A 60,948-nucleotide genomic window follows, 5' to 3' on the forward strand; every position below is an offset into this window, starting at 1 on the left:
ATTATTGAGTCAAGTTCAGTCTCAGCCCTTAACCTGAAGGTTCTCAATCGCCTGGGCCCAGCATATCTAACAGCTGCAGGACGAAGTTTCTGGTCAGCAACTCTGCTTCTCTGGCACAATGGAACTTTCCACCACAAGAATAAAGCGTGTCTGTCCAGGAGACAGCTTTCTCAGAGGCTGCTCCTAGACTGTGGAACAAACTCCCATAGAAACTAAAATGACCATGAAACTCACCATCTTTGGCTCTAAGCACAAGGCACACTTCTTTGACCCTGCCTTCTACAGTATAGACACATAACAGTGTGTACGTATTTTTTTTAAAAATCCTACCGAAAAGTTACACTGTACACAGAATTTTCCCCCTGGGAAAGGATGAGAGAGAAAACAAAGCATGATTAACAGATGTTAGTCACATTGCTTAATGCCTACTGGAAAGTGCTCAGATACACTAGTGATGAGTGTGATACAAGAGCCTATATATAATACAACATAGTAGAATCTGAAAATAAAATTTGTATGCATCTTCCTGCAGTTCTGAATTTGTTTTTCTTTTTGTGGTTTTGAACTCGATCTTTATGATAACTGATGGGAGTATAGTTGGTTTCAATACTCTCCCTCACTCAGCAGTAGAATTGCTGGGAGAAGATAATTGATGGATTATTGGACAGTGTTACAAGAAGGTTTGCAATGCTCCTTGTTGCAGAGAACTGAATTATTTGCTTGTCCTTTCCCTTATTGTATTGTCTATGGTTTTCTTTGGAAGGTGAGCATGCTGGAAAGAGGGTAAGCACTCTATCCTGGCTTTTGTTTTCTGCATTCCCAGGTTCTTTTACAATTTGCCTGCTCTGAGTTGCTTTTGGTGGCCTTGATCACCCCCTTCTACCCAAAATCAGCACAAAGGGGCCCTCACGTATTCCCCTTCACACCTCTGCACGTAAGGGCTGGCTCAGCAACCTTAACAGCAACACCCCCCTCTCCCTCCACTTTCTGAGTCTGGGTTAACACTGGAGGAGGAAATTAAGTTGAGGCAGGCTAGGAGGAGGCATGAAGGGATGCACTTGGTATCCCCTCCTGTTGCTTTAATCAGAAAAGATAAACCAATCTGTGGCTGTATTTTTTTCCCCACAGAGCTCCCTTTGGTTCCGCAGGGGCAGCCACAGGCAGGTAAAGTCCCTGGTTGAACAGCTTCAATTGAATCACATTGCCCAAGAGCTAGCGGGGACATAGAAGGCTACTGCTGCTGCAGAGTTCCTGAACTACTGTGTGGATAGTCCTGTCCTCATGCGGGTAACACAGAATTTGTGGGAGTCCCTGGGGTTCCCCAGGGGGAAGGGGGTGGCCCTGGAGCTTTTTCTGCAAGATAGGGAAGCAGGATGATGGATGGGCAGTCTCAGTGAGCATATTATTGTAGAAATGGCCTCTGAAGAAGCCTCCCCTTCGGGTTTCACAATGGGCATGGAAGAGCTGGCCCTCTCCGAAGACTGTTTGGGTCTGCCTGTACTCATGCTATTTATGATTATGTATATGTATTACAGTTGCATCTAAAGGAGCCAGTCAAGGATCATTACTTCAGACAGATCTGTTTTTCCTCAAGTAACTTCCTGTGATGTTAACAGCAGATTGTTGACATAAGTGTGGCTTTGTAGGCGTCCATTCCCACAGGCGACGGTTCTGTTCCCTAGTCCATAATTTTGGTCACCAAAAAAAAAAAAAGTTCTCACATTACTAAAATTAGTCCAGTGGGTGACTTCTCTTTCCTGGATCTAGTCATTCTGGTGCAGATGCCTCACAAATCCTTATGAGGCCAATTACATTTAGAGACTTGTGACTTCCTACCATGCTAAAAAAGAACAGGATGTGGGGGGAGGGATCAAATTGATGTAATAAAGGAGACTGTATTAGAGCGATGCACATGCGGAAGAATATGTAACCACTCAGGATTTAACCCTAAGCACTAACAGGAAGTGTTTTGGGACATGATTATGAAATTAAATGCCTGATTGTAACAGAGACACCAGTCAGTAAACAGGACTGCTGAGACTTTACTGTAATGTGTCTCAATGTTTGAGCTTCTGAAACCATCATCTCCACCCATACACCCCTAGTATCCACTGTTTGAATTTTCTGGAATGTTTACCTTTTACCAAGTCCAAACACCATAGGTATTAATTCCACTGGACAGGGGATAGAAGGTTCATGAATCTCCTAAAGAACTGGGCACAAGCTACCCTTCTTCTCATCATAAGAATAAGGATATACCTAGACTGCTTTCAGCACATTCCCAGGATATGGTGACCAGTCAAATATTGATTATGCTATCTTAAATTGTGCATCCTCGGCTATTCTTGAAGGACCTCTAATTCCCGTCACATTGCAGTAGCTGTAAATCCTGCCTCCAGAAAAATGTATTTCATGTGAGTGGAATGTCAGCTCAGAGCAAGAAGCAGGAAAGGCTGCACCTAAGGTAATGGGGCCAGACAGAGAACTTGGAAAGAATGAAATAAATCAAATAAAACAACTGAGAAGAAAAAGAGGAAAGAGAAAAGAAGAGTGGAGCAGTGGTGGATACTGTGAGGATAGGAAGATGGAGGAAGAGAAAAAGGTGGGGAGAAGAGTTGTCAAGGGGAAAATGTGCATTACAAAGTCAAGGTCAGACACAGGAGCTTTTGGGGAAAAGTATGGAGTGGCACAACCCATCTCCTAGGAGTATACAGCAGAACATTTATACAAATGTACACTTCAATCCACGTTGAATGTGTGTCTGACCACTGATGAAATTTGAAAACTCAGCAAGTAACTTAGCAAGTATGGGCTTTTGAAGCTACTGAAGAACAACAGTTACAAGAAAAATTATTGCAAAATACTAGCTTTAGGAAGACAAGGCTTACAACACTCGGGCTATGCATTGTCTGTAGAGTTAACACAGGCAATAGGCACCTGGATCTGAGTACCTGAATTAGCTTAGTTCAGGTGTGAGCAGCCACACTGCAGAGCCAGATTCAAGTTACTGCATCTTCACTGGTTCTGCACTCCCCATGTGTATTGCTAGGACCTCTAGGGACAAATGCCATGATTTTTTCCCAGTGAATTGTGGGTGAACATGTTTGTCCTTATGGACACATAGGGGAAATCCTGGGAAGACACTGGAGAACAATCTGCGTTTGGGTGATTTTAGCCTGGGTCCTCACTGCAAAATGGGTGGGTTACCAGCCTAAGGTGAAAGCGGAACCTGGGCTGTACCCTGTACCCTTGCAATGCCTGCTAGACTGGGTTGAACAATGTCTATCTGCTTTCACTTGGGTTGGTAACCTGCCTACTTTGCAGTGAGAATGCAGGGAATCCAGTGCTGATTGTCCTCCAAGGCCTCCCCACAATCCCCCTCTCCCCCCACATGTCTCCAGAAGAACAGACAAATTCTTCCACAATTCACTGGGAAGAAAGACTCACAGAGCAGCACAAAGAACCATGGGATGTGTTCCCAGACATCACAGCAACACACCTGGGTGAGTGCAGCACCAGTGAGGTTGCTGTAACTCAGGTGGGTATGGCTTTGCAGTATTTCTGCTCACACCCAGGCTAGGCTAACCCAATTGCTCAGATATGGGTACCAATCACCCGGTCTAACAAAGACGTATTTTACCTCTATTTGGCACTGGTGCAACCACTACTGGAATACTGTATTCAGTTCTGATGTCCACAATTAAAGAAGGATGTTGATAAATTGGAAAAGGTTCAGAGAAGAACCACATGAATAATTAAAGGATTAGAAATTATACCTTGGTGATAAAGAGCTCAATTTAGCTGAGTCTAACAAAGAGGTTAAGGGGAGACTTGATCACAGTCTGTAAGTATCTACATGGGGAACAAATATTTAACCATGGGCTCTTCAACCTAACAGAGAAAAACTTAACATGATCCAATGGCTAGAAGTTGAAGCTAGACAAATTCAGACAGGGAAATAAAGGTGTAAATTCGTGACAGTGAGGGTAATTAACCATTGAAACAATTTACAAAGGGACATGGGGGATTCTCCATCACTGACCATTTTTAAAATTGGGAATGGATGCTTTTCTAAGAGATCTGCTCTGGGAATTATTTTGGGGGCGTTCTTGTGTGTTATACATGATGATGATGAATGATGATAACGGACCCTTCTGACCTTGAAATCTATAAACTCTGCATGCAGTGAAGAAGTCCATAATTGGGTTTCATTGTACTAATCCCTTTGGAATGCAGCAGCTGTGGTCTACTAGTCAGGGGATAATTGATGCATTTCACTGGAATTATCATCTTCATCCTCTCCCTTTCAGACACAGCAGAGAAGTTGGCAATCCCCCACTGGAGGAGGGGGCAAGGAGGAATCCCTAGTTCCCACCTTGCTACAGCTACTCCCCTGCTGTGAGAAAAGATGGGCCCTTCCAAAGAACATGTTCATAACCCTGCTTGCTAATGTCCTGAAACTGCGGGTCCTGGAGAGAGGCCTTGACATCACACTTGGGGTGTAGTAGAGAAGGGGATCTTTTGTCAGACAGGTCCTTTCCTATCATAGAGAAACTCAGGTTATAGCAAATAATTTTTGTGACAAAAAAATATCACTAAAGGAGGGTGTGACATTCCCCTGGTGTTATCAGGACTGGTGATTTGTTAGGTCATTCCAATCCTCAACTCTGGGAGCCAGCCTTACCCTGCTCTGCTGTGAGAACCCCCACTCCTGGGTTGTTTACGCACAGCCTCTGGCATGTAAGCTGCTCACAGCTACATGAGTGAGCACTTTTGGCCAGCTACTGCTTGGATTGTGCAACCAAATGACACTAGCCAATATCTCCGGTCCCAGACATAACCCTGGGAACCTCCGTCTTGCAGTGTCCAGTTATGCCTGCTGGATGCTGCAAGCTTATATGAATTCGTCAATTTAACAAGAAATTGATAGGCACCAGGCTTGTTATCTCAAGGTGAGTCTCTGACATGCTTCAAACCAAAACGCACTGCTTCAGGTAGAACAAATTTATTAACGACAAAAGATAGATTTTAAGTGATTATAAGTCAAAACAGAACAAGTCTGATTTGACCAACTGAAATAAAAGCAAAACACATCCTAAGCTGATTTTAACACTTTCAGTGCCCTTACAAACTTAGATGCTTCTCAGCACAGGCTGGCTGGTTGCCCTTCAGCCAGTCTCTCCCCTTTGATCAGCGCTTCAGTCACTTGGTGGTGGTGTCTGTATATGGAGATGGAGGAGAGAGAGAGAGAGAGCATGGAAAACGTCTCTCCCTTTTATCATGTTCTTTCTTCCCTCTTGGCTTTGCCCTTCCCCACTTCAGAGTCAGGTGAGCATTACCTCATCGTGGTCCCAAACTGACCAAGGGAAGAAGGGGTGACTCACTCAAGAGTCCAACAGATCCTTTGTTGCTGCCTAGGCCAGTGTCCTTCGTTCCTGTGATGCTGGGCTGGGTTTGTCCCATACCTGCCCTGATGAGGAGTGAACTGACCCTCTGCTTCAGGAGAAGTTTTGCCTGGACTTGTTTTAAGCTATGGAGGACACATTTTCAGCTTCATAACTATATACGTGAAATTACAACCTATAACATCACTATAACAACAATGCTCAGTGCATCATGAGCCTTCTGAAGACACCCGACATGACAAACTTCGCATTGGATACCACACAATCATATTATAAGGATGAACATGGGGGTGCAGGGTGTTCCCCTGAGAGTTCCACTGAATATATTTTGAGAGAAATTCGTAATCCCTAAATCAACTAGCAAATAAAACATTTTGAGATCTACTAATGAAAAGCACTAAATAAGAGCTAGATATTATTTATTTCACTGCTCTGGTAATCTGATCACTATATTTCATGTCTGAAAGGTCATAAACATTATTTTTAAGAGAACCCAGAACAATTTGTACAATATTTAACAATAGGGTTGCAGTATTCAAATGAACTTGTCATTTGTATGATAATTAGCTGAATCACCTCCAATGGCACAAACAAAGCAGTGAGTATCTGTCTTGAAATTGAACTGTAAACTTAAAAGAGAATAGGTAGTATTCCTCTAATGTCCTGAATGTAATTTCAAAAAATCAAAGGACAGTTTTGCATAACCATTTTAATAAACATGTATCTGTGACATAATTAAATTACACCACACACTAAACACATAAAGATCCTGAAAGTGACTTGACACTTCTCAGAGGTCTGATGACATTAGAAACCACTCAAGCTCTATCCTGGAGCTTATCATGCTGTCATCAGAAGTTATTTACCATCTAAGTATAGTTCATTTTGGCATGGTCTTAATATGCATAGTTATCCATGCATTACAATCTGTCTCTGCAATTAATTGTGCTATCACAAACATGGCAAAGAGTCCTATGGCACCTTATAGACTAACAGACGTATTGGAGCATAAGCTTTTGTGGGTGAATACCCACTTCTTCAGATGCATGTAGCGGAAATTTCCAGAGGCAGGTATAAATATACAAGCAAGTATCAGGCTAGGGATAATGAGGTTAGTTCAATCAGGGAGGATGAGGCCCTCTTCTAGCAGAAGGGAGGAGAAACTGCTTTTGTAGTTGGCTAGCCATTCCCAGTCTTTGTTTAATCCTGAGCTGATGGTGTCAAATTTGCAAATGAACTGAATTTCAGCAGTTTCTCTTTGAAGTCTGGTCCTGAAGTTTTTTTGCTGCAGGATGGCTACCCTTAAATCTGCTGTTGTGTGTCCAGGGAGATTGAAGTGTTCTCCTACAGGTTTTTGTATACTGCCATTCCTAATATCTGATTTGTGTCCATTTATCCTTTTACGTAGGAACTGTCCAGTTTGGCCGATGTACATAGCAGAGGGGCATTGCTGGCACATGATGGCATATATTAATTGGTGGACGTGCAGGTGAATGAACCGGTGATGGTGTGGCTGATCTGGCTAGGTCCTGTGATGGTGTCGCTGGTGTAGATATGTGGGCAGAGTTGGCATCAAGGTTTGTTGCATGGATTGGTTCCTGAGTTAGAGTTACTATGGTGCAGTGTGTCATTGCTGGTGAGAATATGCTTCAGGTTGGCGGGTTGTCTGTGGGCGAGAACTGGCCTGCCTCCCAAGGCCTGTAAAAGTGAGGGATCATTGTCCACGATGGGTTGTAGATCACTGATGATGCATTGGAGAGGTTTTAGCTGAGGACTGTATGTGATGGCCAGTGGAGTTCTGTTGGTTTCTTTCTTGAGCTTGTCTCGCAGCAGGAGGCTTCTGGGTACACGTCTGGCTCTGTTGATCTGTTTCCTTATTTCCTCGTGCGGGTATCATAGTTTTGAGAATGCTTGGTGAAGATCTTGTAGGTGTTGGTCTCTGTCTCAGGGGTTGGAGCAAATGTGGTTGTACCTCAGTGCTTGGCTGTAGACAATGGATCGTGTGGTGTGTCCGGGATGGAAGCTGGAGGCATTAAGGTAGGCATAGCGGTCGGTGGGTTTTGGTATAGGGTGGTGTTAACGTGATTGTCACTTATTTGCACCGTGGTGTCTAGGAAGTGGACCTCCCGTGTAGATTGGTCCAGGCTGAGGCTGATGGTTTGGTGGAAGCTGTTGAAATCGTGGTGGAGTTCTTCCAGGGTTTCCTTCCCATGGGTCCAGATGATGAAGATGTCATCAATGTAGCGTAGGTAGAGAAGGGGCGTGAGTGGATGAGAGCTGAGGAAGCGTTGTTTCAAGTCAGCCATAAAAATGTTTGCATATTGTGGGGCCAAGCGGCTGCCCATAGAGGTGCCACTTGTCTGGAGGTATATATTGTCACCAAATTTGAAATAATTGTGCGTGAGAATAAAGTCACAGAGCTCAGCAACCAGTTGTGCTGTGGCATCATCAGGGATACTGTTCCTGACAGCTTGTATTTCATCTGTGTGTGGGATGTTTGTGTAGAGAGCCTCTACATCCATGGTGGCTAGGATGGTGTTTTCTGGAAGATCACCAACGCATGGTAGTTTTCTCAGGAAATCGGTGTCACAGAGATAGCTGGGAGTGCTGGTGGCATAGGGTCTGAGTAGAGAGTCCACATATCCAGACAGTCCTTCAGTGAGACACACAATAGCAGATTTAAACGTAGCCATCCTGCAGCAAAAAAACTTCAGGACCAGACTTCAAAGAGAAACTGCTGAGCTTCAGTTCATTTGCAAATTTGACACCATCAGCTCAGGATTAAACAAAGACTGGGAATGGCTAGCCAACTACAAAAGCAGTTTCCCCTCCCTTGGTGTTCATATCTCAACTGCCAGAAGAGGGCCTCATCCTCCCTATTTGAACTAACCTCGTTATCCCTAGCCTGATTCTTGCTTGTATATTTATACCTGCCTCTGGAAATTTCCACTACATGCATCCGATGAAGTGGGTATTCACCCACGAAAGCTTATGCTCCAATACATCTGTTAGTCTATAAGGTGCCACAGGACTCTTTGCTGCTTTTACAGATCCAGACTAACATGGCTACCCCTCTGATACTTATCACAAAGATAACATCATATACCAGTCCTATTGAAATTGGCACAACTCTAATGACATCAAAGGAATTACATTAGCATTGAATTTGACCCTATATCTTCATCTGTTCCTACTGCTTGTTCCTCAGTTGTTTAGAACAGTAAACAAAAGAAAGGGAAATGTAAAACATATGTGGTCCTGAAGAACTGGCATCAGAATAGGATGTTTTTCATGAAACTTCAGCCTTTAACTCCTTAGTATCAGAAGTTCCCAGCAAGAAGGCTAGTACTGAAAATGAATTTTCCAGGAGTCGATAGCAGGATAGATTACAGACAGTGAGCTAAATACTGTACTGTACATAATCAACAGATCTCTAGTTTGATTGCCTGGTCTGGTTTTCATTATATATCTTGTTCAAAATGTAATTTTTTTTTTTACTATAGCTTAAGTTCATTCATTACATTTTAGCTTCAAAGCTGCTAAATATACAACATAAAATACTAATTGTTGTTACAGCAGCAGAAATACACATTTGTGAGAACTTATAAAGCACAGATATTGAGGGGGGGAAAGCTGCCACGTGGCCTCCTGCTCCAATATAATTAACTCATAATACATTAAAAATTTCTGTCCGATATCTGAGTCCTACCAAGTGAGCTGGTTTCAGAGAATTATTATGAAGGAAACTACAGGGCAGACATCAAATCCACGGTGAGATGGTTGGCTTTCCACAAGACATCCCATAGTATCCCCATCCAAACACAATAGTATTGCTTTGTGGAACTGACATAAATCCAAATAAAGGTATAAACAGGAGGAGAAAGCACCAGCCTTGGCTCATGGACCTTGCTGAATAAACTGTAGGAAAAGACCAGATTGATAGATATGTTAGGATAGTTTATGGCAGCGGTTTGCAACAGGGGGTCCACAGGTGGGCCACGGGGCTCCACGGACCCTTTCAGGTGGGCCACGGGGCTCTGTGGCTAAAACCCAGAGGCCGAGCCCCAGCACCTCCCATGGGGCTGAAGCCAGGAGCCGTGGGATTGAAGCCCCGATCCCCAGTGCCCCCCACAGGGCAGAAGCCTTGAGCTCATGGACAGAGTTGGGGTGACATGGGGGTGTTGCCCCCCCCAAACTACAATGCAAGAGCTTAGGTGAGTCAGGGGGTGTAGGTGATGCTCCTTCCCTGGACCCCGCTGTGCGGAGCTGGCTCAACCCCCATGGACTCCTGCCCACCCAGAATAGAAGTCAAACTACACCTATGCCTGAGCACCCCAGCCCAGAGCCCCGAGTTCCCCTCCTCCTGTGCTGGGCCCTAGAGTTTTTATAGCACGTTGTGGGGGGCCTCAGAAAGAAAAAGGTTGAGAACCGCTGGTTTAGGGGACACCCCTAAGCAATTATTCAAGTCTGGTCTAGGCAGAAAGAAGCTGATAGAGTTTACTATCTGCTCAGAGGTCTTTATGAAATAAGTCAGCCAAATAGCCATTCTCATTTCAGTCTCTCTATTCTGTTGGACATGCAGTCACAAAACAAAAATAATTTGCCCGAATCTGTGAGGTGCTCTGCACCCATTGCTGTCATTGTCTGGTGATGATGCTCAGCAACTTCCAGAACAAAGCACTTACAGTATCAGACACCATCACAACTACACAATAGCTCACATCCCATTGCAAAAATGTCCCTTTCTGCACCAGCAAGGTTAGGGCAAACCTTCACAGCCTAACTCTGCCCCTGCCAATCATTTTAAGAATTTTTATCAATATTTTATGCCAATTATTTTCTTTCATTTGACCTCCTGGTGATGATGCTATTCTAGTGAAACTTCAGTTACAGGTATTTTGGTTTCCACGTGAAATTAAAACACACACACAACTTTAAAACTACCCATCAGACAAGATACATAACTATCATGAAATATAATTTCAGGGGGTTGTGTAAAACCTAGAGATCACTTTTGTTTAGGGTGTCAGTTATTTTGATTAGGATGCTTTAGCATACTGGCAACCAATGTAGCCTGCAGAGGGCATATTCCAAGAAGCAAGAGAACACCCGTGTTCTCCAGTGTTGTAGCCTTGGAATAAATTTCAAGGAAAGACTAATCAGGAGCACAGCAGTCAAGCCTGCATGCGTCAAAAGTATGTATGATTAGGGCAAGATCTACATCCCAAGAAAAACTATTGGATTTTCCAAGTAAGACAGACTTATCAAGCATGACTATTGCCTATGGTCACAACATAGTCATATGCTGACAGAGAAATCAATGGTGATGACAAATTCCACAGCTGTTCCACCACTGGGAGACCTGACTTATGATTAAGGGGCAACCACCACCAATCAGTATCTCACACTGCAGCATCTCACAACACAGCAAAGACTATAGAATGCCCCAATGGCCACTAGTTAGTCTTTGCTGCATTGAGTTTTAACCAGTTGTCTTTAATCCCAATGAAAAAAAAGTTGGCTGGCAAAGAAACAGCCTAATAGCCAAGAAACAGGCAATAATAGAATTGAAAGTGCTGCATATAATGCTGCATTTTGCCATCCACTTACTGATGTTATCTCAGATCATAGTTTCATATGATCTCCCCCACTAGCCTTTATGTATGGTTAAGAGTAGGAGAATACTATGGCACCCTATAGGTACAGATGAACAAGTGCCTATGAACACTCCTCCTTTCCAGGAATTATCAGAGCCATTCCAGAACAACCCACCCATTCCCACCAAGAACCACAGCCTCAGACAGACCGGATCAATGGCTGTTGGAAGATTTAGCCATCAGCAATGGCAGTTTATCAGTGTTGTTGTCGTAGTCCTGTTGGTCCCAGGATATTAGAGAGACAAGGTGGATGAGGTAATATCTTTTACTGGAACAACTTCTGTTGGTAAAGCTGGTCCAGTAAAAGGTATTACCTCACCCACCTTGGCTCTCTGGTTCCTTTGCCCCCAGTCTGCCCTGTTTAGACTGTGTCTTGTTCCCCTTCCCAGCTCTCTAATTCATTGTCTTGTGATTGGCATGAATCCCAAGGGAGCGACTTTGGCATAGCATGCTGCTTCAAAGTACTTATTATAGCAAACAAGAAAGTACTCAAACATCATTGGTGTCCATTCCCTTACTGTGTCAGTTTGATTCTGACAAAAAAAAAATTGTGTCCCTCTCCTCTCCCCCTTACTTCTTAAATGCTGTACTTTCTCCAAAGAGAACAGTGACACCCTTTATGTTCTGGGTCAGTGACCAGGTTGGGCAAGACCAGTGATTTATTTAGAGGAAGGTAACTAGAAAAGTCACCCCCTCTCTCCAAAAGAATGAGCTGTTCCCTGGCTTTTAACATTTGATAGCTCCCCACACTCTCTGTATATTAGTCTTTGACCTGCATTATCATTTGTTCGACACATTACAAAATGTTGTTTTCTTGGATCTGCAGCTTCAGGACATTTGCGTAACACAGCCACTCTGGACAGTTCCCATCTAGGAGTTTTACAAATAAATCATTGGGCAAGAAACAGACCAAAGCCAGCCAACTTTCTGGAGCTTGCATATAGTAATAACTGGGAAATTCCAACAATATAGAAATCACTGGTATATGTTCACAAACCAAAGCCTCTATTCTGATATAATGCCTTGCCAGAAAGCACAGGGGCAGCTACAGAGAAGATCTGGAAGGCTTGGCCCCTACATGGGGGAAATTATGGGCTAAAGCCCCCCAGAAAACAACCTGTTGCTCAAATCCAGTCGACTAGCGGTTATCTTCCCGCACCCTCCTGGCTCCATGGTGAGGCTTCCCAGCAAGGTGCTTAACAGGTGACTGTTGCTGCCTTCCAGCCAGGGTGGGCCATAGACACCTGCAGATCCTGCCACTGAAGGGCTGGAACTGAGAGTAGCTCCCCTGAGTCTGGGGAGGATGCAAGGCCCCATCCCAGGGGGCCCACCCCTACTTTTAAAGGCTCAGGTTCCCACCGGGGCTGTGCCTGGCGCTGGGGCGGGAGGGGCAGGGCTCAGGCCGTTTTGAAGCCGCCAAGTCACTTGCCCTGTTCAGGACCCAGGCAGAGCCCAGCCCCGCCGCGCCTTGGCACCAGTTAGGCCAGTTTCAGGGCCGCTCTCCTGCCCCAGCGCGGGCGGGCGGCCGCGATCAGCCAGAGCAACGCGCTGCCCCCCCCCCCCCGGCCTGGTCCCAGAGCCAGCCCCGTGCGCAGGGCCCCGCCGCAGGGGCCGGAAGGCCCAGGGGCTCCTGCAGCGCTGTGTCCGCAGCCAGGCCCGGCTCGTGCAGCAGCCGCACTCCGCTGCCCCGCCAGACCTGGCCGGGCGCCAGGCGTGTGGCGGTGCCAGCATGACCCCTCTCGCCCTGCACAGCCGCGGGGCTTTCCCGGGGGCGCTGCCGGGAAATTCTCACTGCACAGTGGACAGACTTGCAAAATCTCTTCCTCCCCCACCGCCAATCCCCGCTGCTTGATAAATGCTTCCACTCCGCTCCAAGCTGCGAGACGCGGCTCCGCAGCGACGCGATCCAGGCTGGGGAGGCGCTGGTTTGCCTGCCGCAGGTATCATCCCTCACCGAGAGTCGCGGGCGGGGGAGGTAAGTAAGTTTCTCAGGTGTCCCTCGCCTCCCGCAGCTCCAGCGGAGGGGGACTGCTCGCCAAATTGCTCCCTGCCCTTTCTCTCTGAGCCGAGGCAAGTTATATTTTTGCCAAGTCTGCACTACTCAGATGGCCATGAACTCAAACTTCTAAAGTGTCCCGAATGAGCTTGCCCTGACTTCCCCCCGTGACATACATAGGGATGGCTTGCTTCCTGGCTCTTTCTTAATCACCTTTCACAAAAAATGTTCCTCGCGAAGAGGTGATGGACAGGGGCAGCACCAGAGATTTGTTGGGACTTCTTTTTGTAAGATAAAAATTAATGGTGGACAGGAAATCAGCTCAGTCTGTTATAGAGTTCATAGTTTTTTAAAAACACAAAATCTGATCCCCCGTTTATTCAGCCTTTTAAATTATTCGTCATATTTAAAGGAAGTAAGCAAAGCACCCAGAAATACTGCTTTTGTTAAAAAAGTACTGACTAGACTGAAAAAGCAGAGTTTCTTTGTAACTACAATACCAGAAATTTTGTTTTGGATTTTAGCAATCAAAGCAACGACATTCCCATGTTTCAGAGTAACAGCCATGTTAGTCTGTATTCACAAAAAGAAAAGGCGTACTTGTGGCACCTTAGAGACTAACCAATTTATTTGAGCATAAGCTTTCGTGAGCTACTCACGAAAGCTTATGCTCAAATAAATTGGTTAGTCTCTAAGGTGACATTCCCATGGTATTTGATTTTCCTGATCCTGTACTTATAACTCATCAGTTGTTGAAAGGATAGCTAGGTACTGCAGATTTCTTTTTCCTTGTGCAGATTCAGCTATGGACTTCATCGTTTCTATGCTCAGAAATCAGTGTTCCAATAATGTATTAGTGTTTAAAATGTATATTTTATAGGTTGATAAGCAAATGTCTCCATTGTTGCAGAAGGAAAAGGATTTTTCCTTAACAATGACTTGTACCAGACTGTTAATTCAGAGACCACTTGAGGCTGTCAGAACTATTCTTATCTTTGATATATGAAAAATTTCATATTCCCTGTAAACGTGCAATCATATAAAATGTCACTCAAAGTACAGCAGATTTTTTTCAGATTCTTGTTCTTTTATAAAACAATGCATTCCGTTGAGGCTGTAATTTGTTAATTTATTTTTTTGAGATATGACTTTTCCAAAGTTCCCAGATTTGTTGGTAGTAATGATTCAGAATTGTATGCAATTGTAATAACTAAAAAAAAAAAAAAAAAAGTACTCTTACCGCACCAAAATATTTCAATAGTCTATGTGAAATCAAGTTTACTAGTACTTTCTTCTTCCAGGGTGAAAAGTACTTAACGTGTTTGTATAGCAGTGGACCAGACAGAATGTTCCAATTACTTCCCTTCTTAGAACACAGAAGACACGTAGTTGGCTAAAGTAGCTCACTTAGTGATACACAGGAGCATTACAGAGTACTTTAAAGGATGATATCGTAGATCTGTACATGCTCAGCCTACTCTTTTTTTTTTATCCAAATCCCTTTTCTTAGTTAATTTTGAGATTGTCTTAGGACAAAATGGAAGGCGAGAGCAGCTCTAAAACATACTCACTAACAGAAATGGTAGAAAAAACATTTCATGTGAATTTTTTCATTTGATTTTCAAGAAATTTTCTGGATGACATGATTTCAATTTGAAATCAAGTTTTAATTTCATTTTTATTTTTGAAAACTAGCTTTTTCCCATTTTAGGGTATCCCTCCTCATACACACTTTGTCTTCCTTTATTCTTGTTTGTCACTGAATGCAATAAAAAACAAACAATGTCCAGGAACCATCCTACCCTGCTCCCACCCACACTCCCTTTTTCCAATCTAACTTTTCAAAACTTCTCCAACTTTGGAAAAAAGTTACCAACTGTCAAACAGAAAAGTGAAATTCAAACTTTGCAAAAGTTACCAAGTTGGAGAAGCTCTGAAAAGTTAGGTGGGGTGGGGGAGGAAAGAAGGAAAAGGGGGAAAATGAAAACATATGGGAGGGTGTAGCGATGTGACAACTCACCCGTGCAGCACCTCCTGCTGGTCATCCTGAGAATTAGCTCTTCCAGCCCAGAGCACCCTCTGTAGGCCAGTGTCTCGCTTGCCACTAGCCCCGGTGTCCATCACAGACCCCAGTGACCTTTATCCTGGAGTGCTGCCCCAGCACTACCCCCACACTCTGGGTCTCCCCACCCTGGGGAACCCCCAACCCTCTAAACCCACCTTGCCTCAGTGGCTACTGCCAGTCATCATCTAACCCCTGCTCATTGGGGCAGACTGCAGTGTAATGGCCACTCATCGTTGGCAAGGGGTTAGGACCTGCTGCCTTTGCCTATCCCCGGGCTGCCCCTCTGTAGCCCCAGTACCTTTTTGGGCCTTTAACAAGGCCAGCAGCCTGGGGGTTTACCAGGCTGGAGCTCCCCAGCTCCCTTGCCCTATTCCCCAGCACTGCTCTGCCTCAGGTACCCTTCTCTCCCAGGCAGCCAGCTCCTTCTCTCTCCAGAGCTAAAGAGACGCTGCGCTAGGTACCTTGTTCCTAGGCAGCTCGTCCTTCCTACTTCAGGGTTAGAATGAGACTCCTTCAGCGCCTAGCCCCCAGCCCTCTTATAAGGGCCAGCTGGGCCCTGACTGAGCTGGCCACAGCTGTGGTCAGCTACTCACTCAGCTTTTCCCAGCCGCAGCCCTCTCCAGGGCCCCCTTCAGGGCCAGAGCAGGGTGACCATCCCGCTACAAAGGGCAGCCTTAGACATTATTTGTATTATTGTACTCAGTCACTAAAAAGGAGGGGCAATGGAGATGGGGGGCAAAACTTTCAAATTCTTTTCATCTTTCAAAACTAAAACAAAATTTCAATCTGAAATGTCATTTCAAAATTTCTCCATCAAAAATAGAAGAAAAAAAATCAAAAGTGATATTTTCCTACAGAAACACATTGTTTTCAATGAAACCTCATTTTTCAACAGGAAAAGTTTCAGCCAAAAAATTTCAAGCTGTATTCTGTAAACACACAGAAAAATCCTGCTCTCAAGTGAGGCCAGGGGTCTTTATGCAACAAAATCCATCTCAAAATTAACTATAACACTGGATTTTAAATCACACACATACACGCACCCTAGTTGTAGCTAGGCTTGAAAATCTGTTTTGTGGTAGAGGGCATGTAAGGAACAGCTTAAGATCAGTTCCTGCATGGGAGACTCACTATCCATTTATCCACACCTGCCATAATAAAGTGTCTGAACCTTCAGTCATTTTACACACAAAATTCCCATTCACACAGTACTGTTTTTTACTTTGCATTGCAAATGAGGGTGAATTGGAATAATAAGGGTATTGCACCTGATATCACTCCATGAGGTTGGCTAGTCATTCATTATGTTACTATGGAGAGGAGACCTAACTTTCAGAGTACTGTACCTCCAGAACTCCTGCAGGGCTTAGAGCTGCCACCAAAATGCTAAAAGCAGAACAAACCCAAATCAGCATTATGTCTTATGTATCATGTTCTAAAGTGCATGGAAAAAGGAAACATGGTATTTCTGTAAATCTCTATTGCCTTAGCACCATTACTGGGCAGCAGCAGTCTTCAGAGGGAAGCCACCGTAGTTTCTATTATCTAATTTAAGTAACTCGTGGTCTCTGAGTCAGGCTCATCCCTGGTTTAATTCCACTTATTTCTTTCCACCTGAAATGTGTGAGATTGTGGCAGAGGTGATGCTTTTGGTCTTAGAAGGTTGAAGTTAGTTTAAACCTCGCTAACAGGGGGCTTTAGGGGCTATGAGTACAGTTGTAATGAAGAAACAACGAATGATATTAGAGAATGACAGGGTGGCTGGAAAGCCTTGGTTTATGTGCACAGACACCTTTGTGACTGACCTTATTTGGTCAGGAAAGGAGTAAGAACAAAAAGATTTCTTTCTGATACCTCCAGTCCTTCTGATTCACAACAGATTAAGAAGAAAAAAACTCACAAGCCGTGCTGCAGGAAGTAATTGGTTGTTATTTTGATAGGAAATTTAGATCAGAATACTTTTGTTTTACATTAAACAATGGCATATTTTAAGAGATTATTCTTTTTCTAAACACTGTTCTCAATCTGCATTTTATTAATCAAAATGACACTTGATTGGGGCATTTCTCTTAATAAAACAGCTCGAATGGTAGTGCTTTACACTGTTGTGTCAGAGACCTGACTACAGTATCTAACAATGGTATTTAAGAGCTAAATTCTCTTTTCGGATTTAAGTGATGGAAGTACTGACTGATATGCTGGTGGGTCTGCTGGAACAGACCTTCCATTAATGTTAGTGGGAAAAGAGAATATCAGAATTTAGATTTGCTGTGTGTATTTTAGGAGAATTGTCCCCTAAACATCTGAGCAGTCAAGGTCTGAGAGCAATTCCAAGGCATTGACCCAAATTCTGCCCAAACTGTTTAGCCTCCCTGAAGTCAATTGAGATCCTTTGGGTGTAAATCAGAGCAGAACTGAGCTTAGTCCAGCTGCCAGGAGGTAGAAAACAGTGTGCCACATTGCTTTGGGACTGTCCACCTAGACACAGAACTGGGTCATCCTCTGCTGCTGTTTTAACAAGGAGACGCAGGAGGAAGTAAAGAACTGAGTTGTTGTCATAAACATGTTGTTGACATTATGTTACTGCTTAATTACCAACCAGGTATGAATAGCCCTGTCTTCAGCTCTTCTTGTTCCTATATTGTGGGACACCACCTTCAGAATATCCTAGTTCCAGTGATGCCTGCAACTGTTTTGCTGTCCAGCATGTCCAACAGACAACCCCTCCAATGTGTAGTGTCATAAAGCCAGACCTCTAAGGAACTTGTTCAGAGTGTTGACATCACTAATGGACAGAAGAAGATAGATTGTAATAAAATACATAGGGAACTGTTTACACCATTTATCAATCAGTTTTTAGCAGGTGATCTCATTGGATCCAGTGTATTATAATTGCTGCCATATTTATATAAATGGCATGGTTTGGGCTGTGAGAGGTCCAAAAGTATTTATTATTATTCATTTCTCTTCTTGAGTATATTACACTATTTTTGGAAATTGCACATTTTAAATAGTTTTTCTATACATGCAAAATATTTGCAAGTGTTGCTGTTCTGTTTTAGAAAATATATTCAGGGAAAATGTCAAGAATTTCAAATAAGAATTGATTTAACCCTGCCACTTCCTAAATTCCAAAGTAATTCAGGAGTTCTGCAATTTCAGACATACAGATTAAGAGGCCCAGATTATCCACTCCACTTTGTGTTGTGCCTCCAGTGCAAAGTAGTCTGAAAACTAGCATGGTCAATAACTGAAGGAGAAGCCAAAGGGCATTGAGCCTGCGTAGAAATGTAAAGGGCTGGGAAATGAGTGTGACCAAGATTTCCCTGCAGCATTGACCCCTCAGAGCCATTGGCAACTGCCATAATTTAGAGCAGTCTTCAGATGACCAGACCAGTACACAGTGTTAGAAACCTGGATATGGGCAGTCCTGCCTAGTTGTCAGAGCCGGACTCATGCTTAATGATTGGAGCAGACATCCAGAGCAGGGAAACAGAAGCAAGGATCAGCACCAGAGTCAGAAACCAGATGCCAAAGCCAAGGGTCAAGGTAGAGTCAGAGCCAGAAATCCAAGGCAAAGGTCAGAACCGGGTTACCTGGAATCGGGGAACACAGGAGCAGGGCTGGGAAAAGGCAGGAGCAGAAATTAACGCATCCACAGGCAAACGCTTTGAGCAACCAGTGCCCTGCTGCTGGTTTTAAGAACATATCTGCTGATCCCCTCAGCCAGTTGTGCTGTTTAACCAGTCAGGTGACTGTGCTCTTAAATTGCCTGGGGATTAAGCTAGCAGGTAAACAGACTAGCTGTGGCCTGACACCCAGGAACTCAGGGAAGGTAAAAATGGCTTACACTAGCCACCTTTGTGCTGACACTATGAGCTCTTCAGACACATCCAGGGAGTACAGTCATACTATCACACTGGTAGCAGAAATCTTTACAGGTTAGTTTGTTAAACATTTCATTTCTGTAACAAAATATTCCACATTCCTTAAAATTAGCATTAAATTTATGTTCATATTACGCAATCAAGAATTATTACATAATTCCTTTATGGGCACTGCCTACATTAGGTTAAAAGGTGTTGTAAATATGCATTACCTTAAGAAATACCAAAAAGTTACAGTCTGCACTGTCCAGGGAACTTTACAAGAAATGACTCTTATAGTATGATCTGATTGCAACATCTGTTGACAGATCTTTAGTCAGGTCTGTTGGACCAGTGCATTCTCTAAAGATTCTCCCCAGCAGGGATAATAAGCCAGAAGCATTGCAGCTGGTTCAAACTGTCTTCCTCACTTTGTCCCTTTGTGAGGTGCCTCACATTTGTAAATGATTCCAAAATCCCTGCTTTCAGCAATACTACCTGGAAAACATGGTTTACAAGGTGTCCCAAAATGCACTGATACAATCACGGTTGTTAGGTAAGCTGTGTGTGTACATACCAAAATGGATTGTCAAGAATGATGTTACTATGTGGGCACATAAAATTGCTGCAAGGCCAGGGGATATATAAAACATCTTATCACTTTTTGATTTCATAGTTATAGCAGCATTTGTTCACGCAAGCTTTTCAGCAACTACTTGCAAGGCTGACTGCTAGCCACTGCTTGGGGCTTTTCTTCATCGGCAGTTATTTCCCCAACTCTTCTGTTTGCAAGTATCACAAGTATAACTTGTACTTACTCAGGAGCGCCACCCATCACAAGGCATCTGGGACACTGTACACCAGTTGCAACAATAAGTTAGAAAGAATGTAAGCCAGCAGCTCGGGCGGGGTAAGAAAAAGAGAAAAACGAGCCAATCTGACAAACAGCAGAAAAAGAAATCCAGAAAGGAAAAGGTGATAAACGGAGGCCAAAATGGGCAAAGCTGAACAGAGCTGCATACGGAGGCTTCATATCAAGCTTTGAAAACTACAGAAGGACTCTGGTGGACATAAACAGGGAAAGGGGATCATAGGAGGGAATGCTGAATTGAGAAGGTGCTGCTCTTAGTCCATTCAAAACAGAACCTTCAAATGGATGGAAAACAGGGACAGCCCAGAGGATCTCAGTTGTCTTGGTTAGGAGGAGATGGCTAGATGGTGCCGCAGACCTCAGTTCAAATATTATATTGGGTGACAACATTTCAAGTTTACTTTGTTATTAATCTGGCCAGATTTACATGTAAGTGCTAGAACCAGTCCTTCCTTAAGACTCTGGAAAGAGGAATGATCAGTTTCAGAACAGCCTTGGTAATATTTTCAATATAGTGCTCACTTCTTACAAAAGTTACAGCAGAACTGGGTCTTTGCCCCTCAATTTACCTTGAATCCAAAGTACCCTGAATCTAAGCACATGTTTTGTGGGTGCAATGTGACTGTGATGCAGGCTCTAATGAGAGAGAAACTGGATGAGTTCTTCAAGACTCTGTCAAGGACATAGAAAATAAGCAAGAGGGAAAGAAAGGATTATTTCTTTCTTAAAAATAGTATTTTATCAAAATATGGCAGTCCACAGCATTGTGCAAGCAAGAATGCAGATAAAATGAATGTACTGTAAAATCAGTTCTGGATCATATCCAATGTGTCTTTGATCCTGATCACGTGTTCTGTTTGTTTTGGCAGGCAAAACTCTTGCTTGAGCTATTTCTCTTTTAATAATTCCAACTTGTTCTCCCTCTTTCTCCCACCCTGCAACTTTATATTTTGTGATGGAGAGCCAAGAAACCACACTGAAGCCTTTCCACAACAGTAGGTAGCCTGCAGTTTAATGTAGTCTATTCATCTGCATTCCAGAAGCAGTAGATAGCAAAGCGGAATGGGCCTGATTTTCCTCTCAATTGCACCAGCACAGAAGCAAGAGTAACTTCACTGAAGTCAACATTTATCCTCATGTAGGTGCGAAGAGAATCAAGCCCATAGTATGTTTCCATAGCTGAGTGGGTTGTTTTCTGTGTATTGTTCAAAGTGACTGGTTTTGAACCAGCTGTGTGAGTAGTTATCTGGATGCAAGAGCACAGCCAGCTAGCTAGTTCATGGATATGTCTAGCAGTGTCCTACTGATGGACTTTCCAAATATTCTACCACCTCACAGTTCAAGTCTCTGTAGAGACCAAAATAATATACGAGGATCATAATTCAAACACGTTTGCTCACTTGCTCTCACTAACCTGTCTTTTGACAAGTAGAGAATATTATACACATATATAGAGCTATATGTACACCTTAGGCACTTTTAGGATACCCATAATTATAATATTACTGAATATTAAGCACAGGTTGCCCTATTGGCATAGCCCCACATTGAGGGAGCAAGCAGGAACTCCCAGAGTAATTGTTATCTGGTGCAAAGGGGATTTGAAAATGTGGGTTTAGGTGACTTAGCCAAGATCCCAGAGCAAGTCATTGGTCTAGTTGTAATAGATCTCCCAACTCTCAGTCCTGTGCTTTAACTAGGCCTCAGACTTCTGGCGGAATCATTTTCTATTCTGTGTGCAGCTCACTGAATTAAATTAGTGCTTGATACTTTTAAAACTCTGAACAGTTTGACAACTCTGAAAGTGCACAGGAAATAACTTGGCTTTTAGCTGGGTCTTGTGTATTTATGGGAACAGTCTGAGGCAGTGAGATTTGCAGCTTTCTCAGTACTGTGTTATGATTTAGACAACATTAAGCACACCTATTAAGGCCTATACTTCATATATTTGAAGAACCTCCAGACAGCTTTAGTGTTCTCCTAATAAAAAGCAGATGTGGGAAACAGAATACCGGTGTGTTGTCTGTAGTAGGATTTATCATCTCCAACAATTCGTTTGATCAGCTTTGTCAAACTCAGAGCTCTGGACCTTTTTCTGAAAGTAACTGCCCAGGAAAGGACCTCATTTACGTAAAATTAAATTGGCCGATAATTGGTTGTAATATGTTTTTAAGCCTTTGATCCCTCACATTGTTTTGTTCTCTTCTGTGTGGGTTTTATATGAGAAACAGTGTAATTCATAGCATAATAATCCAGTTTAGTCACATATAAGTCTCCCAGTTGTACATGAATTAGAAGACAGATTATATAATATATAAATGAGGAGGGCAGGAACTGTTTTTACAATTGTGCACTAATAAAAAACTGAGCATATTGTATTTTTATTTGTGACAAAGCCATATATATTTCACAATAGTAAAATGAATTTTTTTTTACATAAATGAAACTAGCTGTGGGTATCGCATATATATTTTAGGTTGCTTTTTAAACCGCATTATTCCGTTGTTCTTCAAAATGCATGAAGGTAGTTGATTAAAACACACACAGCAAAATACTTAAAGAAAAATACATTCAAAATGACAGTACTATTCAATATACATGTCATATAAAATTACTCAGTCTCTTTATCAAGTTGCTGGTAGAGAATTTAGTTTAAGTGCATTTGGTCAGACAGTTTGTCTAACTTGCATATCCATGGCTATCTTTTTCCCTTTGATAAAATTATTCAGGCCTCAGACATTCCAACACAAACCAAGCATCTCATTACAAGGAGCAGTCAGGGATTACTTCTGGTTGTGAGCATACGCAGGAATCTATCCAGGAAGTGAAGAGGCAGGATTTACTTCTAGGGCAAGGGCATTTTGTCTGACTCTGTAGGGCATGGAGGGGGGAAAGACTGCCAACCAAGACAGGTGAATTCCTCAACAAAAATGTGTACTTGTTTATGCAGAAGAGACAGAGTCTGATTGTGCCCAGACACTACACAGATGTGCCAGGAAGTACCCTCCACACAGAGGCCAGGCATAATCAGAGCCCCTCTCTCCCTGGACCTGCAGACTGTTCTCTTCCAGAGCTACGCTGGATGAAATAACTGCTAGAACCATTCAGGAGAGGCAGAGTGAAGGTGTTGATTTGCAAGGAAGGGCACAGTCCTCACATATTTGGGGGGTGAAATTTATGTAGGTCGATGTGAATGATGGGACAGTTGATGAACCAATCTGACTGAGAGCACGAGTTAAACACTGGACTCCATGTGAAGCTAATAGAGATTAGCTGCTGAGGGTCAACACAGGAGCAACACAACGGACTAAATTACTGGCCGGTCAGTGAGAGTACTTAGTTCCAAGGTGTCATGAGTTTTTCCCCGTGCTGTTAGGTAACTATAAACAACCCTTTTTAAATTTGAAGGGGTAGATTTGGTTCACAAAGGTGAATCTAGAAAGCAGGTTTGATATGACATTTTTATCATGTCTCCTCTATGTCTTTCTGTAAATTTACCCTGACAAACCTCAGGCCATGTCTACACTACAAAATGATGTAGGGTGCAGCTGGATCCACTGGTCACCCATCCCCCACACTCCTCCTTCCTTGTCCACCTCCTCCCCCTCACTGTTCACGGTGGGGGTCTGTGACTTGGGCTCCTCCGAAGTATCCATGATGCTCTTGGGGATGGGGGTCTCCACCAAGGATGGCCTGCATGCAGCTTTTTGTAAAAGCAGCAGGTCTCCAACTCCACACTAGATCGATTGTTGACCTTCCTTGCCTTCTGGTATGCCTGCCACAGCTCCTTGGCTTTCATATGGCACTGTTGCATGTTCCTCTTGTAGCCCTTCTCCCACATCCCCCGAGCAATCTGCTCATAGAGGTCCACATTTCTACGGCTGGATCAGAGCTGCTCCTGCACAGCCTCTTCTCCCCACAGGCCCAGGAGATCCCATACCTCTTGTGTACTTTAGGCAGAAGTGTATCTGCAGCATGCCTCCAGCATGGTCAGCTAGGCGGTTACACTCAACAATGGAGAGCTGCTAGGTGTGCTCACCTCACCAGACAACCAGGAAAAGGAATTTCAAAAATTCATGGGGCTTTAAAGGGGACGGGCAGCTGACCCCTGGGCAGAGGAATTCACAATGGTGACCAGAGCGATCAGTATGGGGCATTGTGGGACAGCTACTGGAGACCAGTAATAGTAAGCATGAATAATGCAACGCTCACAGTGACACTGTGTTGACCTAACTACATTGACCCTGAGTCTACACCACCCACAGAGGTGGTGTTAAGTCAACGTAATGGGGCAGTTACGTCAGCAGGAGCATCTGTCCTCTGGTGTCCGTGCCTTGTCATGGCAGGACAACTTGCGTGCTCTAACGATCCCCAGAGTGTCTGTGTCGGCGGGGGCTTTTTGCTCCTGGTAGGTTCAACCATGCCGGATTGGTCTGTGGGGGAGGGGCCAGACAAAACAGACACCCTTGTCCTCCAGGTTGGGGGTCAGGCACAGGGCTAACAACCCTGTCCCGTAAAAAACAAAATATGTTACGGAAACAGCAACAGAGAAATTAACCATTAATGTATGTGATGGCTTTTGGGAGTCAATGACCTGTATGACTGCCAGTGGTGAAAGCCAAAAGGAAGCCACTGGCATGATGACTGAAGTGCTCAACACCAAGAGAAAAACCAAACTTGGTTTTCGGAACATACGGACAATGTACAAAGCAAGAAAGCTAGCTCAGGTCAGAGCAGAGATGAGACGCTACAGCTTACACATCCTGGGTGTCAGCGAGAGCAGATGGATGGGATCAGGAAGATTAACAGCAGCCTCGGGAGAAACTTTGCTGTTTTCTGGACGGGATGATGGATAACATCATGAGGGTGTTGCCATCCTTTTGAAGAAGGAAGTGGAGTATTCCCTGCTTGCATGGAAATCCATCAGCAGCAGAATTATGAGAGCCAGACTGAAAGGGAAACATAATAATATCACCCTGATTCAGTGTTATGCTCCAACAAATGACAGTGATGAAGACGTAAAGGACAAATTCTACCTTACACTACAGGCGGAGTTAGAGAGAGTACCACACCATGACCTAACTATCACCATGTGAGACCTGAATTCCAAGGTCGGTAAGGACAACACAAACAACGACAGAGCAATTGGAAGACATGGGTGTGGCACTGTGAATGAAAACAGAGAAAGGGTTGTTGATTTCTGTAATATGAATGACCTAGTAATCGGCGGAACCCTATTTGAACATTGTGAAATTCACAAGTGACATGGTGTTCTCCAAATGGCAGAGATAAGAACCAGATTGACCATATCATGATCAATGGCAAATGGCGACACTCACTGACAGATGTGAAAGTGAGAAGGGGTGCAGATGTTGGCAGCGACCACCACCTTGTGACAGCCTCCATCAAGCTAAAACTGAGAAGTGTGGGTCCACCAAACAAGGGACATAGATGTTATGATATTAACAAGCTAAAGTCCCTTGAAATACTGAAGGCCTCTGTTCTGCAGTTAAAGAACAGGTTTCAAGCACTTGCAGACCTTGATGAAGAGGAGGGAAATGCAAATGAGGAGATCAACAAGAAGTGGGACAAAGTAACAGTAATTTATAAACAGAGCAATGAAGCCTGTTTAGGCTACAGGCAGGCGAGAAGGAAGGAGTGAACTACACTCAGCACATAGAACACCATAGAAACCAGATGAGCCCTGAAGAAAAAAGTTTTAGACACAAAATCCCAGAAGCTAAAGGCCAAATACCATGAGCAGTATAGCAAGGCACACCGGGAGGTCAAACGCCTTGTGAGAGCGGACAAACTGCATTAAATTGATAATCTAGCAACACAAACAGAGGATGCAGCTGTTTGTGGTGAACAAGGAACCGTCTATAAAATGACGCGGCTTATCAGTGGCAAACAGCAGACACCAACAAACAATCTCATCAGGAACAAACAAGGACACCTACTAACAAACGAAAAAGAACAAGAAATGCACTAGACAGAGCATTTCAAAGAATTGCTGAACAGGGAGCCACCTAAAGAGGAAGCAAACATCCAGGAGGCAGAAGAAGATCTTGATATCAACACAGACACCGCAACTAAGGAAGAGATCATTCAAGCCATCAAATCCTTAAAAAATAGGAAAGCTCCTGGCAAGGATAACTTGAATGCAGAATTGTTCAAGATCAATCCTAAATTAGCAGCCTCTATCCTGGCCCCTCTATTTACATCAGTCTATGAAAGGGAAAAAGTGCCAGATGAGAGGACCAAAGGGGTTATAGTGAAAGAACGAAGGAAGAAAGGAACTCAATGATTGTAATAACTGGCATGGTATCACACTTTTATCTGTGCCAAGCAAAGTATTATGTAAGATCATAGTCCCAGCATATATCAGAGGCAGTTGATAACGTTCTCAGAAAAAAGAAAAGGAGTACTTGTGGCACCTTAGAGACTAACAAATTTATCTGAGCATAAAGCTTTCGTGAGCTACACTTCACTTCATCGGATGCATTCAGTGGAAAATACAGTGGGGAGATTTATATACATAGAGAACATGAAACAATGGGTGTTACCATACACACTGTAACAAGAGTGATCATTTAAGGTGAGCTATTACCAACAGGAGAGCGGGGCTGCGGGAAACCTTTTGTAGTGATAATCAAGGTGGGCCATTTCCAGCAGTTGACAAGAACGTCTGAGGAAAAAATGGGGGGGGGTCGGCGGGGGAATAAACATGGGGAAATAGTTTTACTTTGTGTAATGACCCATCCACTTCCAGTCTCTATTCAAGCCTAAATTAACTGTATCCAGTTTGCAAATTAATTCCAATTCAGTAGTCTCTCGTTGGAGTCTGTTTTTGAAGTTTTTTTGTTGAAGAATTGCAACTTTTAGGTCTGTAATCGAGTGACCAGAGAGATTGAAGTGTTCTCCAACTGGTTTTTGAATGTTATAATTCTTGACGTCTGATTTGTGTCCATTTATTCTTTTACATAGAGACTGTCCAGTTTGACCAATGTACATGGCAGACGGGCATTGCTGGCACATGATGGCATATATCACATTGGTAGATGTGCAGGTGAACGAGCCTCTGATAGTGTGGCTGATGTGATTAGGCCCTATGATGGTGTCCCCTGAATAGATATGTGGACACAGTTGGCAATGGGCTTTGTTGCAAGGATAGTTTCCTGGATTAGTGGTTCCGTTGTGTGGTGTGTGGTTGCTGCTGAGTATTTGCTTCAGGTTGGGGGGTTGTCTGTAAGCAAGGACTGGAATATCTCCCAAGATCTGTGAGAGTAATGCGTCATCCTTCAGGATAGGTTGTAGATCCTTGATGATGCGTTGGAGAGGTTTTAGTTGGGGGCTGAAGGTGATGGCTAGTGGCATTCTGTTATTTTCTTTGTTGGGCCTGTCCTGTAGTAGATGACTTCTGGGTACTCTTCTGGCTCTGTCAATCTGTTTCTTCACTTCAGCAGATGGGTATTGTAGTTGTAAGAAAAGAGCAAGCTGGTTTTCGGAAAGGGCGTGGACGCACAGACCAGATCTTCAGTTGGCTAGGACTCTATATTAGGAAGCAACCAACAACAACACTGCAGAGCAAAAAGCAGATAAGCAAATCGTTAAAGAACTTATATAAGGATTCTTTTCCAAAGAAGTCAATCTTTACCAAAAACAAGAAAGAAAATATTATGGTAGAAAAGCCAGATGTCGTGTATTGATAAGCATTTCTTTGGCATTCATCCTATAGTATCTGAACACCTAAATAAAAAACTAAAAATAATTCTTGTATGTTTTCTCCCAAGCATTATGTACTGTCATCACATCACCAGACTAACATCACAGAACAAAGCTATGTTATGTTGCCATCTACTGGCTGAACAGAAATATAGTGGCTCTCTAAATAAAATTTACAAACCCAAATCCAAAAATCATGCAAAGTGACCCTGGTTTGGAGTTTCATTACAAAAGGCAAATTCTCCAAGAAAGGCTCACAAACAGAGGCTAAAGATCCATAAGAACCTGAAGAGGAATCAACTGTATTTTTCCTCCTTCCTCTCCTGTAACAGGACTCAGGTCCACTTGTTTTTAGCTATCGCTGGGTGAGGGAAAGGCAGTGGCTTACAATCACTTCTTCTCACAACATCTGTTCTTGGTCTCCCCAAGAAAGTGATGGAAGCCTTTTCCTTTGGAACACTGAGAATTAGACATGCATAAAGATTCCATTTGCTGCTGTGCATGTCAGGGAACTGGCAGTGGCTCCCTGATTCTCTGCACTAGGGACTTGGAAGTTTCCACTCCTTTTGCACCAGAAGCAGACTACGTTAGAAAATCTGTCTCAAATGCTGGAAACAATCCTATATTGGCAGAGAATTGGACTGTATAACATCATAGGTTTCGTTCACTGTCTTACGTGAATCTGATTAATATTGTTTAAATCAAACTGATTTAGTTTTAGAAAAGGATGAAAATGGAAAACCATTTTTAGTGAAAAAAATTTAAAAATTGAAGTCACTTGCATTCTGCAGGTTTAGAAAGATTTTTTTAAAAATTTAAAAGATTTTGTTTGGAAAAATTCTATTTTCAATTTTTGGGGAGGTTCTTCACGCTTTTCTTTTACCCCTCTCTCCCTTCATTCCCTTTGGCCACTGAAAAAGGGAAGTGCAGGAGACAAAGGGTGAAAAGGAAAAAAACAAACTGAACACCTTCCCTGTGCCACACACACACTTACTTTTCATTTTCTAGTTTGTTTGGTTTTGGGGGAGGTGTGGAGAGTAATTGAAATTTTCTGAACAATTATTTTGAAACTTTAACTTCGTTCTCTTTTTTTCCCCTTCCCAAACATTTTAAGGAAATACACCAAGGGATATTTCACATTAAATTACTTTCCCTGGTGTTTTACAAATTATTTTCCTCTGAAGTTTCTCAGAGGAGGGGCGAGCAGACAAGTTATTGAATGACTGAATTGGAATAGGGGGATATATGTGTGTCTAGATTCCAGGAAACAAAAGATTAGATTCCTCAAACACCTGTAAAAGCACCAGCCCATGTAAACATAAGAGGAGTGTTTTTAGAACAAGTGAATTACATCTTCACATTCATTGTACAAATACAACAAATAGTTATAAGAGAGTGTGAAGCTTCCCAATACAGGGCACAATCCTGCAAAGTTTTCAACTCCCTCCTCAACTCCCAGAGCAGTGATTGGGAGACAAGTTCATTATATTAGTGTTCTTCTTGCTAAATGAATATTAACAGACATGAAATGCTGACTATTTTAAAATAGTAGGTAGTACACAAGCTTCCACCTTTCAGAAGACACTGAGCATCTCAGAGGATCAGGACCTGGCTAACAGCATGAGAATCACTTTAAAATGTATCCAATGATTTTGCATCAAATGTAGACTGTAGAACAGTGATACTCAGACTGAGACTCGTGAGCCACAAGTGGCTCTTTAATGTGTCTGCTGCGGCTCTTGGCAGCACGTGATATTAAAATATTGTGTGATTTCATTATTAGCCAGTCTAAGTTATTAACCAATCACGATGCTTATACTATATTGTTAATCATTGTAGTTGATAAAATAATAATACTTGGTCAGTCATTTTGTTGTGAGAATAAATGAAACAATGACTTCACGTTCCTGTGGCTCTTTTAGGTAATGTTGATCGCCAGTTTGGCTCCTGAATCACTGAGGTCGGAGTATCATTGCTGTAGAACCAGAACAGCATGATAGCTTATGCTACAAAGTCGTTATTTAGCATTAGGTCACAATGTAGCAGAATTCTCCAATAAAATATCTGTAATTTAGTGCCCATTTTTATTTATTTATTTATATATTTATAGATTTGTAATATATCTTAATGAATAACATTTAGAGGGAAGTAACTAAATCTGTTTCCATGTGATTTTTTTTCATCGCTTCCCACTTTGCTGAATCTATTTCATAAGGCTGCAACTCATTTTAATTTAAAGAGTAATAAAATATGCATATATCCAAACCACACAACTCCAGAGTTGTTTGAAAGAAGGCTAAATTTAATGTTAAATTTAAAAATTTAATTTTTTCTATACATTTTTGGAATAAGTGGTAGGATGAAACCTGTGTCATTAACTGGATATTAATTATGGCTATTTTGAAAGATTCAGCATTAATATTCCCTTCAACACTAGTGTAAGACTTCATGTTCATCAGCACTTAGGTTTTTTGTTTCGTTTTTTTAGCTAATTACAACAAAGATCAGAATCACATTGTGCAAGGTGCTGTGCACACATGCAGCACGAGACAGACCCTGCCTTTAAAATCTTACAGTCTAATAGACAAGACAGACAAAGGAAGTATTATTCCCATATGACAGCCTGGGAATTGAGGCACAGAGAGATTAAGTGACTCGGCCATGGTCACATAGGAAGTCTGTGACAGCGGTGAGAACTGAACCCAGTCCAGAGTCCTGGGGCTTGGTCCTGGAAGATAGTGAGCATTCCGTCCCTCATCCAGGAAAGCACTTAAGCAAGGAACAATCAGTTGCATGCATACAAAATGGAAAATGGCTGCCTAGGAAGGAGTACTGCAGAAAGGGATCTGGGGGTCATAGTGGACCACAAGCTAAATATAAGTCAACAGTGTAACACTGTTGGGGGAAAAAGTGAACATCATTCTGGGATGTATTAGCAGGAGTGTTGTAAGCAAGATATGAGAAGTAATTCTTCCACTTTACTCCGCGCTGATTAGACTTCAACTGGAGTACAGTGTCCAGTTCTGAGCACCACATTTCAGGAAAGATGTGGACAAATTGGAGAAAGTCCAGAGAAGAGCAGCAAACACGATTAAAGGTCGAGAAAACATGTCCTATGAGGGAAGATTGAAAAAATTGGGTTTGCTTAGTCTGGAAAAGAGGAGACTGAGAGGGGACGTGATAACGGTTTTCAAGTACATAAAAGATTGCTTCAAGGAGGAGGAAGAAGAATTGTTCTTCTTAACCTCTGAGGATAGGACAAGAGACAATGAGCTTAAATTGCAGCAACAGAGGTTTAGGGTGGACATTAGGAAAAACTTCCTAACTGTCAGGATCATTAAGCACTGGAATAAATGGCCTAGGGAGGTTGTGGAATCTCCATCATTGGAGATTTTTAAGAGCAGGTTAGGCAAACACCTGTCAGGAATGGTCTAGATCAGTGTTTCCGAAACTTGTTCCGCCGCTTGTTCATTGAAAGCCCCTGGCGGGCCAGGCCGGTTTGTTTACCTGCCGCGTCCGCAGGTTCAGCCGATCATGGCTCCCACTGGCTGTGGTTCGCCGCTCCAGGCCAATGGGAGCTGCAGAAAGCGGTAGCCGGTACCTCCCTCAGCCCACGCCGCTTCCCGCGGCCCCCATTGGCCTGCAGCGGCGAACCGCAGCCAGTGGGAGCCGCAATCGGCCAAACCTGTGGACGCAGCAGGTAAACAAACCGTCCCGTCCTGCCAGGGGCTTTCCCTGAACAAGCGGCGTCCCAAGTTTGGGAAACACTGGTATAGATAATACTTAGTCCTGCCATGAGTGCAGGAGACTGGACTAGATGACCTCTCAAGGTCCCTTCCAGTCCTATAATTCTATGATACTATGTGCTCAACTTTAGTCATGTGAATTGTCCCATTAAGGCATGCTTAAAGCAAAGCATATGCCCAAAGCTGTTCTCAAACACCTCACGGGATTGAACCCTGAGCCGCAAGACGATATAGATGTTATTCTTCATGTAGAGTCCTTGATATTGATGTTGTATTAAAATACATCAGCTGATATAGTAAAGTATATTAGTAGGGATTACAGCTAAAGCTGTGGGAAACTCACTAGGTCTTTTGGTCATGACACTTGTCAGTTTTGATTTTCACACATTCATACTGATTGAGTTGCACTCTGAGTTTTAATTTTGAACCAAATGTGCACAGGAAAGCCAAAACTCAGAACAAAATCAGCATTGCCTGTAGGTTTCTGAGGTTTTGAGATACCCAGATGAACCACCCTGTGAACTTATCACAGAAGATTCATTACAAATTATAAACCCAGAGGTGAAAGTAGGCCGGTACGGGCCAGTACGGCATACCGGTAAGAAGTGGCCACCGGTACCGGGCCGTGGCAGTGCTTTAATGTCGCTGCTCCTTCTCCCCCTCCCTTCCCAGGGCCACCGACGGGTAGGCACCCTACCGGCAGGGCCACCGACAGGGGGTGAGGGGAGCAAAAGGGGCAGCTGCCCCAGGGCCTGGCGATTTAAAAGGGCCAGGGATTCTCAGCTGCCACTATCGTGGCAGTGGCCAGAGCCCCGGGCCGTTTAAATCATCACCAGAGCCCCAGGCAGCATGGGCCAGGCAGCATGAAAGGGCTGGCTGGGGAGGCTGACCTCAGCCCCACCCCTTCCACCTGAGGCCCCGCCCCTTCCGGGGGCCTGGAGCCAGGCCCCTGTACTGGTAAGTAATTTATCTTACTTTCACCCCTACATAAACCTTAGTCTAGAAAAAAAAATCGGGCCAATTCAGCAACAGCTGGAAATTTTACTGAATTTTGCCAAAAAGCTTGGGAGAATAATAGGACTGAAAAGGGGTTAGATGGAAGTCAACTCGTTTCATTTCCATATTTGTTCTTTTAACTAGGCAAGTTACAGATGGCTTGTAGCTTCAAAGCCAACTTTTTCCGTATCACTTAGTACAGTGCTGTATTCTTGGATTATGTCTTGCAGGAACAAATGTTAAACTACACAAAGTTACCAAACAAGATTTTACAATGTATGATATTTATGAAGACATTAACTACTGACTAATTTATCTCTGGTATTTGTGTGCCATCAAATCACTAAGGTCATAATCATAAGCACTGTCATTTTTCATTATGTCTGACACCCAGTACTTCCTAACAAAAAAAGCTGAATTCTCCTTACTTTATTCATGCAAGTGGTCTCACCGCATGAAATGGGACTAGTTGTGAGAGTGAAGCAAGCAGATTTTGGCCTATTAGCTCTAAGGACCCAATCCTACAAGGTACTGAGCAACTTCAACTTCAGCTTTACTAGGAACTGAAGATGCTCAGAACCTTATAGGAGGCTGTCAGCACCTACTTGGATAGGGCCCTAAATAGTAAAGCAAAGGGAAAAAAAAATCTTTTGCAGACTTCCCTCTAGGAAAGAGGAACGGAGCGTTCTAGAAAGGGATGAAAGAGAAAAGAGCCCAGAGTGCTATAGAGCAAGGGTGCCTAACCTGAGCCTGAGAAGGAGCCAGAATTTACCAATGTACACTGCCAAAGAGCCACAGTAATACGTCATCAGCCCCCCCATCAGCGCCTCCCCCTCCCTCCGTGCACCTCCCAGTCAGCTGTTTCATGGCATGCAGGAGGCTCTGCAGGGGGAGGGCGGAGGAACGAGGGCACGGCAGGCTGAGGGGAGGGTGCGGGAAGGGGTGGAGTGGGGGCAGGGCCTGTGGCAGAGCCAGAGGTTGAGCAGTGAGCATCCCCCAGCACATTGGAAATTTGGCGCCTGTAGCTCCAGCCCCGGAGTCGGTGCCTATACAAGGAGCCGCATATTAACTCGTGAAGAGCCGCATGTGGCTCCGGAGCCACAGGTTGGCCACCCCTGCTGTAGAGGAAAGACATACAGACAGCCTTCTTTAAAGGCGTTTTTGGGACCGGAGCCTGCCGCCACTGAGTCAAAGACAGAATGCCCATTGACTTCATTAGGAACAGGATGGGCCCTGAAATACAGTCATTTAATCATCATTGCTCTCTGACACAAGCCAGTGCAATATTTATAAGCCTATAAATACCTCTTATACTTTCGGCTCCTACAAAACAGTTTATTACTACTATACTATGCCATAGCCAGCCCAAGTGTGATTACTGTCACCCTGAAGAGTTGTAAAAGACTATGTTATCTGTCCTTTGTTTCAGGTGTGGGTGAATTCAGTTACGTAATCTCTCCTACTCCAGTTCTCAAGAATCATATGGCAAGGCCTACATGAGGAACATTTAGTTTTGAGAGTGCTTGGCCTGTAATTGGAGGCATACAAACAGAAAACAATATTTAAGGTCTCTAGAGGTCAGAACATTGCTTGCTGAATCATTTGGGCAAGTGCTTAGCCCCAAACAATCATCAGCAAATTAAATGTTTGGTATTCTATTTTAAAGAACACTGGAGACACTTTGTAGCTTTGTTTCTTATTGCTGTAGCTTTCATTAAATAAAATGTTTATAATATTAATTAATTCTGCACGTCACAAAGAAACAGCCATTTGATTTCCATTCAAATCTCAGTTAGGAAAGGGCATGACTGCCACACAGTTCATTCAGTGCCAGCTTTCTGACTTCTTACGGTTGGAGGCACTGGAAGATTTGAGTGGGATACTGCCATATTTCAAACAAGGTCGATCATCCATTTTATAGTACAGAATATGTTAAAAAAGGAACGTTGCATTTACTATATAGTGGCTCAGAGCAATTAATCAGTATTACACATGCTGCTATTCTGCTTTGAAATATAAGAATATCCATAAGAGGGAATTCTACAGCCTTCCTCCCCTTTGAGTCTCTGTAAAGGGGTTCATTCATCACAGTTGCACTTCCTTAGCAGTATCTGGGAATTAGCTTTCACCCCGTCTTGTACCCCCTTCTGCTAGTTGCTCATATTGTGGCCCCTCTTTCTCTCTGTGCCTCAGGGTATTCCCTCTTTGTGACTTGTCCCTCCAGCCAGGTCACTATATAGTCCTCCCCTTTCAAGGTAACAAAGTCCCATCAGACAAGCTGTCCAAATGCCACCTCAGACAGTCTTCCGTTTCACATCGCCAGGTCCTGTGCCACCTTCCCAGTGGCCAGTAGGGAAACCCAGGCCTTCCTTCTACACTGGGTTCCAGCTCAGGAACCCCATAACCAGCAGTCACAGTCTGTGCAGTCCCACTAATTTCTGCTGTTTCCCTGGGCTTCTTCCAACCCAGCCTCTCTCAGGCTTTCTTCCTCGTAACTTCTCTGGGTAGACCCTTCTTTCAGGGCTAGGATCAAGGGCCTATTCTCCTCCCTGGGTGTCCTCTTCACCACCTCTCCGTACCCAGAGAGTAACTGAAGACTCCCTCCCTTTAGCCCTCTTCTGCTCTCATCTTCCTGGCTTTATGCTAACCAGCCTGCTCCTGCCCAGCTGGGCTTCATGATCTGTTAAGCCTGGCTCTCCCTCCAGGTGCAGCCGGGCACCATAACTGACCTCTCAGGCTCACATTAACCCTTTCAGGGCCTGTGGGTTACACACCGCATCACAGTCTCCGAGGACATCAGCAAACCTAACAGAGAGTGATTTTTAAACATGTCCAAAGGAAGTACAATGTAGTATCACATGACAGAGCATACAAATACTAGCTTCTTAGAACTTTCCACTTATGGGTCCTTTTGAATAGGTTTCCTTTGTGAAATATGTATAGATACGTAGAGAAAGGGTGGTGGTGTGTTAGGACACTACCAGGGACTCAGGAGACCTGGCGTCAATTCCCTGCACAGCCACAGTCTTCTTGCATGACCTTGGGCAATTCACTTAGTCTCTCTGTGCTTCAGTCCACCGTCAGAAAAATGAGAATAATAGTCCTTTCCTATCTCACAGATGTGTTGAGAGGCTACATAGACTGTAAGCTCTTTAGGGCAAGGACTGTCTTTTTGTCCTGTATTTGTAGAACATCTGACACAGTGGGGTCCTGGTCACTGGGGATCCTAGGTGATACCACAATGCAAATAAAGAATAAAGATAAAAAAGATTGTGAGGCACTTAGATATTACAGTGAAGTGGGTCATATAAGTACCTACTAGATAAATATTTATACATTGCTTATAATAGAATTATTATAAGTAAAGGAAATACACTCTAATAGCCTAGTACCTCAGTAGTCCCTTCTCCGGGGGTTCTTTCCTAATCAAACACATTGGCATTGAAGAGCAATAACAATAAAACACTGAGTAGGGGAGGGGAGCTCCCAGCTTGCTCCTTTTGTAATGTCTCTTCTTTGAGTTTTCCTGCAAAGAGCCTCCAGGTTCTGATTTCTGTTGGTACGTTCCCCTTTAACTTGTTTCTGTCAACAAAGTAAACAGAAATGACCCAGAAACGTGGGGCAAATACTATTCCTTCCTCTCTCTGTATCCTGCCCTCTCTCCCCCTTTTCCCCTCAGAGAAGAGGCGAGCCCATGGCGAGAAATTAACTTTACTTTTCTTTATAAAACGGCACAGTAAGTCCTCTGACAACGTGTGTTATTGTTAGACTTTCCTGCTAAATAGTCCAAGAAACAAAGAGAACTTTAATATACATTTTGGTATAATCAAAGCACCATGCTAGTTTGTCCTTTTCAAAGTATTCCTGTTTTTCCCTATTACTGTTTTTTAGATATGGAGAAAAATTCTTCCAACATGATCCCTCTTGCTGAAAACTCTCCTAATAAACAAGAGACTGTGTGTATTTTTGGAACCGGAGATTTTGGAAGATCTCTGGGGTATAAAATGCTCCAGTGTGGCTACTCAATAGTGTTCGGAAGCCGAAATGCACAGAACTCCAGTCTGATTCCCAAAGGCACAGAGGTGCTGAGCCATGGAGAGGCTGCTCAGAAGGCTGACGTTATTATTGTAGCAATTCAGAGACAACATTACAACTTTCTCACAGACTTAACTGAAGTTCTCCATGGAAAAGTATTGGTGGATGTAAGCAACAACCTCAAAATAAACCAATATCCTGAATCCAATGCAGAATACCTTGCTCAACTGGTGCCAGGTGCTAAGGTAGTGAAAGCATTTAACACCGTGTCAGCATGGGCCTTGCAGTCAGGCACGTTGGATGCAAGCAGACAGGTAAGATGAAAGAACAAGAGCTTCTTGTAAATTATATCATATGGCAATTTCTGAACAAAACAGCAAAATACATGTAAATAATAGAGAAAAGTATCAGACAAGGTTCAGATGCAACTTTCATTATGATCCCCTGTGTTCAGTCAAATAACTAAGCCAAAAAATCCTTTCATGCTCAAATATGATGGTTTGATCTTAGCCTAGAAATAAATCTCTATCCCCAACATTTAAAAAATTGATTTTCCCTGCCTTTTGATCGTTAAGCACATGTCCCTGACCCCCAAACCACAGGAAGATGTTAACAGAGATCAAAGAAGGGAACTGCTGTTATGTATCTACAGTATTGGGAGGATTTTAAAATCATCTAAAAATGTTAGTAAGTTACAAAAGAGGAACGTTAAAAAGAGGGAGAAGACCAGGATGAAATTAGGGTTGTAGGAAGCTGAAGATGGGAAAAACTAAGGAAAGGAATTGAGAAGAAAGAACCAAAGAATCAAGAGAAGAGGGAAAGAAGAGAGGAAGAAGCATAATGAGGGCACTTGGACAAAGCAGGAGGAGAACTGAGACAGAAAGGAATGTAGGGTGGAGAGGAAATATCAAGTTGTATAAATCACGCTTCCATTCTGGTTACTTTCAGGTAGTGGATAAGCATGGAAGCAGATATGTCCCTTCCCACAGAGTTCAGAAGCAATGCTGGACTTTATCCAGAGTTCAGACGTTTTGGGTGGAGGGGCAGGGGGCAAGAAGGGCATGGAGATTCTGATACTCAGGCAGCTTGGGATGGCTGGAGGAACTATGGAGTTTGTTAGCCGTCTTCATGGTTCTCTGACCCTTGGTCCACTGTGTGCTGGGCTAGGCCTGAGAAGCAGCTTATTGCAACTTCAGGGGTTACTTTAAGCTGCTCCAGGTGCAACTGTCCCCAAGGGACTGCTCTGGCAGCCAGAAACCATCAGAATTCCCTTATGCCATGTGCTGCCTCAACTGGTCACTTAAGCCATCATTAAACCTGCTTTGTACTGCCAGGGTAGAGCCAAGGATCTGGTGCCTTGTACTCCTGTCCAGGCTTATCTCTGCACAGATGTAGCTCCCTTCAAACTGCACTATGGTCAGAAGCTCCAAAAATCCCCATTATTGTGGGTCTGAATGAGAGCAGATTGCCTTTTTTCTCCAGACTCCAAGATGAGTACTGTCTTTCCCAAAACATCCCCCGCCCATCCCTTCTGGCTGCCCTGTGCACATGATAATTGGCTGGTGAGGGTACGCTTTTCTATTACCCTGCATACCCATATGAGAGAGGCTCCCTCTACATTGTTCTCAGAATCCTTGAAGAGAAATATTTATTTTAATGCCAGGTGATCTATATTCCTATTACCTGTATCCTGATTGCTCTGGGCCCCTTGGGAATCACTGCTTTATATGTGTGGGGCAAAAGTGGAAGATTGTGACCATTTGTATAAAATCCTAGAGAACCCTATGCCAGTAAGATGCAATTGTGTTTACAAATTGCTTGACAAAGTTGTCTTCCAAAGCGTGTGCTAAAATCCAACAGTTCTAGCTAAATATCATTGTTAAGTGTATTATATTTTGCTATTTTCATATATATGATTGTTTCACTTTAAACCTCCCACCTCCCCAATGAAAAGGTTTTACCTCTGATTCCTATTCGCAGTAGCAGAGCATGTTATCATTTGACCCTTGCATCAAAGACTAGCAAGAAAGCCAATGATTTCTAGAAAGTTTGGAAATACAATCAACTTCAAGGTCTTATTTTACAGATCAATAGTAAAAAAGTCTGTCCCAAAGATATGTCAAAATAAAGCCCATTCTTTTTGTTGCAGGTGTTTGTCTGTGGAGATGATTACAAAGCCAAACAAATGGTGATGGATATTGTTCGGACTCTTGGTCTTACACCATTGGATCAAGGCTCTCTCTTGGCAGCCAAAGAGATAGAAAATTACCCACTGCAGCTCTTTCCAATGTGGAAGTTTCCCATCTACTTGGCTATTGGCCTAAGTGCATTTTTTTTCTTCTACAGTTTGATCCGTGATGTAATCTACCCCTACATATATGAAAACAAAGACTTATCATTTTTTATTGCAATTTCCATTCCAAATCGGGTCTGCCCCATAGTGGCACTCATCCTTCTTGCTTTGGTTTACCTTCCTGGCATAATTGCTGCAATTCTCCAGTTACACAGAGGTACAAAATACAGTCGTTTCCCAGACTGGCTGGACAAATGGATGCTCTGTAGAAAACAACTTGGATTAGTAGCCTTGGTTTTTGCTTTTCTACATGTTTTGTATACTCTTGTTATCCCTATTCGCTATTATGTAAGATGGAGATTAAATGTTTACGTCATATCTCAGGTAAGTTTCTGTTCATTTCTCCCCGCAACCCATGTATGCTACTATTTTGTAGGTTGAGTTTCAGAATTTCATGTCAAAAGTCATATTTGTATTGATTTTATGCTAGTGAATTTCTTTGTATCTTTGGTGTTTCCTCTAGGCATCTGTATTTCCAAAGATCACTGGTGCTGTGGTTAAATGGGGGACTTCTGATTTCAGTCCTCCTTCTGGCTAGTGTAGTGATTAACAACAGGTGCAGAAAAATATTAATTATAAATAATTTTGAGGTACATGTTCCATATTTCTGCATATCCCTTTGAGAGTAGCACATTTACTGACATTCAGAAAGTCATGCCTTATTTTTAAAAATAACCATATTCCCTCAATCATCAATAGGACTATCGAAATGTACTGTTCACGTTACAAAGCTATATTAATGCTACACTAAGGCTGTATGCAACACTGTATCTGCTGCCTCTGAGTGGCACATGCCATGGAAGGCCCTGCATGCTGGCAGTTGAGGACACCCCACTCTGTTCATGAGACAATCTGGTCTGCTATCTCAGATTGTTTTAATCTATTTACAAAAAGCCTTTTCAGTTCACCTTAAAGAAACCTCACCTCATGTTAAAGGGCATTTTTCTGTCCATTGGAGCTGCAGCTACTGTACTATTAAAGTGTATGTGATTTTTTTTCTTCTTCAGATAAAGGACAACAGAACAAATCCATTTAACAACACTACGGGCTGGATTAGTGACTCTTACGTGGCTTTAGGCATCCTGGGATTTTTTCTGTTTGTCTTGCTGGGAATAACTTCCTTGCCCTCTGTCAGCAACAGCGTCAACTGGAGAGAATTTCGATTTGTACAGGTGAGAAATATACCTTCTTTCAACTAAAAAACTAAGTTCATGTCCTTTCTCTCTGCTGCATTCCCTGCACTCTGCTGTCAACTTTCATGTTTCCATGGTAGCTCATGATGGTGGCATTGCGGCTGCCACCTACATAAAGTAAAATTAGGAAAACTGAACTTCCAAACAACAAATGACAAGTTACAATGACAAATGTGTTGCTTTCAGAAGATGGTTGTACAAAACAGAGTGATCAGTTACATAGAGTAAACCCCTGAAATATTCAGTCACTGATTAAAAACCCATGTTCTTTCACTAATGATTTTGACTCATGAAGTATTTACTCCATGTTGAAATTTCAGTTAACATTAGTCTGGAAATTCACTGTGTTGAATAAATTGACAGTTATTGTCACTGTGAAGTGCCAACAATATTCAGGCAACATACAAGCAACTATACCATCACTTTTTGCCATTTCATAAAAGAAAAGTCAGTATTAACAATCCATTTTCCCCTCTCAACACTGGAAAAATGTGGTGATTTTCTAAGTGATTGTCATAAAATGATGCACTCTATCTGGCAGGAGGTAGCTTTTCTTTAGACTCTCCATATAAGCAACCCAGCCTTCCCCCCGTCTTTGTGAGATCATAAGCATCTCTTAAAAGGAATTGGGCAAAACATGCCCCATCCCCCAGAACAATCAGAACTATTAGCCAAAAATATGTTTATGTGGGTGAGGGTGAGAGAGTTAGCTCGGATTTCACCGCTGCATTTACCTCATTTTCAAACATAGCAATTGGACATCGTTCAGAGGTCCCAGGGTTTGAAAATCAGGACTTACATATTCATAATAGTACTGATGCTATTGTGCATCTATAAAGGAATGGAGTGTATGATTAAAAGGGTATTGTTCCTTTAAGGGGACAGGCTGGAGCCTAAAGCCTGGGAATAATCAAAGAGGCCCTGGCAGGGCTGAGTTCTATAAAAGGAACAGGAAGCACAGGAGAAGTAGGTGTCAGGTAGGCTAATGTGAATGACAGTTGCTCTCATAAGCACTAGGAGACAGACTTGGAACTGATTCAGAGACTTGGGTGTGGACTTTAAGTTTGGGCAGCTTGAACCAGGGCCCTACAAGCTGTTTGTTGTAATGGTTCCTGGGCTGAAGCCTGTTTAAAAGGGGAGATGGTATTTTGTTTAAAAAAAAAAATTTGCTTCTTCTTGCCTGGGCTGTTAAACTGAAATCTACGGCTGCTCCGCTTGGGGCAATCAAGGTGGGGCACTCCAGCAGCGTCGCGCTGGGCTGCAAGGGGGTGCTCCTCAACTGCCTGCACCTTTATCGCATCCTAGTCAGATGAGAAGTTTATGCTCCATTTATGGAAAAAAATGTAAGACTACAAAATGGCTTTAATCTATAAACTGTAAAATGGTTGGTCCACTGAGGTGGTCAGTGATGGAGAACTTTTTGGAGCACAAAGTATCAACATTTAATTCAGTATAGTGCCATCAAGTGCCAGTCTTAGCCAGGCTGAAATTGCCCCTGCTCAGGTGTACTTGTTCTTTCTGCCTCTTCTTCAGCCCCTTTATGCCTCTGCTCCATCTTTGACCCTTTCCCTCTCTCTGTGTTTGAATTCTCTTGTAAGTCTGTCAATGGCACTCATCTGGCACTCAACTGCATCATTTGCCCCTACTGCTCACTCGTCCTGACACTGCTTGTCCCACCTACAAAGATGTGGGCCGTCCACACTGCTAGACCTACCTCACCAGATATCAGAGAGCCAGTGGGGCATGTCGCAGCTTGTTTGGCTGCATTAGCAGCCATCCCTGCTGCTACAAATCCTGCCTCCCCACTCCGTGTTGGACACCTATAGGGAGCCTGCCTTTCCTCTAGTGAATCACCTGTTCTAAGGTCCAGCTCATGTGCAAGCAAAACTGGTAAACTCATGGCACATGATATCATGTGGGTATAAATAGTACAACCCTGGTGACAGTGCAACACTGATTACTGTTAGCACTTGGTTCATAGGAAATATTGCAGACACCGGTTGGCTTCAATGCACCCATTCTGGGTAACGGGGGGTGGGGGGGGAAAGTCTCCTGTCAAGAAAGCTTTGGTGTATTGAAGAAACCTGAATGATATGCAAAAAGAAAAGGAGTACTTGTGGCACCTTAGAGACTAACCAATTTATTTGAGCATAAGCTTTCGTGAGCTACAGCTCACTTCATCGGAAAGCTCACGAAAGCTTATGCTCAAATAAATTGGTTAGTCTCTAAGGTGCCACAAGTACTCCTTTTCTTTTTGCGAATACAGACTAACACGGCTGTTACTCTGAAACCTGAATGATATGAAAACTCTTGATGGATTATCATTATGGCCTCTAAAGAGCTAGGGCCTCTGGATTAATTTTTACCAATTTTCATGAAAATTACAACCAGATGGACCTAGGTGTGACCTGGCAAAAATTATCAGAATTGCCAAGCAAACATTCTGAGAAGTAAAAAGCTTTGGTTAAGAATATAAAGCAATTTCACCTAAACAATCTCAGTTCAGTCCCAATTTTGGTTATATCCCAATAGTTATATAGTTTCTAAATAGCATTTACTGTAAAGTTTATTTTACAGTCTTAACTGATGCTCTTTTTTTCCCTCCCAATAGTCCAAACTGGGATACCTGACACTGATTTTGTGCACTGCACATACGCTGGTCTACGGTGGGAAGAGATTCTTGAACCCTTCAATGTATAGATGGTATCTTCCTGCAGCATATATGCTTTCTCTCATTGTTCCTTGCATTGTCCTGGCCATTAAATTTGTTCTGATATTCCCATGTATAGACCGACCACTCACACAAATTCGACAGGGCTGGGAGAGGAACTCCAAAGGTTCAAAACAAGCAAATTACAATGATAGCAAGTCAGCAGTATAATCACTTAGTAAACACCCAATCTGTATATCATTGCAATGTCTCAAAAACTTAAACTTTTATATTAAAGTAATGTCCTTTCCCAGTTTTATGTGTGGGAAAAGGCAAAAAGGAGGAAACTTTGCCAGGTCTGAGCAATTTATCGATATAAAAAATGACATAGGGCCAATCTTAAACACAAATAAAGCCAGAAGCCACTGGGAATGCTCTGTGACCCATGAGCTGGCTTCATCTCCCTCTCATTCACTTTATAAACTCACTGCTAGTCTGCCCCTTCCCACTCGCCTGGCATCAAGACAGGAGGAAGAAACTGCCTGATTTCCCTCCTTTTATTAATATGGAATCCCACTCTGGATAGGGTACCACCAGTTGTTAGGCTCGCCCTGCCTGGACCATGGGCAAAGAAGAGCTCAGCTCTTTGATGGCTTTGCTTGCTCTCCATTAACCTCTGTTTCAGGAGAGGTCTATAGCTACACGCCATGTATACCTTAAAGATAGCTGGCCAAGATTTGTTTGGTTTGTGTACAGAAATTTTACTGTTGGAAGTGGGTGGGCCAGTGGTCCTTGCTACACTAGACTACTGCAAACTCAGGCATCAGGCTGCTGGGAAGCGGGGAAAAGAGAGACTTTTCAAAATCATGGATAAGGAAAGTGGTGTCAGGAAAAGACAGACCTTGGTTATGGTGGTTACAAATGTGTGATTCTCCATGAAGAGTGACCAGTGATTGAGATTATGCTGCATTCTCAAGTTAAATCAATTCGTCATTTTGCTTAATATGAATTTGTGGCCAGATTTGTTTAGTCTATGCTAGTGACTATGAGTTATAATGAGTTATAATCTCTGGTGTAATATGCTGATTTATTGGAATTTTTTGTTATAAGTTCAATAAAGAGGAGGTCTTTTGCTTTCCAAAATCCTGGGGTTCAATATGACCAAGTGTTGCTCAGCAGCAGTTATACTGTGCATATTTCAGTGACAATGAAGAAAATCCTCAAAATAATTGATTTCTGAGAGCAATTTTGGAGATCTTGCAACACAGAAGGACTGTATATGCTCTATAGATTTATGCTTAGCCACCAAGTCACCTGTGTGTGACAATTCTGCTGATAAACAGGGAGCAGATGGTGAATGATGACTTGGTACTAGAATTGAGGTGAGTAGAGAAACCACCAGACCTCTTTGCACTGGGAGGGGAAAGAAAAGAATGAATAATGGGTTTTAACAGGAACAGACTTGCTCACCAACTCTTCTGTCGTATCATCAGTGTTTCAGAGACAAGATCAACACATACAAATGGGTAATTGTAATAATGAAATGACTAATTGAAATTTCAAATGGGTAGCATCAACCAGGCCAGAATAAACAAAAAAATCATTATCTTACGCTTTCCAAAACCTTTACAATATGGAAGTAATTTTACTCCACTACATCCACCATAAAGAAAAAAGTACTTAGCATGTACCTGACTCCTAAAAAAGCGTAGGCCTGATGGTGGAATGATAAACGAGACAAATGTATTAGTGACTGGCCCAGCCAGATTCCTTACGTCTAGTCTAACACCAGTGTTATCCACCTGCTAACTGCAGCCACTAGTCACTGGTGCAAACTTCATATTTCAAGGTGTATTAAGCTATACATACCATTGGTGCAATTAAGTAGTTTTCTTTCCCCTTTTAACTGATAGGTGAGGGTCCACAGAGGGTCCATTTAAAGTTGTTTCAAATTAATGTGAAGAAATTATTGACTGAAGAAAGTGCAAAAGTCACAGTCCTAGCTCAATGTCCTTTTGGCTAAGTTAAAACACAGACAAGATTATCCTTAAAATTCAACCCTCTGACACGGCAAGGGTAAAGTGGCTGGCTGTTTTGAGAAGAAAAGCTGAAAATAAAAAAGTAATGGATAAATAGAAATCTTACACACCTACAGTCTAGGGGCAAATTCTGCCTTCAGTAACACCTGTGTCAACAGAGTTACTTCAGACTAACAGAGGACAAAAATATTTCCAAGATACACCAATTGCTTGTAACTTCAGGAAATTACTGTTAAGAGCTCTGCAAATATAGGTGCAATTTCAGGAATTCCCCTTTCTACCTGTCACTGCAAAACTCCTAGGGAATTATCTCTGAGCTAGAGTATAAACTTCACTAATGAGTGCCAAGTAACAAAAGTCCAGTAGGTTTGATTTACCAAATACAAATATAGTGTGTACTTCATTGCCCCTTGTTTTAGAGAACAGGGCTCCACAGGTGCCAACTTTCCATTGTGCCGGAGGGTGCTTGACCCCTGGCTCTGCCCCCACTCCACCCTTTCCCTAAAGGCCCCACCCCACCTCTTCCCAACCCTGCTCCACCTCTTCCCACCCCGTTCCACCCCCCCTCCCCCAAGCACGCCACGTCCTTACTCCTTCCCCCTTCCTCCCAGCCTCCTGCATGCTGTGAAACAGATGATTACGGTGGGTGGGAGGTGCAGGGAGGGAGAGAGAAGCGCTGATTGGCAGGGCCGCCGGCGGGCACGAGGCGCTGGGGGAGGGGGAGGCGCTGATAGGGGGGCTGACGGTAGGTGCTCAGCACCCACCATTTTTTCCCCGTGGATGCTCCAGCCCCGAAGCACCCACAGAGTCGGCGCCTATGCAGGATTCTATGTACAGGGTTCTTTGTGTCAGGGTACTCAGTACAAGGCCAAATCCTGTAGTCTTTACTCAGGCAAAACTTCCACTGCAAAGTAGTCCGTCTTAGTACAAAATTACAGCTGCATGATTTCATACAATCTTTGTAATCAGTAAGGGTTGTCACAGATCCACAGGATCAGTGCTATGGCCCCAGCTTTGGAACAGTCTCTGGGAGGACCCCACTCTTTCTTCAGGGTAAGCCGCGCAGCTTCATTGCCTCCTTAGGCCTTCAGCACTCCTGTTTCACATCATGAGCGCCATTCAGCTCATTTGAGGCAGGCCCCTGAGGGAAACTTGTACAGCCTTAAGGAACAATGCACCTCCGCATGCACCTGCAGTCACACTCCACCAGCGTTGTGAAACAGTAGGGTTTATTAGTTGACTGGAACACAGCATAGGAAGACTTTGGTTAGTTTAGAGAAATTAAGGTTATAGAACAATCCATTCTGGGTAGCCAGAGCCCAGTCAAGCTGCAGTGAGTCCCCATTATTCAAGCTCTGTCTGTCCCTCTGTCTGATCTCCTATGTCAGACTCCTACATGTGCTCCCGACTGCTTCCCACAGCTGGCCCTTAAATTCCATCTCACCCCTGTTCTTTGTCCCCAAGCTGGAGAAACTCAGCTTGAAGTCCATATCTCTCTGGATCATTGGTTCCTAGGTGTCCAGGTCCAGGCTACTGAATTTGACAGTGTCTTCTCAAGAACTCCATTGCTATGGAATCTAAGGCTCCAGAAAGTGAGTCACCCTTTGCACCTGTGTCTTAGCTTGCCCCAGGAACAAACAGTCCCTTTTCACCCACTAGGTCAAAATGCAGCATATAGGGGACACGGAGGCACATATAGGCTTCATTAAAATATTTTTTTTAATTCCCACTTCATCACACGGGCTAAATAGTACCACCAAATGAAGTAAGACCATGGAATATACACTTTGCCTCATGGGAGACTGAGGGTAGGGGGCCCTTTCTATAAAGATTGATATAAAATTTGTTTTGTGACTAGTATATAAACTAAAATGATTCCATTTTTTTAAAGTGAGACATATTTTTACTAAGGGTTTGTCTATATGAGGAAGTTAGTCCAGAGTTGCTAGTATGCTTTAAATTCACACCCTAACTTACTCCCCCCTGCGAATGTTCTTACTGCACACACTACAAGTGCGCTTGAGTAGTTTAGCTTAATGTGCTTCCAAAGTGCACTAAACTACTGCACACAAAGGCACTCTCAATGGTCAGTAAGCGTGTCCACATGGGGAGTTAGTGCGGAGTACCTCCCGCACATTACCTGCTGTGGCCTTTTTCCGCATGTAGACAAGTCCCGTGATGTTTCGTAGCTGTAGTCTGCAATTTTCTCTTTAGTCTAAGTTCTTTTGCATTACTCCAGCTGGAATCAGACTAAAGGAGTAAAGAATCTGATGTGGTCAACCCAATAAAGAATGACGTCTTGTTTAGTGTTGGGGATGGTGAAAAGTAATGTGGGTGCAGGCAGCACTAAGGGATTGATCCAAAGCCCTTTGACTGATAGAGTATGGTCCAGGGATGTTTCCTGTAAAAGTTTTTTCAAGTCTTCGCAATGGCCCCGGGTGGTGGAACTGCCCTCCAACAGGACATATTTTTCCTGTCTGAGCTGGAATGATTTCATATCCTGTTGTCCTGGGGCAGAATTATTTTAACTACTTATTACCAGCACATTTTAACAGAAATCGTAATGTGTAAGTATATTTATTTTTCTGTAGTAATCTTTACATATTTGAACTATTCCACAACAACTTTAAAACAATAATGGTCAGCTGTGTAAAACAGCACCTGTACATTGTACATATGGTTACTGGCTGAGTTTTAAATATGCCAAGTATGTTAGAAGTGTTAAAATTAAGAGCATATAGATTTTGGATTGGGTGTGTGCTGTTCATGTCTCAGAAGCCTAGAGAAGCCTTTGTGTGTGTAAGTGTCTAATGCCATCTTACGACTCCCTGCTGTAACAGCACATTAGCTTTCTGACTACACTGTTAAATCCAAATCAATGAATGGGTGCTTTAGAAAAGATGAAATGCAGCCCTTTAAGCAATCGTTAAAATATAATAGGATACTGGTGAAATTTACAGACTACATGGAGATCAGCACCACAAGCCAGGTTTAGGGTTCATAGCACGAGAATGCTTTACTCTGATGAACAGGGATCAGCATAAGATCTTTTAAAAAAATCTACGTATAGAACAGTAGGTGTGACTTAGGTTTGCTTTTGTCTTTTTACCAGTAAATGTTATGAATATGTTTAGGGAATATTTGTTGGAACCAATAAAATAATACTTTTCCTATTAGTAACAAGACCTGAAAACATTTTAATTGCATCAACTGTATGTGGGGCTTGAGATATTTTGGAGTGTCATGTATGCACCAGAACCCAGTGTTACAGCTGGTACATGGATAATAGTACTGTTGGGACTACAGAGAATTTGGCTGGGTTGATCATTAGTTACATTTGGTTCCACTACCATTACACCAAGAGTCCCACAGTTTGCACCCTATTTTATCCTCAAGCAAGATCTTATGCAGGCTATAAATTGACATCTCTGAAATTCTTCCTAGCATCTGAATTCCTTGGCCAGAGCTTTCTAACCCTTGCTTCTAGGCTCAATACCAAATCCAAATTGTGACTTCTCAGGAGTCTTTCTGTAAAGAACCCCCTTCTCCTGCTTGTCGTGGTTTTCTCATTATTGTCACCATCTATTAGACAAGGTGAATTAGAAAAGTGTACCTTGTCCCAAATACAGTGACCTCTTCAGATCCACCAACCCAGATACTGGAGTGATGAGTGGTATAAATAGGTAGATGGAACAATTTTTCTTAACATGCTGCCCCTGATCAGAAACATCGTATTTTTAACCCCTCTCAGCTGCTGTTTGCTAAAATTAGCAAGTTATTAAGTCTTTAACATGCAAGCAATAGCCTCTGTTCATTTCCTTTTTCACACACTCCTAAAGCTTTTCTTTAGTTCAACTTTTTTTCCATTTTATTTGCTTTTGCCCTGATCCGCACTTGTTTCTAATTCTGCCTGGTAAACTGAGCAGTTCTTTCATTAAAAGGAAATCTACAACTCCCAAGAGGTACTTGGGTATCACATCAGTTGGACAAATAGCACATATCTCACTGTTATGGCTTCTCTAACAATGTTCTCGATTTTGGGGGCCCAGAATTGCCCTAAAGATGTGGTATAGACATCTTCACATAAATGATGGCCCAGACAAGACTAGAGCCATTGAACTATTGATTTCTGAGGAGGAAATTTATAAAACACAGCACTACAGAGCCCTGAAAAAATACAATTAATCACTTGTGCTGACCACAGGGGTGTGTGAATCTAATAACTTCTTAGAAGCATGCAAACCCAAACTGACATTTTTAGTTCATATGTGTTCACAGTCCGCCAGGTTTGCTTAGCTTGGGGCTCATTCAGACACAATCCCTCTAAGCACACCTTGTTGAAACTTAATATCTGAGTCTCCTCTCACTTACATGGATTTAAATCAAGAATAATTCTACTGAAATCAACAGTCACATCAATGTAAAACTGGTGCAAAACAAACCATTACCCTTTAGCATTTTACAGTGCCCTTCTTTTCCTACAGTTTTCATGATTGACCAGCTGCCCCTTTCTCTATATCCAGCTCATTAGAGAGTTCACCAAGTATAGTTCCTCTCCCTTCCTGCCTTGACTGACTGGAGGAGAAGAAGTCCATGATAACAGGGGATGGACCAAACCTGAAATAAAAAATACCCCAAACTAGATCCAGATTTGAGAACCTGTGATGATATTAGAGTCTCTCTTAAAATATGAAACAAATCAAATGTCTCCCATTTTCATGTTTTATTATCAGAGAATCATAGAAAAGAAGGTCTGGAAGGGACCTTGAGAAATGACCTAATCCTTCCCATTGCACTGAGATGGGACCAAGTATACCTAGACCATCCCTGACAGATGTTTGTCTAACCTGTTTTTAAAATTCTTCAAGACTGGGATTCCACAATCTCCCTGAGTAACCTATTCCAGTACTGAAATATTCTTATCATTAGAAAGTTTTTCCTAATATCTAACCTAAATCTCCCTTGTTGCAGATTAAGCCTATTACTTCTTGTCCTACCTTCAATGGACATGGAGAACAACTGATCACAGTCTGCTTTATAACACCCCTTCCCATATCTGATATCAGTCCTCCTTCTCCCCAGTCTTCTTTTCTCAAGACTAAATATGACCAGATATTTTAACCTTTCCTCATATATTGTTTTCTACATTTTTTTAATCTTTTTTGTTTCTCTCCTCTGGACTCTCTCCAATTTGTCTACATCTTTCTAAAAAGTGTGGTGCCCAAAACTGGACACAGTACTTCAGCTGAGGACTCACTACTGCTGAGAAGAGCAGAACAATTACCTCCTGGCTTACATATAACTCTTCAGTTAATATGCCACATAATGATATTAACCTTTTTCACAACTGCATCACATTGTTGCCTCATATTCAAATTGTAATCCAGTATAACTCCCAGATACTTTTCTGCAGTACTGCTGCCTAACCAATTATTATTTTTATTTGTGCATTTGATTTTTCCTTCCTAAGTGTTGTCCTTTGCACTTCTCTTTATTGAATTTCACCTTGTTGATTTCAGACCAATTCTCCAATTTATCAGACTCCTTTTAAATTATAATCTTGCCCTCCATAGTGCTTGGGACTCCTTTCGCCTTGGTGTCAGCCACAAATTTTATAAGTGTACTCTCCACTCCATTATCCAAGTCATTTAGGAAAATATTGAACATTATCAAACCAAGGACAGACCTCTGCATGACCCCAATAGATATACTTTACCAGTTTGACAATGACCCATTGATACCTATTCTTTAAATATTGTCTTTCAACTAGTTATGCACCCACCTACTAGTAATTTAATCTAGACCACATTTCCCTAGTTTGCTTATAAGAATGTCCTGAGGGACTGTTAAAAGCCTTACTAAAATTAAGATACAACAAGTCTACTGCTTCTCCCCATCTGCTAGGACAATAACCCTGTCAAAGAAGAAAATTAGTTTGGTTTCGTATGATTAGTTCTTGGTAAAACCATGCTGCTTTTTACTTATCACCCAATTATCCACAGGTGTTTACAAATGGATTGTTTAATCATTTGTTTCAGTAGCTTTCCAGTATCAAAATTAGGTGACTGAACTACAATTCCCTGGATCTTCATTGTTCCCTTTTTAAAGATAAATGCTATGTTTGCTTTTCTGCAGTCCTCCAGGACCTCACCTGTCCTCTATGAGTTCTTGAAGATAATCACTGGTGGTTCCAACATTGCTTCAGCTAGTTCCTTAAGTAACCCAGGAGGAATTTCATCAGGCCCTGCCAACTTGAATATATCTAACTTATCTAAATATTCTTTAATCCGTTCTTTCCCTATTCAGGCTTGTGTTTCTTCCCCCTTGTTGTTAATATTAATTATGTTAAGCATCTGGTCACAATTAATCTTTTTAGTGAAGACCAAAATAAAATAGGTATTAAACTCCTCAGACTTTTTGGTGTTGTTCATTATTAGGTGTCTTTTCCCATTAACTAGTGGACCCTCACTTTCTTTCATCTTTCTCTTGATCCTAATGTATATACAGAACCTCTTCTTATTGCCTTTTATGTCCCTTGCTAAGTGTAACTCATTCTGTGCCTTAGTCTTTCTGATTTTGTTCCTACAGGTTTGCACTATTCTCATCCTTAGTAATTTGTCCATGTTTCCATTTTTTGTAGGATTCCTTTTTGATTTTCAGGTAATTAATGAGATCTTTATGCGGCCATAAAGGGCTCTCACTATTCTTCCTATCTTTCCTTTGCATCAGGATAGTTTGCTGTTGCGCCTTTAATATTATCTCTTTGAGGAACTGCCAGTTGTCCTGAAGTCCTTTTTCCCTTAGATTTTTTTTCCCAAAGGGCCACGCCTACCAGTTCTCTGAGTTTGTTAAAGTCTGCTTTTTTGAAGTCCATTGCCCTTATTCTGCTGCTCTTATTCCTTCCTGTCCTTAGAATAATGACGTTTACCATTTCAAACCACAAAGTTGCCTTCCACCTTCAGAACTGGCAACCAATTCCTCCTTGTTAGTCAGAATCGTATCTAAAATGACTGCCCCCTGGTTATTTACTCCACCTTTTGAAAAAATAAGTTGTCCGCAACGTATTCCAAGAACTTTTTTGGACATTTTGTGTTCTGCTGTATTATGATATTTAGTACAGGTCTAGCTGACAATATTAATATTGTGAAATCTTTCACTCAGTTCTTAGAGCACATGGCATTCCATAACTACAGGCCAGACTATCTGTGTGTTATGGATACAAACTTGATGAAAAACAGATCTGTGTAGTGCTCTAAGCTAAACAACAGTTTGCCACTTTCACTGGAGTTACCAAACAATTCAGTTTAAACACAGCACTGGATTAGTTTTGATTAAAAAGTAAAACAAGTGTATTTAACTACAAAAAGGTTTTTTTAAGTGAGTGCAAGTATAATGTATTAAAGTCAGAAATAGTTACAAGAGAAATAAAGATAAAATGCTTTCTAGTAGCTAAAACTTAAACTAGACTTGGTTCAAGGTTAAATCTTTACCATGTTTCAAGCAACAGGGCTGGCCAAATTCTCAGGTCAGAACCCCTCCTAAAGTCCAAAGGCTCAGGGGTGTGTAAGTGAGAGAGAAAGGGAGAAAGAGAGAGAGAGAAAATATGAATGAATACCTGGATGTTTTAACCCTCACTTTTATAGTCCAGTCACTCTTTAAAATGCATTTTTCTGCAGGTTACCCCGGATAAATAGATACAGTTCCTTTCCACTGTGAGGATGGAGACATGGCATCTCGTGATGAGAGGTTCCATGTTGTTGTTTGTTAAAATGCAGATATATCTGTTCCTGCTCCACTTCATTGCCAAACAATGGCCACTTCACTGGTGATTGTCAATCAACTTTGACACTTGGCTACAGGTGTCCCCTTGTCCTCTGTCTTTGAGAAACAGGTCTACCCACTCCCCACACTTGTCTGGTAAACACATTTCAGTCATAATTCCATCTTATGTTCATAACTTTATATATAATGTTGCTATACACATTTCACCCTGATATTATTGATGAGCAAGTCATTGTTTTTCAAATGATACCTCACAAGGAATATTTTATACAAAGATTATTACAGGATGTGTAGGATATGAATATAGGGGTGAATTCAGTCACACCTTAGTGCTGCCCTCACCCACATTACTTTCCAGCATCCCTAACACCAAACAAGATGTTGTGCTTTATTGGTTTGAAAACATCAGATACTGGGGCTCTATTCCTTTAGACTTATTCTAGCTGCAGTAATGCAAAAATAACTCAGATGATTCAGAAAATTGCAAACTACAGCTACCAAACATCATAGGGCGTGTCTACACGAGGGAAAAATCCCACAGTAGCTAGTGCAGCTACCTACTCTGCACAATTCCCCATGTGGACACTTACGCCACACTCATTGATTTTAAGGCCAGAAGAGACCATCATGAAAATCTAGTCTGACCTCGCACACATTGCAGAATCTCCCCCACCCACTCCTGTAGTAGACTCCCCTAACCTCTGGCTGAGTTACTGAAGTCCTCAAATGATGATTTAAAGTCTTCAAGTTACAGAGAATCCACAATTTACTCTAATTTAATCCTGCAAGTGACCCGTGCCCCATGCAGCAAATGAAGCCCCCCAGGATTTGACCTGGAGGAAATTCCTTCCCGACCCCAAATATGGCAATCTGTAAGATCCTGAGCAAGACCTACCAGCCAGACACCTGGGAAAGAATGCTGAGAGCCTGTCTACATAATTAGACTGCAGCAAACTGGGGTGAGACTCTACCTCTTACTAGCCTGCTGTGGTCTAACTGGTCATGTGCACCCTCTTGAAGCATGTTAACAATTCTTGATTGTGCTTTGAGCTAGTCCCCTTTCAAAGAGAACTAGATCAAAGCAATTTCAAGCCACATGCTCTTTATTTTCAAGTAGAGTAAAACTAAATAAAAATACATTGAAAACATATCGATAAAGAACAAGGCTTTCCCTTCATATTGCAATGTCTTCAGTGCATCTGGAAATTGCAGTGGTTTGAAGGACAAGAAGAAAGCAATGCAATGTAGCATAGGTCAACTTATGCACACTATTTACTGTATTTTTGAGATATACAATTTTAGGAACTCCTCAATCCCCAATTAGTTTGTAAAACAGGGGTTCTATTGTAGTTAATACAATAACCTCAAAAATAATTGTCAAAGGGGGTGTTTCTAATGAGGTTCTGTAGGAATTGGTTCCTGGTACCTCGGCCCGCGCTGCTTCCCGCAGCCCCCATTGGCCAGGGATGGCAAACTGCAGCCAGTGGGAGCTGCAATCGGCCGAACCTGCAGACGCTGCAGGTAAACAAACCGTCCCGGCCCGCCAGCGGATTTCCCTGACGGGCCACATGCCAAAGATTGCTGATCGCTGGTATAGACGCACCTAATCCTGTGTCTTTGCAGAGGGCTAGACGAGATGATCCTTGCGGTCCCTTCTAACCTTATGGTTCTATGATTCCTCCTGCATTCAGGGAAACAGGACTTTGTAAATAAACAGGATTGCACCAAAGAAATACCAGATTGTCCTCCTAATAGAAAGAACCCACATGACCCCAAATATTGGCTAACCTCTGGGGTCAAAAGGGGTAACAATATCTTCACCGTGAGAAAATACCAGGTACTAAAGGGGTCTTTAATTTAGCAGAGAAAGGCATAACAAGAACCAGTGGATGGAAGTTAAAGCCAAATAAATTCAAATGAGAAATAAGACCCAGATTTTTAACAGGACGGTTGATTAGCCCTTGGAATAAACTAACAAGCGAAGTAATGAATTCACCATCTCTGATGTCTTCAATTTTAGATTGGATATCTTTCTGGAAAATATTCCTTATTCAAAGACAAGTTATTGAGCTCCATACAGTGGTAACTGGGTGAAGTTTTATGGCTTGTGTTATACAGCAGATCAGACAAGATGAGCTAATGGTCACTTCTGACCTTAAAAATCTATGAATTAGTCTATGACTGAACTGTGAATATGTAAAGCCCTGTATAAATGCTGAGTATGCTACAAATTAACATACCCTTCATGTACTGTTCAGGGAGATCCTTAAATGGAAAATGGAAATGAGAAAATAGGCCACCTTGTAATATGTATCCAATATTTGTAAACTAAAGAAAAACGGATTTTCCTCTGAGCCATTTAGAAGAAAAAGTTTCAACGATCAGTCCAAATTACACTCTTGTTGCTAGAGCTATACCAATATTAATACTTAGTCAAAATAAGCTTTTTTGGCAAATGCAGTAAGTGAAAGGACACAATTGAGTTTAAACTAAGCAGCTGTTACCAAATAACACAGGAAGTAATTCGATCTCTCATCTGTGGACGAAGGAGGAAGTAAAAGGAAATAAGGTATGTGGAAAGATCAGTCAGTTAAAAACATGATCTTATCCCGAATGTAATAAGAGTTAAAAACAAAACACACCCACACAGTGGCAATTCATAGTCATTGGGCCCTCTTCTGTAATGTGGGACACCCCTGTTCAAATCACTCTTTCATGTCTGGCAGAGGGGGGGTACTGAACTCAGGCGTCCCATATCCCAGGGAGTGCTTTAAGCACTGGGTTAAAGATGTAAATGTAAGCAGGGAAATAGTCCCGCTATTGTGGGGAACTTTCCTGGGTTCTGCACTATCCTGATGAAGTGGGCTAGCGAAAGGATCTGAGTCCTCACTCCCACTTCCTTTACGCAGTGGCCTTCCTGCCCTTGAGGACTCCCCTTCCACTCTCCTGTCTGGCAGAGTCCTCGTAACCCCAACAAGGCTGGGCCCAGGATGCCTGAGGGGCTCGACCCCCAACCCTGCTGTGATCACCTAAGACAGGGGCTAGGGTGTCCCCACCCCGGGGTACTCTCTCTGCACTGGGCACTTCTCTGACCCAATGACCATTACATACAAGTTAAAGCAAATGCAAGTTATTTAATCAACAATTAATTTTAAAAAGAATAAGGAAAAATGGGAAAGGTTAAAGGAAACACATAACCCCACTCTGTGGCAGGGAACATCACAAAAAGTGTCTCTGGAATGTCAGGGCAGTTCACAGTCTGTTCCCTGTAAGTCCCAGGCCTCCTTCTCAGGCCCTGGCTGTGCTGTAGGGATGCTGTGGGTTGGACACTTACTCTGGACACACGCTCTCAGGCTCTAAGTGGTAGGACCCTTCTGCCCAGTGCTGCCCCTGCCCTGTCGGGGTTACGATCCAAGCCTGGCCTGCAGAGCCTCTTGGCTGAGGCGTCTCCCTGTGCTGGGCCCGCTGCCCATGGTCCCCCTCCCTCTCCCCAGCTGCTCACCACACCCAGGTCCTGACTGCTCCAGCCCCAGCTCCACCACTCTGTCTCAGCACTGCTGCTGCTCTGCCTCCAGCTCCCTGGGGTGTTTCCTTGGCCCCTCTGGCTCTGATTGTTGCAGCTCTGCTCCCAGGACAGGTCTGCTCTGCAGACTCCTTCTGTGACTCTACTCCCAGCACTGACCTGCTTCTTGGGCTGCTTTTCTGGCCCCTCTGGCTCTGGTTGCTGCAGCTCTGCCCCCAGGGCAAGTCTGCTCTCTCTGGACTGTGCCTCTGGCTTTGGGGCTGCAGCTCTGCTCCCAGGACAGGGTCTGCTCTCTCTGGGCTGCTTTTCTGGTCCCTCTGGATCTGGCACAGCTCTGACCCCCAGCTCAGCTTGGGCCCCTGCTTTCTCCTTAGCTCGGCCCCACTGCGTCTGGCCCAGGCAATTCCAGCTCACACAGAGGACGGGACCTCCCTGGCCTCCTGACTCTCTGATTAGCCTGCCCCGCCCTGTCTTTCAGGTTGACCTGGAGCATTGGCCTCTCCCCATTGTTCCTGGGGGCTGTCAGTCTCAGGGTCCTGATTTTCCATCGACCCTTCCCCCTTTTTAGTACTGGGCACTAGCAACTAAAACACCCCCACTGAATGTTAGTAAGGGGGCAACAGTCCCCTTACATAAAGGTGGCCTCCTCCTCCCCTGCCCCTTATCAATTCTCCCCACCACCACCAAAAACAATCCATTTTTGGGTCCAAAAAAACATGTTTCATTTGACCTGAAATAGATTTCTTTGATTTAACCATTTAATCCCCCCCCCCTTTTTTTAACAATTTTTGATTTGGTTCAACTCAAACTGATTTTTTTCAAAATTGGAACTGTCAGAGAACTGAAAAATTGATTATTCAACCAGCTCTAGTTATCAGAGCTCAACAGGTGCTGAGCACTCTTGTCCAGATTTTACCAAGTATTTAAGCCCGTGGTTAAAGTTAAGCACATTTTGCTGGACTGGAACGAGAGTGCTTGAATTAAATTCCAAAAATCCATGCTCTATATTGGGGAAGGACAATCTAACTGGAGAAGGGGGACAAAAACCCAGGAAGAAGACAAGGATACAAAACTTGTGAAGGAAAAGAAGATCAAAGCAGCATGGAGTGGAGACGAGGAGAAAAAATGTTTGAATAATGATTTCCATAATTAAAAGTATTAACTGATGTTTGTTTGTTATAGAAATAGCTTGTGGTTTTTAAATTATTAGATTATTCAAATATGTTTGGTGTAGTCATCAATATTTTTGTCTCAGTGATCAAGGATGGATGAGAATGTGCTATAACCAAGTAAAAAAGTTTATGGCTGGGGTGCTTGCAGCAAATAAAAGTGCACAGAATTGGACTATACATGTATATTTTTTAACTTTCTTGTAAATCTGTGTGCAAAATGAAGTAAACATGATGGACAATATGCCCCCTTGTGGTGGATGATCATCATTACATTTGATGAGGGAAAAGTTACAAATACAGTCTGGAGTTCTTCTGCAGATGGGGAACTTAGTCGGTGTAATCATGGAAATCCTAAACAGTGAGGTTTCTTATCATCATAAAACATTTATATCATCAATGTAATATAATTTTCAAGTGTCTCTACAAAAAGCAGTTGTGGAAATAAGACAGAACTTGTACATTCTCTCTGCTCCAGTACTGCCCCCCCACAAACTGCATGGCATGTCTCACCCAACTCCCTTTCTTCTTCTAATGTATCATTGTCACAAACTGGTTCAAGCACTGGCTTTGTCATATTTCAAGCCAGCATCCATTTTGTTTTCACTGTTAAGACACATGCTTCCCGCTGTGGCCCAAATAACTCACCTGTTTTCTTTTACATTGAAAAATTCTGGTAAGCTCTCAACTCCATTTAAAAGCTAAAATGTAAAAAACCCTCAGGCTATGGAAGCCCTTGTGGAAACTTGCTCCCATCGGAATGTGGCAGATGAGAAAGTTTCTTTCTTTGCTTGAATAATCTTTTATCTTCTAAGTGAAAACAAAAAAATCCTTACACACTTCTGCACAAAATCCTGAAATTGTTAGTGTGCCCACACAGAGCCTTGTGGACTTCATTGCCACTCTGTGCAGGCACAGGAGTGCACACATTTATTATCAGTTGCAGGATCAGGATCTTAAGTTTGAAAGCAGCTCTTAAGCTAAGAGCATTTTTCCGAAGTGCTTGCTATCATCATCTGAGTGCCTTGTAGTTCAGGGTACTGTAAAACAGAATGAGGCCTGCTCCTAGCTCTCTATAATCTAAAGACATGAGCAGGTGCCATACAGAATACAAAGCTGCATATGGTTATTATACACTAGCTGTAAAGATTCCTGGGGCAGGTAAGTTGTATAAAAATGTATATCATTTTATAATACTATACACAAATAATTATCAGAACTGCTACAATAGGAGTAATATCCTTGAACTGCTTGTAAAAATGCCAGAGCTGAACTGTACAAGGCATATGATAATAGACAGGCCATATGATAGCCTCTTTTTGATTTCTGTTTTATCCTATGCATATTTTCAACCATCTGTTGAAAAGGAGGAGAGAAAATAATCAACTATAGGGTATGTATTAATGAAGTATAAAAAGGATTCAGCTACAAAGAAATGGATAAGAAATGAACATCAATGTGACAGTGAACGAGAGTATACCTAAGAAATATTATATAAGAAAAATTCATTTAAATAAACTTCATCTGTCCCTGACATTCATATGACCAGATTTTAGAGGTGAATCAAATTATAATTTCCCCAGATATTAGCTATATTTGTTTATCTGAATATGTCTGGATCACATCCCAAATGAAATGAAATGATCAGAGAACACAGCGGTGTGAAAGATATTATCACGGAAAGCAGACATAATAAGATGCGATAGGTGGGCCACACAGCGTGGCTCACGGACAATAGGTGGACCGCAATCATAGCTGAGTGGTACCCACAAGAACAGAAAAGACCACCCGGCCAGCCTCCAAGAAGATGGGAAGATGATACTGTTAAACATTTCGGATGAACGTGGAGAAGAAAGGCGAGAGTGCAAGAAGAATGGCGGACGTGTTGTGATCGGCGCAGTCTTAATGACAGCTGAAGACCAATCGATCCAGGTGATCCAGGTGATATTGTCTGCTAATGACACTCTTTAATTTTCCCATCTCTATAAGCAGTGCTGCCTCTCTGCCTGGCCTGGACATAAATTATCTATCCCTTGCCACACAGCCTTCCTCCCAGTGGAGAGAAGATTCTTGTGATTCACATGCCAGTAAGCAGAAAAGAAAATCTGGGCTCGGGGAGGGGTGTGACTATCTGGGTGGGGAGGGGGCCAAAACAATTAAAACTGGTGTGATTATAGAGTGGTATTTTGACAAATAAAATTTGCAGAATTTTAAAATATTGTGCGCAGAATTTTTAATTTTTTGGTGCAGAATTCCCCCAGGAGTATACAGAAGTGGGGATTTCATTTTATATCTATGAGATCATAGGCTGACTGGAATCAGTATCTGAAGATGAATCATTAAATAATCTTAATTTTTTGTGTATGAATTCAGAAACTGATACCATTTTTTTAAAAAAATGAAAGAGCTAGCAGTAAATGACCAAAAATGGCTGTATTAAATATACTAGTGTGACACCTAGTGGACACTTTATTGGAAAGTGATAGTCACATTCTGTAAAGTTTTAGAAGTTCACAAAAATGAGAAATATGAGATAACAAACAGCTGAAGACAGGAAGCAAGAGGATCAACATAAGGAAAGGGGGCTTAGAAAATAGTGGAGAACTGCAATTATACGTGGGAGAGAAACCGAATTATTACAAAAGTTTTAGACAGAAGGGATAATTCTGTTCACTAGAATTGTAGTAAGAGGGTACTGAAGAGTAAGTTACATGACAGGAGTTATAAACAAATCTAATGTTACCATGTTTGGGGGGCTTTTTTAGCATACCTAGCAATTTCAATAATAAAAATATTCATAAACATGCAAAATTTATTTCCTAGAGTGTACTATCCAATCAATTGCATGCACACAACTTCCACTGAAGTCAATAAGTTACACACGCTAAGAATGGGATAAATGAGCCCTCAGACATTTCTCAAAACTACTCCGCATTTCTTTTATCCCTGTTTCCCAAGGGAAATTTAAAATCAGCAGAGAAAGGGTTAACTATTGTGACTTGCAGTTCTTCCAGGCCTGCAGCAAGGTAGACTCTTAGCTTAACTACCACAGGTGAGGAACATAAACAACATGGGGCCAGATTTTCAAAAGACCTTAGTGCAAGCTGAGTGCTGAGCACTTAGAAAATTTGGCCCCAACTGTGTATGTGTTGGAGGTAAGCCCTTATGAAAATTCTGGCCTGTAGGCATCAAGCTATTTTCACATTTGTTAGAAAAGGAGCAAGAGCATCTATGAAGAAGGCTACCAAGTTTCATTATGCAACTTTTTTGCCTTTTTTTTTTAATTACGTCAGTTAAAGAAATATGCAAAGCCAGAAGTGATCTAAGGTTTAATATTACAACTAGTACAGCACCTTCCATTGGAGGATCTCAAAGTGTCTATCAAACAATTAAGCTCACAGTATCTCTGGGAGGTAGGTATTTTCTCCATGTTAGACATGTGGAAAGTGAGTCACAGGTATACAATGACTTATCAAAGGTCATAGGTCTGTGGCAGACCCAGGAATAGAAATCAGGGGCCCAGTTCCCTCTGGCCCTGCATTTTTTTTGTATAATCATTTACAGTAAATGCAAAGTGCTACTGAATCTGAATGGTACTCCCTTGCACTGATGTAAATGACTACACAAAGAGCAAGGCAAGAGAGACTCAAACTCCACCTCTGCTAACTCCCATTCCTATGCTTTAACCACTAGACGAAGCTCTCCTACTTTTATAAACTGCCTCTCACTTTAGTTTTGCACAGAGTTGGCAAGGATCCTGGTCCCATTTAACCTAACCAAAAGTCTAAGGAAGTTTGGGTAAATGATTGCAATTTTGACCCTGTTTAAAATCCTCCAAACTTCCAGTAAGAATTGAAGCTTTCTCCCTTTCCCCTAG

At 42.5% G+C, this 60,948-nt stretch overlaps 1 protein-coding gene across 2 annotated transcripts; it reads left to right on the forward strand.

The window, feature by feature from the left end:
- The first annotated feature begins 12,107 nt into the window (after positions 1-12,107).
- STEAP4 (STEAP4 metalloreductase) lies at positions 12,108-44,583 on the forward strand. 2 transcript variants are annotated; one of them, XM_043541242.1, is made up of 5 exons: positions 12,108-12,236; positions 36,219-36,676; positions 38,512-39,039; positions 39,723-39,887; positions 42,520-44,583. In XM_043541242.1, exons 2-5 carry the CDS (start codon positions 36,221-36,223, stop codon positions 42,787-42,789), a joined length of 1,419 nt encoding a protein of 472 aa, XP_043397177.1. In that variant the 5' UTR covers positions 12,108-12,236; positions 36,219-36,220; the 3' UTR covers positions 42,790-44,583. The 2 variants fall into 2 exon arrangements, with proteins under 2 accessions (XP_043397177.1, XP_007066785.2); XM_007066723.4 differs by lacking the exon at positions 12,108-12,236 and adding an exon at positions 12,436-13,037.
- The last annotated feature ends 16,365 nt before the right edge of the window (positions 44,584-60,948 follow it).

This window comes from Chelonia mydas, chromosome 2, assembly GCF_015237465.2.
Source record: "Chelonia mydas isolate rCheMyd1 chromosome 2, rCheMyd1.pri.v2, whole genome shotgun sequence".
Taxonomy (NCBI): domain Eukaryota; kingdom Metazoa; phylum Chordata; order Testudines; family Cheloniidae; genus Chelonia; species Chelonia mydas.

Bases quoted from the DNA above. Each gene is read 5' to 3' on its own strand.
- STEAP4 (XM_043541242.1), top strand. From the start codon at position 36,221: ATGGAGAAAAATTCTTCCAACATGATCCCTCTTGCTGAAAACTCTCCT. The intron at 36,677-38,511 runs GTAAGATGAAAG...TTTTTGTTGCAG, and splicing joins CGTTGGATGCAAGCAGACAG to GTGTTTGTCTGTGGAGATGA. The intron at 39,888-42,519 runs GTGAGAAATATA...CCCTCCCAATAG, and splicing joins GAGAATTTCGATTTGTACAG to TCCAAACTGGGATACCTGAC.